This window comes from Orbicella franksi, chromosome 9, assembly GCF_964199315.1.
Source record: "Orbicella franksi chromosome 9, jaOrbFran1.1, whole genome shotgun sequence".
In the NCBI taxonomy this organism is placed as follows: Eukaryota; Metazoa; Cnidaria; class Anthozoa; order Scleractinia; family Merulinidae; genus Orbicella; species Orbicella franksi.
The window spans coordinates 15322920-15383867 of NC_138153.1; the positions used below are offsets into that span (position 1 = coordinate 15322920).

Consider the following 60948-nt stretch of genomic DNA (forward strand, 5'->3'; position numbering starts at 1 on the left):
TACTGTAAAAGCATGTCCTGGTATACTGATGAGATGTTTCTGATATATTAAACATAGTTAATAGAAGGAATGGTCAAGAAGCTTGGAAAAGGTCTTTGTTTTGTTGGCGATTCAGTTTGTGTTTTGACTACAAAATACAAAAGGTTGTTACGTGTGCTCATACAACTAACGAACAGAAGCATTGCGATTATGTAATTTATGGATAGTCAAGAGCATAAAGATGTGCAGGGTAAGAACCTTCCGACGTCAATCTTAGCCTGTTTGATAGCTTCTTTGATGTTTACCGGGCTTCTTAACCATTCCTTCTATTAACTATAATTATAGTCTCTTCCAGGCGTTCAGTTAGTTGGGGCGCAGCGCGAAAAACAGCGCGCGAAAAAAATAAGAAAAAGCGCGGCGAGAGGAAGCCGCTTTTCATCTATTTTTTCGCGCACGCCCTAACTAACTGAACGCCTGGAAGAGGGTAGTATGATTAGAATTACCAGTATACTAGTTAACGAGCAAGGTTACATTTTGAATTTATATTGAATTAAGCGTCTTTTTCTGTATAATCAGATTGTTATAACATACAAAGAAAAAAAAACGGCAACTCGCTGTAGGTGTTCTTCGCCTGGTAATGAAAAGGAAATGTGGGTTTTACAAAAAAGTAACCCAATTTTAAAGGAGAGGTCACTCCATAAAGCTTAGTTTTTTTGTCTTCGCCTATGGCAAGTAAACATTCCGTTTTTCCACTCACCGAAGTTTCAGCCTCGGAAGTGCCCGCTGTATAAATTTGTCTCGAAAGAAGCGAATTCGGAGGCCGCCATTTTTAACTGTACTTGGTAGCCAGGCCGTGTTCATGTCACATCATTCCGTCTGACTCGAAATTGGCGGGAAGGAGAAAAACCTGCTGGTCAGCAAAATGTATTTTTCCAACCGATTATCCACTTCACCATCTTCACTGCTACCATTTTTGGAGTTTGAGCATGTTTGGCTCAAAATAATACGGCTCAAGAGCAACGATAACCCAGAATGGTAGTTAAAAGGCCTGACGGAAGCCATTTGAACAAAATCTCCTGGACGGAGTGACGTGACGAAAACGCGGCCTGGCTGCTGAGTACTGTTCAAAATGGCGGCAACGACTCGATGTCGAATTTTGGGCTTCTTTCATTATGAAAACCTGCACTTTGTAGGCTGAAACTTCGGTGAATGGCTAAACTTAGTGCGAGGTTTCTATTAGCGTTGACAAAAAATATACGTTTTTTGGAGTGACCTCCTTTTGGCATCCTACGGGCAACTGTACATGTAGTCGGACAAAAGCCTCACTTTGTCCCATAAGTTTTCAATTAGGGTGCCTTCAAGAAGAAACGAGATTTGAGAATAATGTTACAATGTGATTGTAACATTCCTCGAGCATTTCTACGTGGGTTTGCTTAAGTGCACTTACTGAACTCAAGTACGAGTGTACTGAATGCAACCATGAAGACTCCTCGAAAATGCGATGTTCCTTAAGGCAGTATTGTTGTATTAAATGTTATTGTGAGTTAATCCTAACTTTCAATTAAAACTGAGGACTTTAAAATGGCAGACCAAACTCTCTTTCGTTTGTTAAATCATAGAAAACAGCCCAAAGAAAATACGCGCGCTGATTTTGGGTATAACTCGATAGAAATAACTAAATTGCTGACGTAGTCATGTTCATTATTTTCTTTGGGTAAAGTAAGTAAATAACTAAAGGGGTTGTTTTCTAAAAACAGCTAGGAAAGAATGTCTTCGTTCATCCAAAGTTCCATTCTTGGTTCTATAACTCAATGTCTTCTTGTTCTTAAATGTTCTTAATGATCTACCTACACGTGAAAACACTTTGGCGAGGAAATAAAACGCTTCTATGATTAACCTGATCCACCCATTTACAACTAAAAACTGTGATCTGTTACTCTTGAATTTCGTTGTTCTTTTCATAGGAACTGGTCTTCGCTTTTGTATCTCGTAATGGTAGAACAATGGGGACAAGTAACACGAAGGTCTAGGATGCGGCTGTACCCATTTCCCAGGGGCGGGGTACTCGGGGAGGAGGGGGGGGGGCTTTGGATGGGCAGGTGCCGCCCGGGTTTCCAGAATTGGACCCCGTAGGAAGAAATCGCATTCAAAATAATTCCTCTTTCAAGAAATAGGCCAATTTCCCATATCTTTGTTCATGATATTAATAACCCAACAAACGGTTTTGCCTCTATGAATAATCTATAATCGCTGTTGATATTTTGAAATTCTCGTTTGTTCGAAGTAATTCCCTTTGTGAGAGACGTCTCGAATATAAATACTGCATTTTAAATCAGGAGTCATGCAATAACGGTTATTGTTGGAGTAGCTCCCCCGGATCCCACCCTAGACAGTGTATATTTTGCCTTCAATCCACAACCGAACACGCTCAAAGGTTATGAGGCTTTTGCGCGTTGGTCAGCCAGGCCCGGGATATGTTTTAATTGACACGACAACAAGGTTACAGCAAATGGGTAAAAGATACATCAAGCACTATTTCAGTTATGCGCCAAAGCCGGACGCGTAAACACCAAAAACCTCTAATTAGGAAAATAGCGGACCGAATACCTCCGACCAAATGCAGTGGCGCTATCTTTGGGTTTTTAAGGTTATTATATAAGCAGCAGAATGAAAGATAAATCAGATAACGCTATTTACACAACAATAGAACAGAAAAAAAACCTAATTCGAAGTTTCGGGTGGCAACGTTGACCGTAGAATGTCACAAGTTTCTCAATCGTCTCTTTTTACAAACGTACTAACCACAAGCCTTCGCGCACTGCGCTCGCCGAGTCAAAATGTTAATTGATGTCGATACAGATTATCACAAATTATGCTCACAGCATAGTAATTTACATATTTTATCTTGTCATTGGAAAACTAATTATCCTTAGAGCCTATTGTTGAGTTATTTCAACTCATGACACAACGTGCTCAGATTTGGGGCCCACTTTGCACTACACGTTAATTTTGATGTGAAAGCATAAGCAAATTTAGACAAAAAAATTCGTCTGGTAAACCCATACACGCGACAGTTGAATTAAAATCCTTTTTATGCGGAATTAAAGACAAACCTCACCATGAAGCTGAATCTATGGTTTGCTTTGAAATTATTTATTCCATTTGGCTTTTCCCGCTATTTTTTATGTGTATTCAAGAGTCATTTATTTGTTAGCCGATGCCTAGGTGGTCCTTGTTTATTTCCAATTTTACGGTCGACCGACAACCGTTAGCTGATGGTCACGTGCCGCTCCCCTGAGAATAACTATGCCCTGAGGCAAAAAATGGCGCGAATTTCATAACACAGACCTCGTGGTCAATTTGTTTCGCTTGTGCGCTTTAATGCTTTTCGGCAATTAAGGACATTCTACAGAGAGAAAAGGAAAAAAATGGAAACTCGATTAAGATCTCGTGTGATGTGATGAAAAGTTAAATAAATATAAATTTTTGTGCTTCGTCGAAACCCCTGGCACATGGTTTATAATTTAATTGCGCTTTGTCTAATGTCTCTTGAGTACCATTCCCAAGTGGGTACACCCACAACAAGCGTTGAAATCGACGCTCTCTTAAGGTAGTTATATGCAAACAATGAAACACAGCTACATCCCAGCTCGACAACGTTACTTCTCCGATGGCGAGCATTTCACGGGGCCTTCGTTGTATTCCCCTTTTGTGGTCTTTTCTTCTGGTGGTCACCGTTATAACATCACGTTTGATCTCCAAATTCTGCAATTCGCAAGATTTCGTGCTTACGAGTGGCTTTCTGCTCGCACAGTCCACGTTCAGCGAACTTTTAGATTTGTTGGCGTTGGTAGGGATCGCGTCCTTTCTTGTTCGTTACTTACATCTGGAAATGGTTACCCATGGTCTTGAAGGCGAGGTGCGTTACCGTGTCAGCAGTTTGAGACTGGCTTCCTTGGCTTTTGGGATCGGAAGTATGCTGGGAATAATGTTTATTAGCAATTTTAGGCAGCCAAATCAACGGGTGAGTTAACATAACACGTGAAGTGGGCTTGGGTGTTTGTATTAACTACCTCAGTGACTCTGTCAGGGTATGGGACAGCTTGAAGAAGAAAATCAGAAATCGAGGAGAAGGTAATGATGGAAGGGGGTTGCGAATATTCACAGGCCGGTTCGATCGGTGAGGTCATTGGGGGGAATCAAGTATTTCGACTGGCCACACGTAAATTTAAAGGTTTAATTAAAAACAATTTCCTTTGCATTTTGCCCGCTCACGCACCCAGCAACTCATTGGGCAGCAAGGCTCCTCGATTTCCGACCGAGTCCGTTGCGATCCTCGCGATCGAACTCTAACACAGATGTGTGTCTTACAGGCGTTTTTCCAAATTGCCCTCCGCTACGTTGTTTCTGGTTTCCCTCTCTCAGTAAATCTTTTGTTTTGCTTCTGATTTCTAAAGCACTGCAAGTGTTAGTGATGGAAGCCTTGTGTTGATCATCATTTGGGTTTCCTTCAATCCATTCCAGTGATTTACCCACAGTTTTCCCGCCTAAAATTTGATCACGAATAAGGTACGTACACCGATTGTTTATTTTTGTATGACACCTAGTCAAGAAAGAGATAGGTAATGAAGGTGACCGATTGTTTGAAACTTGTTAATGTTATGCTGAGTTCAGAAAGAAACAAACAAAAGAGAAAATACAATTACATTTTTTTGTTCTAGGTGGATCTTTCTAATTAAAACCCTAAACAGAGGAAACGTGTGTTTCTAGAATTTTTACAGTGTTCTTGAACAAAAGTATACGGCCAAATCTGAATACAATTAGTTGAAACTCCGAAAATTTAATTCTTTGTTGTGGTTTCCACAGGAATTTCGGGTTAACAAAAGCCTGGTGCGCGCTCTTTAATCTATGGGAAACCGCAAACTGACCGCGCGCCCTGCAGAGAAACTGCAAGACTACTTAGTAATCGCGTTCTTTTTTTCAGGAGCGCACTGAAGTTACTGGTACACTACACTACGTTGGTCGAATACTTGTTGGTGTTTGTGGAATTACCTACTGTTCACTTCAAGCTATTATCACCCTTTATCTATGTAAATTAAAAATCAGTACCGTCATACTTTTCGTCCTTCGTGCCGTCACCTCGAGCCTCCTGTGCGTCAGTGGTTTAGTGCACGTGACTATGGACCTATTGCTAGCAATTCGTCTTTTGGAAGGGCACCACCAACTTTACAAACCGTGGAACTCCAATTGGACAGATACAATACCGAGCCTCACAGATTTTGTCGGTGATATCAGTGAATGGCTGATGTTCTCGCTTTTTGCGGTGTTTTCGGTCACGTATTTCAAAGAATTTCGCGACCTGGGGATCGAAATGAGTTGTTTCTCGAAGGATAGTGGAAGACAGCGGGGAACTTCAATCAAAAACTATTCACCCATGTTGATACAACGAGAGAGTGCAGGCTCTGATCAAGACTGAACATTGCATTTCAATACAGATTTCAGAACATTTCTTAAACCGTATTCAGACCGGATTTTTTTAATCTTCAACGACCGTTTGGGTGGGGTGGGAGATCCAGGAGGAATCTTCCCACCCCCCGGGAAACAATATATTTACTCGATCCATATTTTATATTGGAAGTGATATGTAGGTATATAGTACGGCACATACATAATACATCCAAAAATTGCTTGCTTCGTGGTAAGCAGCATGAGAATGAGTTTTTCAAAAATGACTCACAACTACTCAAGGTCAATAAAACGATGCTAATAAGGCGCGATCAAAGGGTACAAACGATAATACTTAATTTATTTTTTAATCATGAAACGAGAAATTCCAAATTTAGAAAAAAATGCGTGTCACAATACAGTTGCCATGGAAACAGCAAATTTCGAGTATAATGTCATATCCTGCTAAATTATTCCTGAAAAATTCTTGTCTCGCCAGCCGAAGTATAGTACACCTTAAAAAATCGTCCTGCCCTGTATCGCGTTCTCTGCTTTTATATTCTTTGCTCCAATGTATACCAGCAGGATCATCGTCAGTGGCTGCTTGTGAAAACATGTTATTGGAATATTAAAAGAGTTATAGACGGATAAAGTCAGCGCGGGCACTTTGCCACCCCCTTCCCCCTTCGTCACCCCCCACCCAGCCTGAAGAGGATTTTAAAATAAGAAAACTGTCCAAAGCAAAGCTTTCCTTTAGTAATTTCAGTAATTTCTCTTTCCTTTAGTAATGCGTCCTTCTACTCCCAGGTGTGAAACGAGATGAAGGCTAACTCGATAACCTCGCGGTTCTATTAGCCTCCATGCACAAACTATATACCATTGTCACCTCTAATTGTTATATATGTATCTTTTTTTCTTTTTTTTATGCTAATATTGTAATTTCAAAATGTAAGTGCAAAATGAAGTGAAATTAAAATTGCTGATGTTTTACATATTAAACCGAATTTAAATGAATCGTTCTCTTTAGTAGGTAAATCTGAAAACAATTTTATTGTTAATATTCATTAATATTCAGATTGTGAGTTCAATGTATTATTGGATGACGTTTTTGTGATATCCAGAATAATCAAGGTCGAGGTAGGGGTTATGAGCCGAAGCCGAAGGCTGAGGCTGATAACCCTTACCGAGACCTTGATTATTCTGGACATCTTAAAAACCGAATCCAATAATTGTTTTATTATACATTGAACGAAAAAAAAAAATGGAAGTCATGTTTTTGCTTCTTCACTGACGGCAAGCAACACAAAGCGCGCGAACTTGACATGATTACCCTTAGAAGTCCGTCATGCACCGCGGTCAAACATGACATGATTACCCGTGACCTTGAGTGTCTTTGACATGATTATTGTATAATCTGCAGTTATGACGTCACAGGCGCTGATTTTAAAAACTCACTGTACGCTTTCGGCCAATCAGAAAAGAGATAGTGAGTTCAATGTATAATAATACTAATTATTCAGCCCGCTTATCACCATCTTCGTCGACTCTCGATGACGGCCTTCCGCTTGTGTTTTAGCAAAGAAACAACGAAAGTTCTGTTACACTGAAACAGGAGACCAGGAGAGTGTTGGAAAGGCTGGTAAAATGTTCCCTGGACAGGCATCGAATGGACCGAAACAAAGATAACTTCAACCAACGCGAACATGATTTAGACCAAGCACAAGGTACGCGTGTTTGATGCCAAAATAGTGAAAAAGTTTACTCGCTCCCTCGTACCTTTAATATGTCCCAGGGATTTATTTTAGCTCTTTGTACTTATGAACGTCATTTCATAAATCTTAATTCTTAGACTTTTAGGTATTTGTCGCTTTATATTTACGTTCTACTTAATGTGTATGTTTTAAAAATGGTGAAGCGGGCTAGACCGTTCTCGCCCTGCTATACTTGTTAGCTACTTGCTGAGTTATGTTGCCGAGCATTACAGAATATTTTTCGTTCTTTAATTCTTTTAAATCTTATGTTGTTCTCCAGCTGCATATATAATCAGATTAAGAGCTCGGTTAAAACTTGCGTAAAGACAGGAAGACTACTAGCCAGATTACTACGATGTCTGCCTCGCTCGCTGAAATATACGAGAGACATATTTTTTTCCAGAACAGTGTAAAATACTCAAATTTATTTTCTGGTAGAAAAATATAAAATTATCCTCATAAATAGCTTTAGGCCTTTAGGGTCACCAAATTAAACTGAAATAAGGGTGTTGCGACGAAGCACTTGAAACTTAAATTTGTAAATGTTGTTTAGACATTCTTCATCGGTAGATCGAACATTTAGTGTGCGTTGTAGACGAAAATAACAAGCCGGTATTCAGCGGCGGTTACCTGCAGAGATTAAATTTCCGTCTACCACTACACAGGCTATTTATATTATGTAACTTTACGATGTTTTCGTGTTTTGCATTTCAGGATTGGGCTAAGAGAGGGGAAAGATGAGCCTTTTGCAGTGATCTGCGGACCTTACAAGCTAGGTGAGGCCACCGGACATAAACATAATTAAGGGGCTCAGCCTCAACACTTAGAGCCATGATTTTATTGATGAATAAAGTTGCTCTCAAATTTTAATGAATCTTTAAAATGACTATTTATTAAGATAGAAAATAATCAAATCAGTTGTAAGTACGAACGAGCATCGCTAAGACCGGGATTTTCAAGATCACAAAAATCATGATCTTGTTCGTGATTTCAGGATTTAACCTTTTAAAAATGTTTTGTTCAAAATATTATGTTTTGTGTCTCCCTTCAGGAAAGAAAAACTTTACTTTGAGTAAATTATAATCCTCCACAAAGATTTGAGATACAAATAAACTACAGAACTCTTTTAATGCAGTACCAATCCGTTAGAAGGACGTTGTAAAGGGCCGAAGATGTTAGTTAAAGCGTGGCTTTCATCGAACCAGTGTTCGTAAGATAATTTTTCTGACGGTTTTTGTTTTTTTCATTCCATAGCTTGAGGACAGAAGGTGATGTTCGATTGGCTTCTGTGTCGAAAAGAGCATCTATTATGGTAAGTTAGGACTGTTTTATAATTAAATGTCCAGTAATACGGGCAACATTTTTCTTCAACTTGTCTCGCAACATTGTTGCATTGCATGTTGAAACACATTGTTGCACGTATTACCACGTTTGTGACCAACTTGTCTCGCAGCAAAATACAGTGTTGCAAGTTGAGGCAACATGTTGCGCAAAGTAGACTCGAGTTCTACTTTTAACAAAAAAATTTAGTTTTGCTGCTCGTATTACCACTGAAGCTACAACTTGTCTTGCAACAAATTTGAATTCAACGCTTGTGATTGGCTGTCGCGAAGCGCGGCAAATAAAAAAACATGCGCACAAGGCGGACGGTGAAGGCGAGCCTGAATTCGAAGTAGACCAGTAACTCTCGGAAAGTCATAACTTTGTCCTTTACAAAGACCTCGAGGGCTATCATAGTCTTTGGGACACCTCGTTTATCCTTTCAAAACAAGCAGGAAAAAAGGCAAAAGGCTTGGAAGAACTGTCGCAAAAATACAACTTCGCCTAGCTACCTGAAACGACACTGAGCTTCATACTGAGAGAACCTCGCTGGCACGAAAAATTAAGAAGAAAATGACGGCCAGAAGTCGAAGTGAAACTTCGTCGAAATGCTAAATTATATTAAAGAAGGCGCCATCTTTATTTACACACGATTAAGCAATTATACCTGTAGAATTCTGCAGACTTGCAACACTGTATTTTGCTGCGAGACAAGTTGGTCACAAACGTGGTAATACGTGCAACAATTTGTTTCAACTTGCAATGCAACAATGTTGCGAGACAAGTTGAAGGAAAATGTTGCCCGTATTACCGGACCTTAAAGCTGCTTTTTTTCTGTTACAATGTGCGTTCTACATGTATTCTAATCAAAGAGAACCATCATCATTTATTAATGCCTTCATTCAGTGCTATCTAATGCTGATAATATACAGCTAGATGCGTGCAGATAGTTGTAAATGGGTGGGTTTTTTAAACTGCCTGGAGCTCTGACAGGGTCGACGTTTAGAAATAAAGAAACCTCTATTTGGCCGGTAAATTGTTCAACAAGTTTTACAAGCTTTCGACTTGGTTACGTTATGTAGGTAGACTGTTCAGGATTTCACTTCTACCAAGAACTTCTAAATTCAAGGAGAAATTCTTGTGTAATATAGCGGCTTTTGTGGAAAGTTCTTGTTCAAATAACAAATAAGCTGCACATTGATTGATTCAAATTTGTTCCCAACAGTAAACGAATTGAGCCACAGTAACGATCGAGTCGAATGATGGCGAATTCTTACAAGAAAACACAACAACGGAGGAACGAAACAGCGAAAACCACACTGGTCAAGGTATGTATAATCATTACCTTCTTATTGAAAACATGAAAAATACTAAGCGGCTAAAGGTATCTTTAAATTATCAGTGAATCACAAAGCAACAAGAGTATCCATAGCAACGATAACAGTTGCCCCCTTTATTTTGCGCAATGATTTTTTTTCTTGGAGAGAATCTCTTTTGTGGTACAGTGGCTTAACCAGCTGTAGATCTATTTTTTTTTTAACTAATCTGCAAGACAGTTTGCGAGAAAAACAAGTCTTGATATCTGCTTAGAACACTATCTTGTCTAGTTTGACGGTCACTGACCGGCTAACCGATAAAGCATTGAACAATTGGTAGTCTTTTCATAGCTAGTTGCGGCCATCTTAAATTCAACTAGGCGATGTTAATATTTTAGAACTACTTATTTCGTCTATTGTGCCGAAATAGCATGTTGCACAAAATCTCTGATTGCGCACCTGATTAAACATAAACACAAACTTTTTCCGGGGCTAAATGTATACATTGGCCAGGAAACGTCAAAGAGCAGTCTAGCTTAATGCGATGAAAATCGCGCTTTCAGTCGATTCTCGACTGAAATCAATACAGTTACTTAGGCGAATTACTAAAAAGTGACGAAGCCTTGCTACTCGCTTATTTAGGCGTTGACTTCTTATTGCTGGAAATTTTATTGTAAGAGGATCGAATTGGCTCTTTTAGCTTCGTTGAGCTGCTTTTGAAAGTAAACCTTTCTTCACCATATTGGTGATTTTTGATGGAGATGTATTCTTTGAAGTAACCAAGGCAAGCATAGCGGTTCCCTACTGATTTGGAACAAAAATATGTTTCGAGACATAGTCGTTTCAATAGGGCTATGCAAACTTTGAAAATAATGTGATAACAGCTTTTTGGGCCGCTTAAGTTGTTATCCTTGTTACAACAATCCAGAGGGGAACGCGCTTGCAGCGACGGAGTTTGTCAGACTCCTAGAGGTCTCGGGATCTATTACAGCAAAACAATCCAACGGGAAGACAGAGAATACGCAGTTACTTGGGTCCAACAATAGAGTTAAATCCAACAACGCACTCAGAACGTAAAACATAACCAAAGTACGATTTTTTAAGCCAAAACGCAATTCCAAGCGATCACGTAAGGCTACTAAAACAATCATAACTAAACATTATCTCACACATTTTAGAAGGCTCGATTGGTTAACGGAATTCATCGTTTACAAGATTAATAACTTTCAAAACAATACAGGTAGAGAGCAGTTTAACAAAAGACTATTGCAGGTAGTAATTACAAATCAATTCTAACTACAGTTATGATCTTACACAAAACAGCAGGTGTTTGTTACCGTTAATGAACTGGAACAGTAACCTGTAACTCAGAAATGCAAAACGAACTAAAACAAATATAACTGTATGTTGGATTTCTATGTTATTTTTGACAGCGAAAGCAACTAAACAAATAAAACTTAATCATCGTAATTTCTCTCGTCACAATAATCTGTAAAACATTATTTGAGTAAAACAGCAGCGAATTTTGCCGGGTTGCTTTTAGCCGTTTGCTCTCTTGAAAGATCTTTGATAATAAATTGTGACTAAATGTTCGCGAAAGAACGAATTCAGTTACAATGTCACGATTCTGTTTTGACCACTGAGATGGAATCCCTTCTTGTAAACAATTTCTACTATAAGCTACAATAGCCGGGACCTTAACTCTAAAGAATTTATATCTCATTGGTAGGGGGCTTATAATCGGAAGAATTTTATCAAGTGAGATTCGAGGAGTATATAAACGAGGGAGGTATTCAATCGAATCTTATTGTACTAAAATTTGATAGCACAGTCTCAGACTCATTATTAATTCATCAAGTTAAAACAAGGAAAATCACAACCGTAAAGGAGGTTTGGGTAGCTGGTCTTATTTAGCATAGATTTTGACGAAATTACCTCTCCGTTTACTCCTTAGTTTTTGTTTCGATTTAGAAGACATATCAAACACTAAAGACATTGTTTCATCAGCTATCCAAACACCTCGAATTTCGTGAAAAATACTCCGACTTGACTGTAATTTTCACGCATTTTGAACTGACCAGATGGTATAACGATAAAGTTGCCATGGCACTTGATTTTTAAACGATACAACGTGTTGAGCTGTTTCAGGGGGTTCTAATGTTTGACAATGTGCAGTGATATAGACAACCAGTAACTTGCAAATCTTAGTGTGTCTACAGCGTGTAAATGGTAACTATTTCGCGAGGTCTTGGATTTCTTCCCCTTTCTTGGTCAATTCTCCTGGTTTTAGGCATGATATCTTCCTACATAATCGCGATTTGTCAACAAGATGTCGAGCCAGTTCTCCCGAGTGTTAGCAAAACAGCCGCTTTTGAGCCACAAGGTTCCATCTTCAACCAGTTTCTTGATACAGTAGCATTTGTTGGACTCATGGCAGTGTTTGTGCGCTTTCTGCAAGTTGAAATGGCCTCCACAAGCGTCAAGGAAAGTAACACGGGATTAATCTATCGTTTAAGAGTGGCATCTCTAACTTTTGGAATCGGATCTATGATAGGCGTGTCTATCGCTGGGAATTTCCGCTTTCCAAGGGGAGAGGTAAGTTAAGAATGCAAGCAAAACTCAGATTCGTTTAGATATTGTGTGCCACACCATTTCTGAGAGCATTTAATAAGGCCCGTCTACACGAGGAAGAGGGTAGCTGAGAGTCGGAGCTGTCTTCTGCAAAGAAACAACATGAAATTCTCTATTTTCCAATTGCCCACTTGCGTAAACTATTGTTGTGAAATGTTCTTGGGAATATGCAGACCTCCCAAGAGCATTTCGCAACAATAGTTTATGCAAAAGTTGGGGGGCAAACAGAGTAAATTATGGGCAATTGGAAAATAGAGAATGACCAAGCTAAGCTCTGCATATGTTGAAGAACGCAGTCAACGACGACAGATTTTTCGAATTTCTTTTTTTCGACTGATCGCTGGAATTACATATTTAGTCTGAGCAGGATATTAGACCGAGTTGCGTACTGGATAGATTTAGGTAGTTACGAAATTCGAAGGCAAAATACTGATCGATAAATATTTTTCTTATGCTAACTTCAGGCTCTCGATTTTTCGCGCCATTTTGATGTGGCGGTTTCCGTTATATTTACGAAGAGTTCGAGTGGAGAAAAAATAATGTCTGAGGTGTTATTAAGTGGTTACGAGATATACGATGGTTTTAGAAAGGCGAAGCGATCGAAGGGTAGTTTCGTGACTGATCGAGTGAGACCGTTAATTTTGTCTGTTTTTTTTTTTTTGCGTTTTTACTTCACATCTGATTGGTGGCTACATATATCGATTAATCAACTTCCCCTTGTTTCCTGGAGTGTGAAGAAACACAAAACCTACAGCTCAAGGGGATGCACACAGTGGAAAGAGGAGGGAGTGGGCGTTCTCTCAGTGCCACTGTGAGCATTCCTGGGTAGAGAGGAGGGAGTGGGCCTCCACTAACCTAGCTCCATGGGGTAGAGACGGAGAGAGTTGGGCCTCCGGAAATCGAGTCTATGGGGGCAAAAGTGTGACGAGAGGAGCACTTCATCCCCACAGAATGCGAAGCATTCCGTCCATTGATGAGCCACAAGGAAAAAACAATGATACCAGAACAGCATAGAAGTATGAAAAGAAATAGAGTGATTGACGTTGTGAGTATTTAATGAGTTACAAGGAAAAGATACCCAGCAGAAGATTTTTTTTTGGGCAAATTTGAAGAACAAAGATTTTTTGTCAGGCGAAGAATTGCACTTTATATTTTCATACAGATGTCTGTAAAATTTCCCGATATTTTCGACTTGCTTTTCGACTTGCTTTTCTAGCGAGGCTGTTTCCCTCAAATGCGATCTGTGAATTCTTTTACCTAGTAATTTTAGTCTTCAATTCATTAATACTTCCAAACTCGAATTTTCCGTGATTTGTTAAACATTAGATTCCCCACTTTTTCCATACATTTACTGTAATTGTTGCCTTGTTGCCCACCCCCTCCCTCCTTCCAGGCAAGATGGCATCAGAAACCTTGGAAAAGTCGATTTCATTTTCTGCAAAGCCGCTTAGTTGCTTAGTATCGGTACAGCGAGCCCAGAATCCGCCCTCCTTTTGTACTTGAAATGCTTCTTGGCCTTGATTTTAACAGGAACATGCCCTAATTACCTCACGATTTCAAAGCACTCTTTGGAAGAAAAAATTATCATGTCCGTCGCCGGGACATGTAGATCGTTTATTTCCATTTAAAGGCCAACATTGGTTCTCCGCTGTTAACTGGGGTTTGTGACTCAGCACGCCAGAAATACAATAACTCGTCGCAAAGTACATTCTTGGAATGGAAATAAACCACTGAATGATGACTGAGTGAAATCCTGACACGTATAGACAAATTGAAGAAATCTACAGATTCCGTTTTATTGTGGTCAATCATTCAACGTGTTTTGCCTTTCTTCATGTAACAGCATTAATAATTACGCTAAGACGAAAGAGAAGTGTCATTTTTGACGACACAAAGCGGAACATAAATCTCCTTTGCGTTGTGCTCTGTTAGGCCGAACATACAATCAAAAATCATCAAAAAACTGCTTTGATTTCATTTTCTCCCTCTGTTAGGAGTATGGGACACTGGGAATCGTTCATCTCACTGGAAGTTTGATAATTGGCCTTTGTGGAATTGCATACTGTTTTCTGGAATCCGCGGTCACATTTCAACTCGCCAAACCCTCAATGAACTCATGGGGAATGTTTGTCACTCGACTCCTGATAACTTGTGTCTTGACCGTCACCGGTATCATTCACGTGATCTTGAAAGTTTGGACAACCAATCACCTTTCACTACATGGAAACCCTCTCTACAGGGCTCCTTGGTTGCTGTTCAACGCTACAAATGAATTCTACCCACAACATGTCACCAGCAACTTAGGAGAGTGGTTAACATTTTTCCTGTTCGCTCTATTTTCGGTGACATTTTACAAGGAATTTCAGAAGATTTCAATCAATTTCAGTTGTTTTTCGAAGAACTCAGAACATTCTACAGACGGGAACTATTCAATTATTAACAACACAAACAATTAAGGGGCTCTCTTTTTCGGTGGATTAAAAAGTTATATTTTCATATTTAACAATTATTCCACGAGCGCGCGTTGGATATGAGTTGACTATAATCATCTCATACCCAACAAGCGCGAGTGGAATAATTGTTTTTTTTGAAAGCGCCCCCAAAATGTAGAAAACTAAAATAAAATATACGCTTGCGCTTACCATAGTTGTATCCTGACGGCTAAGCTAATGAAAACTCTTGAATTGCATGGTCCAATGATCCAGGTTTGAATAATAATTAATATTATTGAAACTTAACATTAGATAAGAGTTTAATTCGCCTGAAAACTCCAGAGGCCTAGGTAATTTGTAGTTAGTTTTGGTTTGAGGAGCTTTCCCCCAGTCAGTATAAGTAGGTTTTCCGATTTTTCGCATCTTGCGATCACTATTATAATATTATGTATTCCTATTTAATTTAACTGTGTGTCATTTTGGCTTGTAATGAATGCTTACAACAATTTGTATTTATAGGCTATAATGCTTACTTTGGCTTGTAAGTAGCTTACAACAACTACATTTATTCATTTACAAAATGGCTGTTATGGGAAATGAATTGAAGATGGCTCGAATCTCAGTGATCGGCTTCAATTCTTTTTAACGCTTTTCCACCCTTGTGGTGAAGGGTAAATGTGAGACTTTGCGAGAAGGCGAGACTAGAGTTTTTCTCTGCGGGCCCAGACATGTTCCTTCTTCAATTGCAACCCTGACACTTCAAAGTGTTTTTAATGCCAGCTCGACACGTTCAGCCTTGCAAAAAATTGAGACTGCGAGACGTACATCACCGCTTAAACAAGGAGACTGCGAAACCCGAAAATTTTGCGAGACCCGTGGTTTTTAGGGGCGTAGCTAGGGGAGTCCTGGGGTGCCCATGACCCCCCCCCCCGCTTTGTAAGCCATTTTTTAAAGCAACTAACCTACAACCGGTGGCGAAAACGACATGGAAATCTGTTGAGCACCCTCATTTTGGTACAGTGTGACCCCCCCCCCCCCCTTGGAAAAATGCTGGCTACGCCCCTGGTTTTTGAAGGACCATTCGCCACCCCTTTATGGACGACAGACTTAAAATAATTGGTTAATAGTTTGTAAGATGGATCATCCCGCGGTGATATTCCTCTCTAAAGCAATATGCAATTGCTCATAGCAAAGTTTCTAGGCCTACTAAAACAGAGCGGAGCCCCCCCTGGGTTTAAGGTCGCCGGCTTAGCCTGGATTCGGGCTTCCAGGCGAAAACCTGGTGGGCATGTTTTTGCGAATTCGCTCAGATATAGGTTTTACTTGATGTGTGTGTTTTAAAACTGTTGTTGAAGCGGGCCCTGTTGTACTTCTTAGCTACTTGTTTGAAGTTTCCTTGGCTGTGTTTCAGTTTGGCTGAGCTATGTTGCCGAGCACTACTGAACATGTTTTCGTTCTTTAATTCGTTTAAATCTTATGTTGTTCTCCACTGCGCGTAATCAGATTAACAGCTCGGTTAAAACTTGCGTGAAGACAAGAAGACTAATACTATGTCTCCCTTGCAGAACAGTGTAAAATACTCAAATTTATTTTCTGGTAGAAAAATATAAAATTATCTTCATAAATAGTTTTAGGCTTTTGGGGTCACCAAGGTTAAGTGAAATAAGGGTGTTGCGACGAAGTACTTGAAACTTAAATTTGCAAATGTTCTTTAGACATTCTTCGTCGGCAGATCGGGAACATTCAGTCTGCGTTGTAGACGAAAATAACACGCCGGTATTCAGTGTCGGTTACTTGCGGGGAATAAATTTGCGTCTACCGCCACACAGACTACTTATGTTATGTAACTTGTTTTGCATTTCAGGCTTGGGCCAAGAGAGACCAGGCTTTTGGCTCATCTTGGGCCAAGATGAGCCTTTTGCAGTGATTTGCTGTCAGGGCCTTACAAGCTAGGTGAGGCCACCGGACATAAACATAATTAAGGGGCTAAAGCTTCAATACTTACAGCCATGACTTTTCTGATAAACAAAGTTGCTCTCAAATTTTAATGAATCGTTAAAAATGACTATTCATTAAGCTAGAACATAATCAAATAGGTTGTAGGTAATGAAATACGAACGAGCATGGCTAAGACCTGGATTTTCAAGATCACAAAAATCATGATCTTGTTGGTGATTTCAGGATTTAATCTTTTAAAAATGTTTTGTTCAAAATATTATGTTTTGTGTCTCCCTTCAAGGAAAAAAGTTTACTTTAAATAAATTATAATAGTCCGCAAAGACTTGAGATAAAAATAAACTACAGAACTCTTTTAATGCCGTACCAATCCGTCAGAACGACGTTGAATCTTTGTAAAGGGCCGAAGACGTGTAGTTTTAGCGCGGCTTTCATCGAACCAGTGATCGTATGATAATTTTTCAGACGGTTTTTGTTTTCATTGTTTACCTTGAGGGCAGAAGATGATGTTCGATTCGCTTCTGTGTCGAAAAAAGCATCTATTGTGGTAAGCTAGGACTCTTATAATCAAAGCCCTTTTTTTCTGTTACAATGTGCGTTCTACATGCATTCTTGTCAATAAGAACCATCATCATTTATTAATGCCTTCATTCAGTGCTATCGAATGCTGATAATATACAGCTAGATGCGTGCAGATAGTTGTAAATGGGTGGGTTTTTTAAACTGCCTGGTGCTCTGACAGGGTCGACGTTTAGAAATAAAGAAACCTCTATTTGGCCGGTAAATTGTTCAACAAGTTTTCACAAGCCTTCGACTTGGTTACGTTATGTAGGTAGACTGTTCAGGATTTAGAAGCATATCTTTATTGTTTTTGTTTCAAGTGACGTTATTTGACTTTAACTTTCACGCATTTTGAACTGCCCAAATGGTATAACGAGAAAGTTTCCATGGTACTTTATATGAGCCAAATCGAATGCAAACGAAAAAAATCCTTTGTTCTCCCTGCTTAGCATTCGACTCGGCATCTTCTGAAGTACGGCGTCTGAACTTGGCCTTAAACGAGACAAAGTGTTGAGCTGTTTCAGGGGGTTCTAATGTTTGACTATGTGTAGTGATATAGACAACCAGTAACTTGCAAATCTTAGTGTGTCTACAGCGTGTAAATGGTAACTATTTCACGAGGCCTTGGATTTCTTCCCCTTTCTTGGTCAATTCTCCTGGTTTTTGGTACGATATCTTCCTACATAATCGCGATTTGTCAACAAGATGTCGAGCCAGTTCTCCCGAGTGTTAGCAAAACAGCCGCTTTTGAGCCACAAGGTTCCATCTTCAACCAGTTTCTTGATACAGTAGCATTTGTTGGACTCATGGCAGTGTTTGTGCGCTTTCTGCAAGTTGAAATGGCCTCCACAAGCGTCAAGGAAAGTAACACGGGATTAATCTATCGTTTAAGAGTGGCATCTCTAACTTTTGGAATCGGATCTATGATAGGCGTGTCTATCGCTGGGAATTTTCGCTTTCCAAAGGGAGAGGTAAGTTAAGAATGCAAGCAAAACTCAGATTCGTTTAGATATTGTGTGCCACACCATTTCTGAGAGCATTTAATAAGGCCGGTTTACATGAGGAAGAGGGTAGCTGAGAGTCGGAGCTGTCTTCTGCAAAGAAACAACATGAAATTCTCTATTTTCCAATTGCCCATAAGTCACGCTGTTTGCCCACCGAATTTAACGTAAACTATTGTTGTGAAATGCTCTTGGGAATATGCAGACCTCCCAAGAGCATTTCGCAACAATAGTTTATGCAAAATTTGGGGGGCAAACAGAATAAATTATGGCCAATTGGAAAATAGAGAATGACCAAGCTAAGCTCTGCATATGTTAAAGAACGCAGGCAACGACGGCAGATTTTTCGTATTTCTTTTTTTCGACTGATCGCTGGAATTACATATTTAGTCTGAGCAGGATATTAGACCGAGTTGCGTACTGAACAGATTTAGGTAGTTACGAAATTCGAAGGCAAAATACTGATCGATAAACATTTTTCTTATGCTAATTTCAGGCTCTCGATCTTTCGCGCCATTTTGATGTGGCGGTTTCCGTTATGTTTACGAAGAGTTCGAGTGGAGAAAAAATAATGTCTGGGGTTAAAAATGTTCGGTGTGTAGCCAGGCATGTTAAAAATTGATAAAAAAGGAAAGGAATTAAATTGTTGTCACTGGCTAAAAATATGGTTATCGGACGTTTCGGCCACTACTGTTGCCTTCTTCAGCAAAAGATGGAAAATGCAAATGTTAAACGGCGTCCTGCTAGAATATGTAATAGATGTGCGATAAAACTAAATGAGCAAAAGTCTCTAGAATATTCTTAATGAGTGTAAAAATTCTTAATGCCATTGTACACGTTCGGTAGCGCTATATGTTCGTTTATAGCGTTCCTGTCTCGCACGGAATGCCAAGCTTCAAGAATTAATCTTGAAGCTCTAATCCGGCATAGATCAGTTCCCTGACGCCGAGAAAGACCTTATCAGAGCTTCCGTCACCTCCGCCATCAACAATTGGCGTCCTCCTCAACGAAACAACATTACCAATGAAATGGAAAAAGCTCTCAGAGACCTCGCCAAAGACACGTCGGTCACAATTTTACCAGCCGACAAGGGCCGAGCCGTAGTCGTGATGAATACCAACGATTACACCGACAAAATAAACAACCTTCTAAACGACGACAAAACCTACCACAAGATAACAGACAAAAGAAGGAACCCAACATCGAGCACCGAAAAATCCCTCAACAGACTTCTCCTACAAATTAAAGATCAGCCAGCCTCGCATGACAGCAGCAAGAAACAGCTGGAACCGAAGCTCTACTACAAACTTCACAGCACCGATTCCACACCAGCGTCTTTTTATGGCCTTCCTAAAATCCATAAGGAGAACGTCCCTATCAGACCAATTATGAGTGCCATTGGATCTCCCACATATGAACTATCCAAATACCTCGCCAACATCTTGTCGCCACTTCAGAATAATGAATACACGGTTAAAAACAGTGCATCTTTCGTCGAAAAGATCCGCACCTTGTCAGTAGATCCCGACGAGATTCTAGTATCTTTTGACGTCGTGTCACTGTTTACTTGCATTCCAACCCACCTAGCAATCGAAGTGGTTAAAGAGAGACTGGACTTTGACCAATCACTACCGGAAAGAACCAACTTGTCTATCCAAAATATCATGACACTTCTACAGTTTATCCTCGACAACAATTTCTTCATATTCCAAGGCAACCATTACCAACAAATTTTCGGTTGTCCGATGGGATCCCCAGTCAGCGCCATCTTGGCCAATCTCGTCGTGGAACATGTCGAAGAAAAGGCTCTCTCATCGACCCCTAACCCTCCTAAATGGTGGTTTAGATACGTAGATGACAGCCACGTATGTGTTAAAAGAGAGCACGTAGATGAATTCCACTCACATCTCAATTCCATCAACCCTCACATCAAATTTACAATCGAGATAGAATCAGAAGGTTCCATTGCCTTTCTCGACACAAAAACAACCAGACAAGAAGATGGCTCGATCGCCGTGTCTGTTTACAGGAAAGCTACTAACACCGACCGTTACCTTGATTTCAAATCACACCACCATCCTCAGCATAAACACTCGGTCGTGCGCACTCTCATGGATCGCGCAAGGAACATTCCTTCCACGGAGGAGGAAGTTTCACGGGAAACTAAACGAGTAACGAAAGCCCTTGCGACTAATTACTACCCTGCAAATTTCATTCACAATGGCCGCCAACTGAGTAGACAACAAAAAACGAATGATACCGACCATCGTGGTTTTGTCATCCTCCCCTACGCCAAAGGTTTTTCCGAAAGAGTCGCAAACGTTCTTCGAGGTTTCAATATCAAGGTCGCCCATAAACCTATTCGTACCATCTCGAACATACTCAAAAAACCTAAAGACAAGATCGAGAAAGAGGCTTCCAGAGGCATTGTTTACAAGATCAAATGTAAAGATTGTGACTGTGTTTATGTTGGTCAGTCATCACGCGCGTTAAAAACACGTATGAAAGAACACGCAAAGGCTATAGCAACATTGGACAAAAACTCTTTATTGGCCAAACACCATATGCTCAACGGTCACCAAATAGATTTGGAGAACGTTGAAATTGTCGACAGATCATCAGTATGGAAACAAAGACTAATTCTTGAAGCTTGGCATTCCGTGCGAGACAGGAACGCTATAAACGAACATATAGCGCTACCGAACGTGTACAATGGCATTAAGAATTTTTACACTCATTAAGAATATTCTAGAGACTTTTGCTCATTTAGTTTTATCACACATCTATTACATATTCTAGCAGGACGCCGTTTAACATTTGCATTTTCCATCTTTTGCTGAAGAAGGCAACAGTAGTGGCCGAAACGTCCGATAACCATATTTTTAGCCAGTGACAACCATTTAATTCCTTTCCTTTTTTTTTAATCAATTTTTAATGTCTGGGGTGTTATTAAGTGGTTACAAGATTTAGTAATGTGAAAACTACAGGATAACGATGGTTTTAGAAAGGCGAAGCGATCGAAGGGTAGTTTCGTGACTGATCGAGTGAGACCGTTAATTTTGTCTGTTTTTTTTTTGCGTTTTTACTTCACATCTGATTGGTAGCTACGTATATCGATTAATCAACTTCCCCTTGTTTCCTGGAGCGTGAAGAAACACAAAACCTACAGCCCAAGGGGATGCACACAGTGGATAAAGAGTGGGCGTTCTCTCAGTGCCACTGTGAGCATTCCTGGGTAGAGAGGAGGGAGTGGGCCTCCACTAACCTAGCTCCATGGGGTAGAGACGGAGAGAGTTGGGCCTCCGGAAATCGAGTCTATGGGGGCAAAAGTGTGACGAGAGGAGCACTTCATCCCCACAGAATGCGAAGCATTCCGTCCATTGACGAGCCACAAGGAAAAACAATGATACCAGAACAGCATAGAAGTATGAAAAGAAATAGAGTGATTGACATTCTGAGTATTTAATGAGTAACAAGGAAAAGATACCCAGCAGAAGGCATTTTTTGAGCAAATTTGAAGAACAAAGATTTGCTGTTAGGCGAAGAATTGCACTTTTAATTTTTCATACAGATGTCTGTAAAATTTCCCGCCAATTTCGACTTGCTTTTCGACTTGCTTTTCTAGCGAGGCTGTTTCCCTCAAATGCGATCTGTGAATTCTTTTACCTAGTAATTTTAGTCTTCAATTCATTAATACTTTAAAACTCTAATTTTCCGTGATTTGTTAAACATTAGATTCTCCACTTTTTCCATTCATTTACTGTAATTTTTGCCTTGCTCCCCCTCCCCCCCCTCCAAGGCAAGATGGCATCAGAAGCCTTGGAAATGTCGATTTCATTTTCTGCAAAGCTGCTTACTTGCTTAGTATTGGTACAGCGAGCCCAGAATCCGCCCTCCTTTTGTACTGGAAATGCTGCTTGGCCTTGATTTTAACAGGAAAATGCCCTAAATACTTAACGATTTTAAAGCACTCTTTGGAAGAAAAAATACCATGTCTGTCGCCGGGACATGGAGCTCGTTTATTTGCATTTAAAGGCCAACTTTGGTTATCCGCTGTTAACTGGGGTTTGTGACTCAGCACGCCAGAAATACAATAAGTCGTCGGAAGGGACATTCTTCGAATGGAAATAAATAACTGAATGATGAGTGAGTGAAGTCCTGACACGTATAGACAAATTGAAGAAATCTACAGATTCCGTTATATTGTGGTCAATCATTCAACGTGTTTTGCCTTTCTTCTTGTAAAAGTATTAATGATTACGCTAAGACGAAAGAGAAGTGTCATTTTTGACGACAGAAAGCGCTGTATGAACATAAATTGTATTTTTTTAATCGTTATCTCCTATGCGTTGTGCTCCACGGTTAGGCCGAACATACAATCAAAAATCATCAAAAAACCGCTTTCATTTCATTTTCTCCCTCTGTTAGGAGTATGGGACACTGGGAATCGTTCATTTCACTGGAAGTTTGATAATTGGCCTTTGTGGAATTGCATACTGTTTTCTGGAATCCGCAGTCACATTTCAACTCGCCAAACTCTCAATGAACTCATGGGGAATGTTTGTCACTCGACTCCTGATAACTTGTGTCTTGACCGTCACCGGTATCATTCACGTGATCTTGAAAGTTTGGACAACCAATCACCTTTCACTACATGGAAACCCTCTTTACAAGGCTCCTTGGTTGCAGTTCAACGCTACAAATGAATTCTACCCACAACATATCACCAGCAACTTAGGAGAGTGGCTAACATTTTTCCTGTTCGCTCTATTTTCGGTGACATTTTACAAGGAATTTCAGAAGATTTCAATCAATTTCAGTTGTTTTTCGATGAACTCAGAACATTCTACAGGCGGGAACTATTCAATAATTAACAACACAAACAATTAAGGGGCTCTCTTTTTCGGTGGATTAAAAAGTTATATTTTCATATTTAGCTCTTATTAACCGAGCAGGAGGTCTGTATGGGAGAATCTTTACCGAATCACGCCCGAGGTCAAGATTCTCCCATACAGACCGACTAAGCTCGGTTAATAAGATGTTTATTATATGGCGCAAACAAGAGCAATTTAATTCGTTTAATGTAACTGGTTTATACTAGCTGACATTTTGCTTGCGAACGGCGATTAGCTGAATTTAATTCTGCCAAAGTTTGCTCGTCCTCTTCACTTTTTTTTCTCATCAGGCTTTTTGGCGCTTCCATAAATAAATATTGTTAGATGAAAATAGTCAATGATTTTGCATTTTAGTTTGTAACTTTTTCACTGCAAAAAATTACCGGTCTAGATGCCGGTCTAGATGGGAAAATCTAGACCGCTTTCAATATCGATTTCAGCCAATCAAATTCGTGAATTTGATAGTTCCCAGTCCTCATGAGACAGAGCCATATAATAATTAACAATTATTCCACGAGCGCGCGTTGGATATGTGTTGACTATAATTATCTCATACCCAACAAGCGCGAGTGGAATAATCGTTTTATTGAAAACGCCGCCAAAATGTAGAAAACTAAAATAAAATGAAAACTTAAAACACCCCAAAATATACGCTTACGCTTTCCATATTTGTATCATGACGGCTAAGCCAATGGAAACTCTTGAATTGCATGGTCCAATGACCCAGTTTTGAATAATAATTAATATTATTGAAACTTAACATTAGATAAGAGTTCAATTTGCCTGAAAACTCCAGAGGCCTAGGTAATTTGCAGTTAGTTTTGGTTTGAGGAGCTTTCCCCCAGTCAGTATAAGTAGCTTTTCCGGTTTTTCGCATCTTGCAATCACTATTATAATATTATGTATTCCTATTTAATTTAACTGTGTGTCATTTTGGCTTGTAATGAATGCTTACAACAATTTGTATTTATAGGCTATAATGCTTACTTTGGCTTGTAAGTAGCTTACAACAACTACATTTATTCATTTACAAAATGGTTATGGGAAGTGAATTGAAAATGGCTCGAATCAGTGATCGGCTTTAATTCTTTTTAACGCTTTTCCACCCTTGTGGTGAAGGGTAAATGTGAGACTTTGCGAGAAGGCGAGACTAGAGTTTTTCTCTGCGGGCCCAGACATGTTCCTTCTTCAATTGCAAGCTTGACACTTCAAAGTGTTTTTAATGCCAGCTCGACACGTTCAGATTCTAAGACGTTCAGGCATAATTTATAAATCAAACAAACAAATCGGTACGCCGAGACTTTCTTAGCCTTGCAAAAAATTGAGACTGCGAGAGGTACATCACCGCTTAAACAAGGAGACTGCGAAACCCGAAAATTTTGCGAGACCCGTGGTTTCCAGGGGCGTAGATAGGGGAGTCCTGGGGTGCCCATGAACCCCCCCCCCCTTTGTGAGCTATTTTTTTAAGCAAACAACCTAGAACCGGTGACGAAAACGACATGCAAATCTGTTGAGTACCCTCATTTTGGCTCAGTGTGACCCCTCCCCCCCTTGGAAAAATCCTGGCGACGCCCTGGTTTTTGAAGGACCACTCGCCACCCCTTTAAGGACGACAAACTTAAAATAATTGGTTAATAGTTTGTAAGATGGATCATCCCGCGGTGATATTGCTCTTTAAAACAATATGAAATTGCTTATAGCAGAGTTTCTAGGCCTACAAAAACATGTTAGGTAGCTGCCAAATTACATATGGTATAACGCTGTTGGCATACTGAATGCAGGAAGATGTTCCTTTTTGTTTTGCCTTGCGGAACATGATGAACCACAGGTAGTCGTTTCTAATATAGCAACAAAGTGATATTGGAATTCTACGATAAAAATGTATGACTTTGAACTTGGTTATCCCTGCGAGGTTCAAGAACTACAAATATGTCGAGACCTGACTTACTTAGTTAGTACACCAGTTAACCTTGCCTCACTGGCTAAAAGAGCGATGAATCTTCTTATAGTAGAGGTCTGTCGCAATCTTTGCCATTTTTCACGTTATCTCTTCTTTTAGGCATTCGGATTGGCTAATAATGACTCGAATGTTTTCTTTTATGTTTCAACTTTAGTAGACTATTTTATAGCATTTGTGCGCTTATAAAAAGGGAAGAACGAACTTTAAGTGCCATATTAAACAGTAAATCGTTTTACAAAGTATTTGTAATATGGAATACCCCTCAGAGTCGAGACCAGTGAAAATTTAAACTCAAATCTTTGCTATAATACTGACCTGCTTTAATCTGGCGCGAATATCTCAGTTTTACATTTAATATTTGAATTGCAAATATGTTCCAAACCACGCGTGCACATGCTACTAATTATTCAGCTCGCCCATTGACTCTCGATGGCGGCCTTCCGCTTATGTTTGAGCAAAGAAACAACGAAAGGTCTGTTACACTGAAACAGGAGACCAGGAGAGTGTTGGAAAGGCTGGTGAAAAGATCCCTGGACAGTCACCGAATCACTGGACCGAAACAAAGATAACTTCAACCAACGCGAACATGATTTAGACCAAGCACAAGGAACACGTGTTTGATGCTAAAGTCAGTGAAAGAGTTTACTCGCTCCCTCGTACATTTAATATGTTCCAGGGATTTATTTTAGTTCTTTTTAATTATGGATGTCATTTCATAATTCATAATTACTAGACTTGTTGATATTTGTCGTTTTATATGTACGTTTTACTTGATGTGTGTGTTTTAAAACTGTTGTTGAAGCGGGCCAGACCGTTCTCGTTGTACTTGTTAGCTACTTGTTTGAAGTTTTCTTGGCTGTGTTTCAGATTGGCTGAGTCATGTTGCCGAGCACTACTGAATATGATTATCTTCATAAATAGCTTTAGGCCTTTAGGGTCACCAAAGTTAAGTGAATTAAGGGTGTTGCGAGGAAGCACTTTTGCAAATGTTCTTTAGACATTCTTCATCGGCAGATCGGGAACATTCAGTCTGCGTTGTAGACGAAAATAACACACCGGTATTCAGCGTCGGTTGCTTGCGGGGAATAAATTTGCGTCTACCGCCACACAGACTACTTATTGTTATGTAACTTGTTTTGCATTTCAGGTTTGGGCCAAGAGAGGGGAAAGATGAGCCTTTTGCAGTGATTTGCACCTTACAGGCTAGGTGAGGCCACCGGACATAAACATAATTAAGGGGCTAAAGCTTCAATACTTAGACCCATGATTTTTCTGATAAACAAAGTTGCTCTCAAATTTTAATGAATCGTTAAAAATGACTATTCATTAAGCTAGAACATAATCAAATAGGTTGTAGGTAATGAAATACGAACGAGCATGGCTAAGACCGGGATTTTCAAGATCACAAAAATCATGATCTTGTTGGTGATTTCAGGATTTAATCTTTTAAAAATGTTTTGTTCAAAATATTATGTTTTGTGTCTCCCTTCAAGGAAAAAAGTTTACTTTAAGTAAATTATAATAGTCCGCAAAAATTTGAGATAAAAATAAACTACAGAACTCTTTTAATGCCGTACCAATCCGTCAGAACGACGTTGAATCTTTGTAAAGGGCCGAAGATGTGTAGTTTTAGCGCGGCTTTCATCGAACCAGTGTTCGTATGATAATTTTTCAGACGGTTTTTGTTTTCATTGTTTAGCTTGAGGGCAGAAGATGATGTTCGATTCGCTTCTGTGTCGAAAAGAGTGTCTATTGTGGTAAGCTAGGACTCTTATAATTAAAGCTCTTTTTTCTGTTACAATGTGCGTTCTACATGCATTCTTGTCAATAAGAACCATCATCATTTATTAATGCCTTCATTCAGTGCTATCGAATGCTGATAATATACAGCTAGATGCGTGCAGATAGTTGTAAATGGGTGGGTTTTTTAAACTGCCTGGAGCTCTGACGGGGTCGACGTTTAGAAATAAAGAAACCTCTATTTGGCCGGTAAATTGTTCAACAAGTTTTCACAAGCTTTCGACTTGGTTACGTTATGTAGGTAGACTGTTCAGGATTTAGAAGCATATCTTTATTGTTTTTGTTTCAAGTGACGTTATTTGACTTTAACTTTCACACATGTTGAACTGCCCAGATGGTATAACGAGAAAGTTTCCATGGTACTTCATATGAGCCAAATCGAATGCAAATGAGAAAAATCCTTTGTTCTCCCTGCTTAGCATTCGACTCGGCTCATGTGAAGTACGGCGTCTGAACTTGGCCTTAATTAAATGATACAACGTGTTGAGCTGTTTCAGGGGGTTCTAATGTTTGACTATATGCAGTGATATAGACAACCAGTAACTTGCAAATCTTAGTGTGTCTACAGCGTGTAAATGGTAACTATTTCACGAGGCCTTGGATTTCTTCCCCTTTCCTTGTCAATTCTCCTGGTTTTAGCAACGATATCTTCCTACATAATCGCGATATGTCAACAAGATGTCGAGCCAGTTCTCCCGAGTGTTAGCAAAACAGCCGCTTTCTGAGAGCATTTAATAAGGCCCGTCTACACGAGGAAGAGGGTAGCTGAGAGTCGGAGCTGTCCTCTACAAAGAAACAACATGAAATTCTCTATTTTCCAATTGCCCATAAGTCACTCTGTTTGCCCACCGAATTTAGCGTAAACTATTGTTGGGAAATGCTCTTGGGAATATGCAGACCTCCCAAGAGCATTTCGCAACAATAGTTTATGCAAAAGTTGGGGGACAAACAGAGTAAATTATGGGCAATTGGCAAATAGAGAATGACCAAGCTAAGCTCTGCATATTTTAAAGAACGCAGGCAACGACGGCAGATTTTTCGTATTTCTTTTTTTCGACTGATCGCTGGAATTACATATTCAGTCTGAGCAGGATATTAGACCGAGTTGCGTACTGAACAGATTTAGGTAGTTACGAAATTCGAAGGCAAAATACTGATCGATAAACATTTTTCTTATGCTAATTTCAGGCTCTCGATTTTTCGCGCCATTTTGATGTGGCGGTTTCCGTTATATTTACGAAGAGTTCCAGTGGAGAAAAAATAATGTCTGAGGTGTTGTTAAGTGGTTACAAGATTTAGTAATGTGAAAACTACAGGGTAACGATGGTTTTAGAAAGGCGAAGCGATCGTAGGGTAGTTTCGTGACTGATCGAGTGAGACCGTTAATTTTGTCTGTTTTTTTTTTGCGTTTTTACTTCACATCTGATTGGTAGCTACGTATATCGATTAATCAACTTCCCCTTGTTTCCTGGAGTGTGAAGGAACACAAAACCTACAGCCCAAGGGGATGCACACAGTGGATAAAGAGTGGGCGTTCTCTCAGTGCCACTGTGAGCATTCCTGGGTAGAGAGGAGGGAGTGGGCCTCCACTAACCTAGCTCCATGGGGTAGAGACGGAGAGAGTTGGGCCTCCGGAAATCGAGTCTATGGGGGCAAAAGTGTGACGAGAGGAGCACTTCGTCCCCACGGAATGCGAAGCATTCCCTCCATTGACGAGCCACAAGGAAAAAACAATGATACCAGAACAGCATGGAAGTATGAAAAGAAATAGAGTGATTGACCTTCTGAGTATTTAATGAGTAACAAGGAAAAGATACCCAGCAGAAGTTTTTTTTTGGCAAATTTGAAGAACAAAGATTTGCTGTCAGGCGAAAAATTGCACTTTTAATTTTTCATACAGCTGTCTGTAAAATTTCCCGCCATTTTCGACTTGCTTTTCGACTTGCTTTTCTAGCGAGGCTGTTTCCCTCAAATGTGATCTGTTAATTCTTTTACCTAGTAATTTTAGTCTTCAATGCATTAATACTTCAAAACTGTAATTTTCCGTAATTTGTTAAACATTAGATTCTCCACTTTTTCCATACATTTACTGTAATTTTTGCCTTTCTCTCCCTTTCCCCCACCCCCCCTCCCTCCCAGGTAAGATGGCATCGGAAACCTTGGAAAAGTCGATTTCATTTTCTGCAAAGCTGCTTACTTGCTTAGTATTGGTACAGCGAGCCCAGAATCCGCCCTCATTTTGTACTGGAAATGCTGCTTGGCCTTGATTTTAACAAGAAAATGCCCTAAATACTTAACGATTTTAAAGCACTCTTTGGAAGAAAAAATACCATGTCTGTCGCAGGGACATGGAGCTCGTTTATTTTCATTCAAAGGCCAATTTTGGTTATCCGCTGTTAACTGGGGTTTGTGACTCAGCACGCCAGAAATACAATAACTCGTCGCAAAGTACATTCTTGGAATGGGAATAAACCACTGAATGATGACTGAGTGAAGTCCTGACACGTATAGACAAACTGAAGAGATCTACAGATTCCGTTATATTGTGGTCAATCATTCAACGTGTTTTGCCTTTCTTCATGTAAAAGCATTAATAATTACGCTAAGACGAAAGAGAAGTGTCATTTTTGACGACACAAAACGCTGTATGAACATAAATTGTATTTTTTTAATCGTTATCTCCTTTAGGTTGTGCTTCGCGGTTAGGCCGAACATACAATCAAAAATCATCAAAAAACCACTTTGATTTCATTTTCTCCCTCTGTTAGGAGTATGGGACACTGGGAATCGTTCATTTCACTGGAAGTTTGATAATTGGCCTTTGCGGAATTGCATACTGTTTTCTGGAATCCGCGGTCACATTTCAACTCGCCAAACTCTCAATGAACTCATGGGGAATGTTTGTCACTCGACTCCTGATAACTTGTGTCTTGACCGTCACCGGTATCATTCACGTGATCTTGAAAGTTTGGACAACCAATCACCTTTCACTACGTGGAAACCCTCTTTACAAGGCTCCTTGGTTGCAGTTCAACGCTACAAATGAATTCTACCCACAACATGTCACCAGTAACTTAGGAGAGTGGTTAACATTTTTCCTGTTCGCTCTATTTTCGGTGACATTTTACAAGGAATTTCAGAAGATTTCAATCAATTTCAGTTGTTTTTCGAAGAACTCAGAACATTCTACAGACGGGAACTATTCAATTATTAACAACACAAACAATTAAGGGGCTCTCTTTTTCGGTGGATTAAAAAGTTATATTTTCATATTTAACAATTATTCCACGAGCGCGCGTTGGATATGAGTTGACTATAATCATCTCATACCCAACAAGCGCGAGTGGAATAATTGTTTTATTGAAAACGCCTCCAAAATGTAGAAAACTAAAATAAAATAGAAACTTAAAACACTCCAAAATATACGCTTGCGCTTACCATATTTGTATCATGACGGTTAAGCTAATGAAAACTCTTGAAGTGCATGGTCCAATGATCCAGGTTTGAATAATAATTAATATTATTGAAACTTAACATTAGATAGAGTTTAATTCGCAGGAAAATCCAGAGGCCTAGGTAATTTGCAGTTAGTTTTGGTTTGAGGAGCTTTCCCCCAGTCAGTATAAGTAGGTTTTCCGATTTTTCGCATCTTGCGATCACTATTATAATATTATGTATTCCTACTTAATTTAACTGTGTGTCATTTTGGCTTGTAATGAATGCTTACAACAATTTGTATTTATAGGCTATAATGCTTACTTTGGCTTGTAAGTAGCTTACAACAACTACATTTATTCATTTACAAAATGGCTGTTATGGGAAATGAATTGAAGATGGCTCGAATCTCAGTGATCGGCTTCAATTCTTTTTAACGCTTTTCCACCCTTGTGGTGAAGGGTAAATGTGAGACTTTGCGAGAAGGCGAGACTAGAGTTTTTCTCTGCGGGCCCAGACATGTTCCTTCTTCAATTGCAAGCCCGAGACTTCAAAGTGTTTTAAATGCCAGCTCGACACGTTCAGATTCTAAGACGCTCAGGCATAATTTATAAATCAAACAAACAAATCGGTACGCCGAGACTTTCTTAGCCTTGCAAAAAATTGAGACTGCGAGAGGTACATCACCGCTTAAACAAGGAGACTGCGAAACCCGAAAATTTTGCGAGACCCGTGGTTTCCAGGGGCGTAGCTAGGGGAGTCCTAGGGTGCCCATGACCCCCCTCTCCCTTGTAATCCATTTTTTTAAGCAAACGACCTAGAACCGGTGGCGAAAACGACATGGAAATCTGTTGAGTACCCTCATTTTGGCACAGTGCTACCCCCCCTCCCCTTGGGAAAATCCTGGCTACGCCCCTGGTTTTTGAAGGACCATTCGCTATCCCTTTAAGGACGACAAACTTAAAATAATTGGTTAATAGTTTGTAAGATGGATCATCCCGCGGTGATATTGCTCTCTAAGGCAATATGCAATTGCTGATAGCAAAGTTTCTAGGCCTGCAAAAACATGTTGGGTAGCTGCCAAATGACAGATGGTATAATGCGGTTGGCATAACGACTACAGGAAGATGTTCCTTTTTGTTTTGCCTCGCGGAACATGATGAACCACAGGTGGTCGTTACTAATATAGCGAGAAAGTGGTATTGGAATTCTACGATAAAAATGTACGACTTTGAACTTGGTTATCCCTGCGAGGTTCAAGAACTACAAATATGTCGAGACCTGACTTAGTTAGTTAGTACACCAGTTAACCTTGCCTCACTAGCTAAAGAGCGATGAATCTTCTTATAGTACAGGTATGTCGCAATCTTTGCCATTTTTCACGTTATCTCTTTTTTTAGGCATTCGGATTGAAAATAATAATGACTCGAATATTTCCTTTTATGTTTCAATTTTAGTAGACTATTTTACAGCATTTGTACGCTTATAAAAAGGTAAGAACGAACTTTAAGTGCCATATTAAACAGTAAATCGTTTTACAAATTATTTATAATATGGGGGATCCCTCAGAGTCGAGACCAGTGAAAATTTAAACTCAAATCTTTGCTATAATACTGACCTGCTTTAATCTGGCGCGAATATTTCAGTTATACATTTAATATTTGAATTGCAAATATGTTCCAAAACACGGGTGCACATGCTACTAATTATTCAGCAAAGTAAAGTAAAGTAAAGTAAAATCCTTTATTTAAAACACGATTATCGTTTAAGCACAACATGCTTGAAGGTCGTGAATCTAATTATCTAATTATCTAATTACCTCCTAATAATTACCTGCTGATATCTAATTACCTAACCGCCATCGAGAGTCAAAAGCTCGCCTATTGACTCTCGATAACGGCCTCCCGCTTATGTTTGAGTAAAGAAACAACGAAAGGTCTGTTACACTGAAACAGGAGACCAGGAGAGTGTTGGAAAGGCTGGTGAAAAGATCCCTGAACAGTCGCCGTATCATTGGACCGAAACAAAGATAACTTCAACCAACGCGAATATGATTTGGACCAAGCACAAGGAACACGTGTTTGATGCTAAAGTAGTGAAAGAGTTTACTCGCTCCCTCGTACCTTGAATATGTTCCAGGGATTTATTTTAGTTCTTTTTACTTATGAATGTCATTTCATAATTATTAGACTTGTTGATATTTGTCGTTTTATATATCTGACCGAATTCGCAAAAAAATGCCCGCATTGACTCAAAGACAGTCCCAGCGGCCAGAAGTCCTCTGACCACTCCTCTGGCTAGGAGATTGGCCCCTCACGCATGCAAGTGGCATAAACCACTCCAGCAGGGTGCCATGTCAACACAGAAGCCTCAAACAAGGTCAAACAACTGAGTAAAATACCCCGAAACACAGTCAATATCAAGCTTATTTAATACTGAAAACTCAAGGTCTAGCTAGTTGGGGGTGTCAGTACAAGACACCCTCCCCTCTCCCCTGCTAGCCGCCAGCAAGCCACCAGCAGATAGGCCAGTCCCTGGGGTATGTGCCCAGCCTGGCCTTGACGAAGCCCTCTCGAGGTTTAAGGTCGCTGGCTCAGCCTGGATTTGGGCTTTCGAATCCAGGCGAAAACCTGGCGGGCATGTTTTTGCGAATTCGCTCAGATATACGTTTTACTTGATGTGTGTGTTTTAAAACTATTGTTGAAGCGGGCCAGACTGTTCTCGCCCTGTTGTACTTGTTAGCTACTTGTTTGAAGTTTTCTTGGCTGTGTTTCAGTTTGGCTGAGTTATGTTGCCGAGCACTACTGAATATGTTTTCGTTCTTTAATTCGTTTAAATCTTATGTTGTTCTCCACTGCCTATAATCAGGTTAACAACTCGGTTAAAACGTCCGTGAAGGCAAGAAGACTACTACGATGTCTCCCTTGCAGAACAATGTAAAATACTCAAATTTATTTTCTGGTAGAAAAATATAAAATTATCTTCATAAATAACTTTAAGCCTTTAGGGTCACCAAGGTTAAGTGAAATAAGGGTGTTGCGACGAAGCTCTTGAAACTTAAATTTGCAAATGTTCTTTAGACATTCTTCATCGGCAGATCGGGAACTTCAGGGTGCGTTGTAGACGAAAATAACACGCCGGTATTCAGCGTCGGTTACATGCGGGGAATAAATTTGCGTCTACCGCCACACAGACTACTTATGTTATGTAACTTGTTTTGCATTTCAGGCTTGGGCCAAGAGAGACCCGGCTTTTGGCTCATCTTGGGCCAAGATGAGCCTTTTGCAGTGATTTGCGGTCAGGACCTTACAAGCTACAATTGTAGGTGAGGCCACCGGAGATAAACATAATTAAGGGGCTAAAGCTTCAATACTTAGAGCCATGACTTTTCTGATAAACAAAGTTGCTCTCAAATTTTAATGAATCGTTAAAAATGACTATTCATTAAGCTAGAACATAATCAAATAGGTTGTAGGTAATGAAATACGAACGAGCATGACTAAGACCGGGATTTTCAAGATCACAAAAATCATGATCTTGTTGGTGATTTCAGGATTTAATCTTTTAAAAATGTTTTGTTCAAAATATTATGTTTTTGTGTCTCCCTTCAAGGAAAACAGTTTACTTTAAAGTGCACCTAACCCCAAAATTTTTTTTTCGCTAGAAAGAATCTACTTATTATTTGAAATAGTTCTGCGAAAAAATTTTTGGATTCCGTTAAATCCTCGATTTTCTGTGCCACGACGAAATCTCGAAAATAGCTCCAAAACACCGCCATTTTGTTTCACGACCGAGTTTGAGGAGAATGGGTCCAGCGGCTCTTGTGACGTCTACCCAGGAAGGTTGGATATCTCATTTCCTCTCATCTCCTTCAGGATGGTGCAATACACATTCGAAAAGTGCGCAGAAACGCCTTCCAGAGGTGCTATCGGCTGTTGCAGCAACATTCCAGATTTAAAGAAAGGTATACTGTACAATTTACTGGCGATGATCGGCTAATGGTGCAATAAAGACGTAAACGATGGTTGATTTTGTCGAACCGAAACAAGCGAACTGAATCTGTGAGAACCATTGAAGAACTCTCACTGGAATTTGTTCCGCAGACTTTCGAACGCTGTTTTCATAAATTTTCTGCTTAAAACTAACCAGCAATTTGTAGAAATACCACCGACAGCCTATATCTTCCAATCCCGCAGTATTTATAACATAACCGGCAAAGTTGTGTGATCCGGTCATGATCAAGAAGCGTTATACTGATACGTAAATAGGTCGCAACTGTACGCCGCTGACCAACACATATTTCTCTTTCGATTTAGATGAAAGTCGAAGATTAATCCTCTAGAATTACATGATAACAAAATTGTTAGACTCACAGAGTTTTTCGAAGGTTTGGAAATCAGCAGTGTGACAAAGATTCTGTGCAATAGCGTCGAAAATATGACCGCGTAACATTATCTGCGGACCGCTTAGGGAACACATCCTTTTCGCTTATCCGACGAATTTCACTGCAAACTTTGAGAACAATTTACATTGGTTATTTGGAGTTATGACTTAAAACGTGTGACAATGTGAAATCGGTAATTGTATGAAATGTTTCCTTCCGCCTTGCTTCCCGCAGCTTCAAAAATACAGCTCCAAACAATACGATTTTCAATCGATCGAAGCCAATGTTTTGGAGGTCATCAAGTCTCGAAAACTGCAACACGTACGTCGCTCTTATAAGCATGAAGCATTCAACTGAAAGTAAAACACAAACTGGATTTAACAGAACCTTGACAAAATACATTCTCGGTAAGGACAAATGTAAACGGGCTATAAACACGCGTGGGAATCTTATGTTTAGTTGACGAAATTACCATCCAAAATAGTCCTTGAGTTTTCTTTCCTGCTGTTCGTTTGCCTGCTCCTCCACTTCGTATCTAGCTTTCCATTCCTAATATACAAGCAACTCGTCCGCAAAGACGTCTTCCCCGTCGTCGCTTGAAATATTGCAAATTGCTCTCAAAGCTCTAAGCAGTGAGTTCACAGTTGTCGAACGTGCTCGATCGAAGTTTATTTCGGAGCCTTCCGAATCGAAACTTAACTCTGACTCCAGTGACGAAAAAGAAATGATTCTGAGACAAAACTTGGACGTTTTAGTCCCAAAATACATCGGAACGATTAGTTTTGCATTCTATTTTCTCGAGCAAATACAGTGAGTTGACTGAGGCGCCATTGTGTTTGGTTCCTGGGTAGACGTCATCAGGTACCGCCGCCCCAGACTCCCTAAAACGCGGTCGTGAAACACTTAATCGCGACTTTGAAAGAGCATAGAAAATCGAGGATTCAACCAAATTCAAAAATTTCTTCGCCCAAATGCTTCAAATAAAGTCTAGATTTGTTTTAGCGAAAAAAAAATTTGGGGGTTAGGTGCACTTTAAGTAAATTATAATAGTCCGCAAAGATTTGAGATAAAAATAAACTACAGAACTCTTTTAATGCCGTACCAATCCGTCAGAACGACGTTGAATCTTTGTAAAGGGCCGAAGATGTGTAGTTTTAGCGCGGCTTTCGTCGAACCAGTGTTCGTATGATAATTTTTCAGACGGTTTTTGTTTTCATTGTTTAGCTTGAGGGCAGTAGATGATGTTCGATTCGCTTCTGTGTCGAAAAAAACATCTATTATGGTAAGCTAGACTCTTATAATCAAAGCCCTCTTTTCTGTTACAATGTGCGTTCTACATGCATTCTTGTCAATGAGAACCATCATCATTTATTAATGCCTTCATTCAGTGCTATCTAATGCTGATAATATACAGCTAGATGCGTGCAGATAGTTGTAAATGGGTGGGTTTTTTAAACTGCCTGGTGCTCTGATAGGGTCGACGTTTAGAAATAAAGAAACCTCTATTTGGCCGGTAAATTGTTCAACAAGTTTTCACAAGCTTTCGACTTGGTTACGTTATGTAGCTAGACTGTTCAGGATTTCACTTTCACCAAGAACTTCTAAATTGCAGGAGAAATTCTTTCTGACCAGGAAATGTTCGCGAAAGGACGAATTCAGTTACAATGTCACGATTCAGTTTTCACCACTGAGATGGAATCCCCTCTTGTAAACAATTTCTATTACAAGCTGCTATCGCCGAGGGCCGCAACTCTGAATAGATTATATCTCATTGGTAAGGGGGCTTATAATCGGAAGAATTTTAGCAATTGAGATTCGCGGAGTATATGAAAGAGGGTGCTTTTCAAACGAATTTTATTGTATGAAAATTTCATAGCACAGTCTCGAAAGGATTTGGGAAAATCAGCCTTGATCAAATGCGGTGCGATGGTGTTTTCAGCGCCATGGTTTCCTATATTGTTCAGTATGAATTTAGTAAAAAATGCAAATGTAATTTTGAAGGTTGAATGCGTTGTACATACCAAGAAGATGTAAATTACAGACCGAAAATGTCGAGCGAAGAGCACTTCATAAAAGAATTGAATGCGGAAATTTTGGATGGAGATTCCGCGAAATTTTTACAAAATATTCACAGAAAGTCCGGGCCATTGCCAGAAATGGATATGCGGTGACGTCATGAGAAATGGCAATGTGGCCGCCAAAGCTAGGCACACTATACAAAGTCCCTTCCGAGCCCTTTTCGGGGCTTAAAGCAGCCTTTTCCCACAAGGCTTTGCACACAGTACAATATAACAATGAAGTTTTAGTTGAGTGTGGAAAAAATGGCGGCAAGCGAAGCGTCTTCGAGTTTCGAGGAAAAAACCTCACTGTTTTGTGCTATTTTTGCTCTGGTTTTTACACGACAAGACTCCAAATAGATGGAAAAATCAGGTACGTTGCAATTTTTTTCCTCTTTGGAAAAATATGTCGTTAATGTCTATAAAATTTGCTTTCATTTGGTGGTATTTTTGTATTGGTCCACGACTGCGTCGCTTGGTCCAAGGTTTTTAAAGATGAAATATTGTAGTTTCGCCACATGCGTCTGTTATTAACCGATCGCGCTGACCATGTAGTGGACCCGATTTCAAGCTGTGTTTCCTTTATTCCCCGACAGGCAATGGAAAAGCACCACGATTTCCTCAAGAAACACTGTAGATAAGATATAAGGCCTCTTCAGAAAGAGGCTTTTCTACCAAATCCGCGAAGTTGTCGGCAAAACCGTCGGAAGAGTTCAGTATTTCTTGAACAAGACATTTGTGGAGGAAATTGAAAGCGGGACTGTTGAGAAGATTGAAGGGTAAGTGTATTTCACTATTACATTGTACATAAGCTTATAAACAATAACAGGCAGAAGAAGTCTGTAAATTGCTTAACCTCTGTTTCACGTGGGTTTCCAAACTCGCGCTGCACAGCTGACGTAAGGTTTCGCCTACAGAGATGTGAAAAACTTGCCTAGTGCTTTTGTGGGCACAGACACTGTGGTCGTGATTTGTAATTGGGGTTTGATTGACATCTTTTTGTTTTTGAAAAGAAAAAAACCTGTATTAGCCTTGGCTAAGAAATGAACTATTCCTTTGATTGATCCAAACTGCAGATTCAACTAGAGATCAGCAGCCTTCTCCTACCCTTACCTTGGCTATCAACCTAAGTAACAAATGCAATTCCACAAACTTAAAAGAAAACCAATACCCAATGCTATCCTCCTCCCTCCATAAAGCCAAAAAGAATACAAAAAAAATATCCTCCACCCCTAAAAAGAATCCACAAGTGAAGAAGCTAGTCATAAAAGGGGATAAGTGACGATTTTGGTTGCTTTTCTTTTTTCTTGCTCCAAATTAGCTGAATTTTTGCATGTGGTCTTCAATGTAATAGAAAAACGTGTTCCTGTATTTTTGCCGCTGGTTTTTGCTTCGCTTTATAAAGACGCCGCTAGGAAAACCGAGTGGTTTTTTGCATACGCAATATCCTGAAAACGAAGCAAAGTTTAGCGGAAAAACTACGGGACATTGCTAAACATACCTCAACAAAACTCTATGCGAAATTTGGAGCGTTTTCGACAAAGTTCGCTTTTGATTAAAATACCTAACGCCCTTTTCCCGCCGAAGCTGCAAATAAACGAAGCCGGGCCTTTGTTATGATAAACAGAGCCGATCCTTTGTTATAATAACCAAGCCAAGCCTTTGTTATAAGTCGAAGTCTCGCCTCGGTTTATCATAACAAAGGATCGGCCCGCCGCGACCGCGGGGACTTTTATCTCACTTAGAAAGCAGCAAAATGTCAATTTCACGCAACGTATAAACTCAAAAATGTTAATTTTAGGTCAAAAAAGGTTTAAATGTTGATTTCACGTTAACGCGTGACGACAAGGAGGTTGATTTCACTTAGAAACCAGCAAAATGTCAATTTCACGCAACGCATAAGCTTAATGATGTTGATTTCAGGTCTAAATACGGGTTAAAATGTTGATTTCACGTTAATGCATGACGGCAAGGAGGTTGATTTCTCTTAGAAACCAGCAAAATGTCAATTCCACGCAACGTATAAGCTCAAAAATGTTGATTTTAGGTCAAAAAAGGTTTAAATGTTGATTTCACGTTGACGCGTGACGGCAAGGATGTTGGTTTCACTTAGAAAACAGCAAAATGGTAGGAGCCCATGATGGGCTCCTGAAAATGGTAATTTCACGCAACGTATAAGCTCAAAAATGTTGATTTCAGGTCAAAAAAAGGTGTAAATAAAAATAAAATGAAACAAATAAACATTTCAACAAGCACTTTTCCAAATACGGCAACGTCTTCAATGGCTAAAAAATCACGAGATAAAACATAGTTTTCGACAAACGCGATCGTAGCTTTATGTCACGCACCGCCATAACTTCCAAGTTCAAAATGCGCTGGTACCCTTTATGCCTGATGAGGATAACAACTTTGGTGGCTGTTTAGTTTTGGATTTAAGAATTTGATGACTCCACGTGAAAACGCTCTATAAATAGGGCTGACAGATTAACAGATTAACCCTTCTGCGCAACGTACGGGTCTCCATACATCTGCATGTCCCCTGATCCCAGAAGCTCAAAACACTACAAATCATGCCGATTTGAAATAAAATCAACGCAAACTGGATCACAGATCTGTTACAATCGATCGCCACTTGCTGGCCATTATTATGTTTAAATCTAGTTACCAGTTCGAGAAACGTCCGCAAAACGTAATCGCAATGCATGCCGGGAAGGGTTTTTACACCTCGTGCGCGGGAAAACATGGCGGTCGATACAAGACAAATTTTATAAGTCTAAAACCAGTTCTCGCTTTCCAAACTTTGACGCTAGCAACGCTTGGCAAATGGGCCACAACTCACCAGAGGGTATTTTTCTTGGGCAAGAACTGCTCTTGGACTTTGCTACCTGGCTCGATCTGACTTCGAACGCCGATAACACGATTACGGTATATCAGCTGCCTTCGAAGTTTCAGAACACATTTTGATTCTTTAAAACGTGCTGATGACTTACGGGTTTATCGAGGCTTTATGATGCCTCTCAACCACCAGGTAGGCATACAAGGTACTTTAAAACAATGCTTAAGATATTAGTTGACAGAGCTCTAATGCGGCACATCTCTTTTTTGTTTGATGGCATTTCGTTTGACGCTCGATCGATTCACGTGTTGTGTTCACGTCACAATAACCGGGGTAAACAATCCGTTCCCAGATTTCCGCTCTATATGCTGTGGGATTCGGTTTTGACTTCATACACTATAAACAGTCTGCCTGTTTGCTGTTCAACAAATAAACTCCTAAAGACATGGCTAGGAAAAGCCGAGTTTTTTGCCTACGTTTTAACTCGAAAACAAAGCAAAAACCAGCGACAAAAATACAGAACCACGTTTTTCTATTACATTGAAGACCACATGCAAAAATTCAGCTAATTTGGAGCAAGAAAAAAGAAAAGCAACCAAAATCGTCACTTATCCCCTTTTATGACTAGCTTCTTCAAGTTTGCTTGAAGGTAATTCTGCATGCTGAAAAACAAGTAATGAGTTGTGATGCATGGATAAAGGAAAAATAGGGGTATTATTTATATTGTGTATATTTTTTTCATGTCTATTTTTTTAAGTCATGCACAGGAGGAATTCAGGTATATCAATATTAATTGTTACATTTTCTTTTAAGAATAATAACCGGAGAGCCAAAGGCGTCAATGAAACCCACTGTTACACAGAAATGGGTGAAAAATAAAAGAGCAGGAGGTGGTGCAGTCATTCCTTGCAACTGGCTTTTGCATGTTGCGAAAGGAGGAGAAAGCTTCAAAAAAGTGACCAAAATAAGAAATGCTATTAGGTCAATAGGATCTTCCACTGATGGTTTTCAAGACATGGAAATAAGAGTACGTATAAAATTCACTTTTGATACATGTAGCTGTGGTAAGGTACAACAAAACTTGGCTGAAAATTTGAATATAATTTGATACTTCCTTATTTTGAACAAAAACACAGCCACAAAAAGTCCCCTTTAAATACAGATCTATCAATTCTAGATTTATCATTATGGATAAAAATAAAAGATAAGAAAGTGAACCTTGCTTCTTGTTAATAAAGGGGTCTTTGTGAAAATTTACTCCCAGAAAGTTGGATATGGTTGGGGGTCATGTGAAGGATCTGGCATGTACTGGCCTAGTACCTGCTTTGAGAAAATTATGGTATCTTCCCCTATGATATTCCAAAAATTCAGTGTAGTATGATGACATCATGTAAAATAATACTGATTGAATTTCACTTTTGATGGCTATAAGTGTGGATTAACTATATTGGTCACTAACTTCACAATCATTTATGTCTTGCAGGTTATGACAAGAAAGCAATAAAAGAGGAAAATGAAGTTTTAATATGGTGAAAATGACATAATCAAATGACTAATAAATGCTTATAGTGAAGTAGCTTTTGAATAAAAAAAACTGAAAATGTTTTTAGTGAATTAGTGGCTGTTTAATAACCTTGCTTGTACACAGAACACAAATCCTGTGACAATTTTGGTGTGCAGAAGAGGGAAGTGTCTGAGGCAGCAGCAAAGAGAGATATCTAAAATGGCGTAGTTAAATTATAATAGTGTAGTGGCATACAATATTTTTAAACCTGGATAAAAGTGAACATTCACTTTTATTACCTATCTTTCCAACGCACAAGGAATTCATACAATCTGAATAAAATATTGGAACTTTTGCTTAAGGACACTGGTAGCATCTTCTTCTAAAACTCACTGAAAAACTTCCATATATGATATGACACATGGAAAGGATGAAAGAAACTTCCCGTTTTAAAACAATTCTAACCTGTTCTACATTGAATCACAAAAAGTTGAGATTGTTGAGATTCACTGCCCCAGAGCACATGTTGCAAAAGGGTCAAGATTTAAGAAAAGAAATGAATAGAAAATTCACAAAAATCCACATTACTGCAACTGTCTTCATTACCTGATAGAGATGATATAAAATCAATATTTCAGCTGGATTACCTTTCATATTGCAACAGCAAACAGTTTAGCTTAAATTAAAAGTGGTGATCAGCGCTGTCGAGGCCAAAATCAGCCTTTGTTGATCTTCGGCAGTCCTGGGTTGTGGAACGATACCTCGTTCAAAGTAAGTCGCATTAGTACAGTTTATCTTAATTTTATCGAAACTAAGCTTTTATACGATAGGAGAAAATTGGTTCGAATCGGGAGTAAAATTAATTACACGAATAAAGCGAATCCAAGTAAAACGCCTACTAGTTCGAATTATTCGCAGGTTCCGGAGATCGCGAGATTAATAGATGGGGAGGATTCCACCGTATTATTGTTGTAGTTTGTTATGCGACGTCCCCGCCGACATAGATTTCTTTTCGCTCGCCATTCCTCTCGGTCTTAGTCCCTTTCGCGGTCCAGACAATGTTTTGGTTTTGCCTGAGCCAATCAGAGTACAGGAAATCATATCCACTTCTGGTAATGGCCCGGACAGCATATCGTTATTGTTCTTTGTTGAAGCGACCTTTGGGGAAATTAGCCGATCACTTCAACACTCTTTGTTTGGTTGCTTCTCTTTTTAGTTCCACCATTGATGACTTCGGTACAATACTCACAACGTTCTCTTACTGCTACTCTTGACTGGTTACAGCAATTACTAAAACTACGAGGAGCAAACTTGTCACGTTCCTTTTAAAGGGACAACCACGTCATCCATCAAATCAATGTCAAACTGTCAATTAGGCTAACGTAATGTCATGCGCAGTTCGAATAAGGTTCTATTGCGACTTCGCACCAAGCTACTTAGCATATTTTCCTTCGAGGTTATCGAGGCTGACTAAAACATTTTTTAGGCCTTGATTTTAACCGACTATTCTTAACCCTTTGAATACCAACTACGCATATATGCGTAATTTATGGTCGTGCTCTTTGTACCACTTGTGACGTCATCAATTTAAATGTCATCAGATATTCTTGATAAGCAGATAGTAGTGCTAGGCTAGCCCTTTCCGCACAATGGTCAGGTTTAGATATCGACGACATTCCGACGTCGCAAATCAAAAAACAACGTTATCAATTTTGGTGCAAAAACGGTGGTAAAATGGTCCACAACGCCTATGATTGATCAAGGTCCATTTCTAGGCTTCGCCCGTAATTAACATCCAACTTTTCACTGCAGCCAGAAAGAACATACAATGCAAAAGGTAGCCAGTGTAAAAGGGCCGAGAAAAACAGAAAGGAAAGAGCCAACAAACGAAATTGAGAACGGTTAATGGCAAAAAAAAAACAACAAAAAAAACAAAAAAAAATTGGCTTATGCGCATGCCCGGACTTGAAGTTTTGCTCAATTTTATACCTAAATCCTCGAAAAATCTCTCCTTTTAGTAAAAAAAAAAGCTTTCTTTTTTAGCAAAACTTAGGCTTATTTAGCGTCATGGCAGCTAAAAAACCTGACTGAACGCTTACAAACGGTATTTTTTGGCGAAAGTTTGGTATTCTAAGGGTTAAGTGGTTGACCTAAATAAGGTAACGTGAGCAATATAAAAGTTACAATCTTCGTTCTTACCGATTAAAAGTTTAGGATAACACTAAGTTAAAAGATAAAAGTTGTTGTTGAATTTTTCATACAACATAAGTATTACAAGGAATGGGTTTCCAAACTCCCAGCTTCGTGGGCGGGATTTCCAGTTAAAACTATCCATCTCGTTAACTGGACGTGCTCTTGGTACAAACATCCTCTAACGAGGTGCCGCTGCTATTGTAAGGAATCTTTTCTTTATTTGGGTCGAAGTGCGAACTAGGAATAAATTAATTAAACATCGTTATCAAACTCCTTGAAAAGGTCAGTAAAAAGGGCGAGGTTTGACTGAAAAATTGGACAGGAGACTAGAAATAAGTTAAGGAGTCTAACGCGACTAATTCCAAAAAGAGCGCTTCCAAAATCTAGATTTCAATTTTTATTTCATTTTCTCGATCGACACCCGTGAGTAAACAAACGAGTTGCTGGACAACGCAGCTGAACCGAAAACATGTAGTGCAGCAACGGTGCTCGCAGAACATGAATATACCAAGGCATCCTACAAAGAATCGGCTAACAAATTATTCAAGTAGATACTACATTCAAAATAGTGAGATTACATGGTACTATTTCCAGTGTAACAACAGTCAAGTAATTTACACATATTTCGCTGAAGAACTAGTTCCTAGGAAACGCAGCACCTGCGTACACGTCAACAACGATAAGAAAGGCAACATGTTTTAAACACCTAAAATATTCCAATATTATATTTCGAATTACCCAACACCTATTTCTTAAAACATTGCCATTAACTTTTTACCCATTATTACAACGAAAAACTATGGTTGTGAATTTATATCTTGCTTGCATTTTTATTGTTTTACATCTTGTTTCAAGTGACGTGATTCGACTGTAACTTTCACGCATTTTGAACTGCCCAGATAATATAACGATAAAGTTGCCGTGGCACTTGATTTTAAACGATACAGCGTGTTCAGCTGTTTCAGGGAGTTCTGAATGTTTGACTATGTGCAGTGATATAGACAACCAGTAACTTGCAAATCTTAGTGTGTCTACAGCGTGTAAATGGTAGCTCTTCGCGAAACCTTGGATAAAAGTTGTTGTTAAATATTTCATACAACATAAGTGTTACAAGGAATGGGTTTCCAAACTCCCAGCTTCGTGGGCGGGATTTCCAGTTAAAACTATCCATCTCGTTAACTGGACGTGCTCTTGGTACAAACATCCTCTAACGAGGTGCCGCTGCTATTGTAAGGAATCTTTTCTTTATTTGGGTCGAAGTGCGAACTAGGAATAAATTACTTAAACATCGCTATCAAACTCCTTGAAAAGGTCAGTAAAAAGGCCAAGGTTTGACTGAAAAATTGGACAGGAGACTAGAAATAAGTTAAGGAGTCTAACGCGACTAATTCCAAAAAGAGCGCTTCCAAAATCTAGATTTCAATTTTTATTTCTTTTTCTCGATCGACACCCGTGAGTAAACAAACGAGTTGCTGGACAACGCAGCTGAACCGAAAACATGTAGTGCAGCAACGGTGCTCGCAGAACATGAATGTACCAAGGCATCCTACAAAGAATCGGCTAACAAATTATTCAAGTAGATACTACATTCAAAATAGTTAGATTACACGGTACTATTTCCAGTGTAACAACAGTCAAGTAATTTACACATATTTCGCTGAAGGACTAGTTCCTAGGAAACGCAGCACCTGCGTACACGTCAACAACGATAAGAAAGGCAACATGTTTTAAACACCTAAAATATTCCAATATTATATTTCGAATTACCCAACACCTATTTCTTAAATATTGCCATTAACTTTTTACCCATTATTACAACGAATAAATATGGTTGGGAATTTATATCTTGCTTACATTTTTATTGTTTTACATCTTGTTTCAAGTGACGTGATTCGACCGTAATTTTCACGCATTTTGAACTGGCCAGATGGTATAACGATAAAGTTGCCATGGCACTTGATTTTTAAACGATACAGCGTGTTGTGCTGTCTCCGGGGGTTCTAATGTTTGACTATGTGCAGTGATATAGACAACCAGTAACTTGCAAATCTTAGAGTGTCTACAGCCTGTAAATGGTAACTATTTCACGAGGCCTTGGATTTCTTCCCCTTTCTTGGTCAATTCTCCTGGTTTTAGGCACGATATCTTCCTACATAATCGCGATATGTCAACAAGATGTCGAGCCAGTTCTCCCGAGTGTTAGCAAAACAGCCGCTTTTGAGCCACAAGGTTCCATCTTCAACCAGTTTCTTGATACAGTAGCACTTGTTGGACTCATGGCAGTGTTTGTGCGCTTTCTGCAAGTTGAAATGGCCTCCAAAAGTGTCAAGGAAAGTAACACGGGATTAATCTATCGTTTAAGAGTGGCGTCTCTCACTTTTGGAATCGGATCTATGATAGGCGTGTCTATCGCTGGGAATTTCCGCTTTCCGAGGGGAGAGGTAAGTTAAGAATGCCAAAGTCAAGTCAAAAGAAGTGGCTAGAGGATTGTGGCCTACCAATAAATGGCAACATAAATTGGACTGCTGCCTATCTTTTAGCTAAAAAATGCACAAAGAGCACTAAGCTGATAGAGTTTCCGTTTAAATTCTTACATAGACGTGTACCAACCAATAACGTTTTATTTACAATAGGTCTACAGGGCGATGGAAAGTGCAGTTTTTGTCATACCTCCTCTGAGTCAATAATTCATCTTTTTTGGTCATGCTGTCAAACATCTCACTTTTGGAATAAACTTACTGAATGGCTGAAAAACTTAAATTTACTTCCTAGAGATTATGCTTTGACAAATATTACTGCTTTGGGTCTGAGGCCAGATATCTCTCAATTTGCGCTTCTTATCAATTACTGCTTTCTCTTAGCACGATATCACGTATGGCTCGCTAAAACAAAAGATGATCATCCAAATCTTACGCATTTCATATGCACACTAAAATCACAATATGAAATACAAACAAAAAGTGGAGATATAAAGAAATGGAAACCTCTTACAAGATATTTGAGGATTTAATTATTATTTTAGATTATATTTTCTATACCTATCGGTATCTATCTCCTACCCATTAGTCTATTTCTAATCTCCTGTCAGATGCATAACTCATTTTACCTGTAATGTACCACATGCCTTTGGTCTGTTTTTTGTTTCTATAGTACAATCTCAAGCTGTGATGATAACTATCTATTTTCCTTTTTTTTTTCCTTGCCCCTTGTCGTCACTCAGATTCCTTTAGATATTGTGTGCCACACCATTTCTGAGAGCATTTAATAAGGCCGGTCTACATGAGGAAGAGGGTAGCTGAGAGTCAGAGCCGTCTTCTGCAAAGAAAAAACACGAAATTCTCTATTTTCCAATTGCCCATAATTTACTCTGTTTGCCCACCCAATTTTGCGTAAACTATTGTTGTGAAATGCTTTTGGGAATATGCAGACCTCCCAAGAGCATTTCACAACAATAGTTTATGCAAAATTTGGGGGGCAAACAGAGTAAATTAATGGCAATTGGAAAATAGAGAATGACCAAGCTAAGTTCTGCATATGTTGCAGAACACAGGCAACGACGGCAGATTATTCGTATTTCTTTTTTTCGACTGATCGCTGAAATTACATATTTAGTCTGAGCAGGATATTAGACCGACTTGCGTACTGAACAGATTTAGGTAGTAACGAGATTCGAAGGCAAAATACTGATCGATAAATGTTTTTCTTATGCTAATTTCTGGCTCTCGATTTTTCACGCCATTTTGATGTGGCGGTTTCCGTTATATTTACGAAGAGTTCCAGTGAAGAAAAATAATGTCTGGGGTGTTATTAAGTGGTTACAAGGTTTGGTAATATGAAAACTACAGGGTAACGACGGTTTTAGAAAGGCGAAGCGATCGAAGGGTAGTTTCGTGACTGATCGAGTGAGACCGTTAATTTTGTTTGGTTTTTTGTTTTGCGTATTTACTTCACATCTGATTGGTAGCTACATATATCGATTAATCAACTTCCCCTTGTTTCCTGGAGTGTGAAGAAACACAAAACCTACAGCCCAAGGGGATGCACACAGTGGATAAAGAGTGGGCGTTCTCTCAGTGCCACTGTGAGCATTCCTGGGTAGAGAGGAGGGAGCGGGCCTCCACTAACCTAGCTCCATGGGGTAGAGACGGAGAGAGTTGGGCCTCCGGAAATCGAGTCTATGGGGGCAAAAGTGTGACGAGAGGAGCACTTCATCCCACAGAATGCGAAGCATTACCCCCATTGACGAGGCACAAGGAAAAAGCAATGATACCAGAACAGCATAGAAGTAAGAAAAGAAATAGAGTGATTGACGTTCTGAGTGTTTAATGAGTTACAAGGAAAAGATACCCAGCAGAAGGTACTGCAAATTTGAAGAACAAAGATTTGCTGCCAGGCGAAGAATTGCACTTTCAATTTTTCATACAGATGTCTGTAAAATTTCCCGCCAATTTCGACTTGCTTTTCGACTTGCTTTTCTAGCGAGGCTATTTCCCTCAAATGTGATCTGTGAATTCTTTTACCTAGTAATTTTAGTATTTAATTCATTAATACTTCAAAACTGTAATTTTCCGTGATTTGTTAAACATTAGATTCTCCACTTTTTCCATACATTTACTGTAATTTTTCCCTTGCAGCACCCCCCCCCCTCCCCCCAGGCAAGATGGCATCAGAAACCTTGAAAAAGTCGATTTCATTTTGTGCAAAGCTGCTTAGTTGCTTAGTATCGGTACAGCGAGTCCAGAATCTGCTCTCCTTTTGTAATTGAAATGCTGCTTGGCCTTGATTTTAACAGGAAAATGCCCTAAATACTTAACGATTTTAAAGCACTCTTTGGAAGAAAAAAAATACCATGTCCGTCGCCGGGACATGTAGCCCGTTTATTCCATTTAAAGGCCAAGCTTGGTTATCCGCTCAGTGTTAACTGGGGTTTGTGAGTCAGCACGCCAGAAATACAATAACTCGTCGCAAAGTACATTCTTGGAATGGAAATAAACCACTGAATGATGACTGAGTGAAGTCCTGACACGTATAGACAAATAGAAGAAATCTACAGATTCCGTTAGATTGTGGTCAGTCATTCAGCGTGTTTTGCCTTTCTTCATGTACAAGCATTAATAATTACGCTAAGACGAAAGTGAAGTGTCATTTTTGACGACACAAAACGCTGTATGAACATAAATTGTATTTTTTTAATCGTTATCTCCTTTAGGTTGTGCTTCGCGGTTAGGCCGAACATACAATCAAAAATCATCAAAAAACCGCTTTCATTTCATTTTCTCCCTCTGTTAGGAGTATGGGACACTGGGAATCGTTCATTTCACTGGAAGTTTGATAATTGGCCTTTGTGGAATTGCATACTGTTTTCTGGAATCCGCAGTCACATTTCAACTCGCCAAACTCTCAATGAACTCATGGGGAATGTTTGTCACTCGACTCCTGATAACTTGTGTCTTGACCGTCACCGGTATCATTCACGTGATCTTGAAAATTTGGACAACCAATCACCTTTCACTACATGGAAACCCTCTTTACAAGGCTCCTTGGTTGCAGTTCAACGCTACAAATGAATTCTACCCACAACATGTCACCAGCAACTTCGGAGAGTGGCTAACATTTTTCCTGTTCGCTCTATTTTCGGTGACATTTTACAAGGAATTTCAGAAGGTTTCAATCAATTTCAGTTGTTTTTCGAAGAACTCAGAACATTCTACAGACGGGAACTATTCAATAATTAACAACACAAACAATTAAGGGGCTCTCTTTTTCGGTGGATTAAAAAGCTATATTTTCATATTTAGCTCTTATTAACCGAGCTGGAGGTCTGTATGGGAGAATCTTGACCGAATCACACCCGAGGTCAAGATTCTCCCATACAGACCGACTAAGCTCGGTTAATAAGATGTTTATTATATGGCGCAAACAAGAGCAATTTAATTCGTTTAATGTAACTGGTTTATACTAGCTGACATTTTGCTTGCGAACGGCGATTAGCTGAATTTAATTCTGCCAAAGTTTGCTCGTCCTCTTCACTTTTTTTTCTCATCAGGCTTTTTGGCACTTCCATAAATAAATATTGTTAGATGAAAATAGTCAATGATTTTGCATTTTAGTTTGTAACTTTTTCACTGCAAAAAATTACCGGTCTAGATGCCGGTCTAGATGGGAAAATCTAAACCGCTTTCAATATCGATTTCAGCCAATCAAATTCGTGAATTTGATAGTTCCCAGTCCTCATGAGACAGAGCCATATAATAATTAACAATTATTCCACGAGCGCGCGTTGGATATGAGTTGACTATAATCATCTCATACCCAACAAGCGCGAGTAGAATAATTGTTTTATTGAAAACGCCTCCAAAATGTAGAAAACTAAAATAAAATAAAAACTTAAAACGCCCCAAAATATACGCTTACGCTTTCCATATTTGTATCATGACGACTAAGCCAATGAAAACTCTTGAATTGCATGGTCCAATGACCCAGTTTTGAGTAATAATTAATATTATTGAAACTTAACATTAGATAAGAGTTCAATTTGCCTGAAAACTCCAGAGGCCTAGGTAATTTGCAATTAGTTTTGGTTTGAGGAGCTTTCCCTCAGTCAGTATAAGTAGCTTTTCCGGTTTTTCGCATCTTGCGATCACTATTATAATATTATGTATTCCTATTTAATTTAACTGTGTGTCATTTTGGCTTGTAATGAATGCTTACAACAATTTGTATTTATGGGCTATAGTGCTTATTTTGGCTTGTAAGTAGCTTACAACAACTACATTTATTCATTTACAAAATGGCTGTTATGGGAAGTGAATTGAAAATGGCTCGAATCAGTGATCGGCTTTAATTCTTTTTAACGCTTTTCCACCCTTGTGGTGAAGGGTAAATGTGAGACTTTGCGAGAAGGCGAGACTAGAGTTTTTCTCTGCGGGCCCAGACATGTTACTTCTTCAATTGCAAGCTTGACACTTCAAAGTGTTTTTAATGCCAGCTCGACACGTTCAGATTCTAAGACGTTCAGGCATAATTTATAAATCAAACAAACAAATCGGTACGCCGAGACTTTCTTAGCCTTGCAAAAAATTGAGACTGCGAGACGTACATCACCGCTTAAACAACGAGACTGCTAAACCTGAAAATTTTGCGAGACCCGTGGTTTTCAGGGGCGTAGATAGGGGAGTCCTGGGGTGCCCATGACCCCCCCCCCTTTGTGAGCCATTTTTTTAAGCAAACAACCTAGAACCGGTGACGAAAACGACATGGAAATCTGTTGAGTACCCTCATTTTCGCTCAATGTGACCCCTCCCCCCCTTGGAAAAATCCTGGCAACGCCCTGGTTTTTGAAGGACCACTCGCCACCCCTTTAAGGACGACAAACTTAAAATAATTGGTTAATAGTTTGTAAGATGGATCATCCCGCGGTGATATTGGTCTTTAAAACAATATGCAATTGCTTATAGCAGAGTTTCTAGGCCTACGAAAACATGTTAGGTAGCTGCCAAATTACATATGGTATAACGCTGTTGGCATACTGAATACAGGAAGATGTTCCTTTTTGTTTTGCCTTGCGGAACATGATGAACCACAGGTAGTCGTTACTAATATAGCAACAAAGTGGTATTGGAATTCTACGATAAAAATGTACGACTTTGACCTTGGTTATCCCTGCGAGGTTCAAGAACTACAAATATGTCGAGACCTGACTTAGTTAGTTAGTACACCAGTTAACCTTGCCTCACTGGCTAAAAGAGCGATGAATCTTCTTATAGTAGAGGTTTGTCGCAATCTTTGCCATTTTTCACGTTATCTCTTCTTTTAGGCATTCGGATTGGCTAATAATGACTCGAATGTTTTCTTTTATGTTTCAACTTTATTAGACTATTTTACAGCATTTGTAGGCTTATAAAAAGGGAAAAACGAACGTTAAGTGCCATATTAAACAGTAAATCGTTTTACAAAGTATTTATAATATGGGGGACCCCTCAGAGTCGAAACCAGTGAAAATTTAAACTCAAATCTTTGCTATAATACTGACCTGCTTTAATCTGGCGCGAATATCTCAGTTATACATTTAATATTTGAATTGCAAATATGTTCCAAAACACGCGTGCACATGCTACTAATTATTCAGCAAAGTAAAGTAAAGTAAAGTAAAATCCTTTATTGAAAACACGATTATCGTTTAAGCACTACATGCTTGAGGGGTCGTGAATCTAATTATCTAATTATCTAATTACCTACTAATAATTACCTACTGATATCTAATTACCTAACCGCCATCGAGAGTCAAAAGCTCGCCTATTGACTCTCGATGACGGCCTTCCGCTTATGTTTGAGTAAAGAAACAACGAAAGGGTGTTACACTGATACAGGAGACCAGGAGAGTGTTGGAAAGGCTGGTGAAAAGATCCCTGAACAGTCGCCGTATCATTGGACCGAAACAAAGATAACTTCAACCAACGCGAAGATGATTTGGACCAAGCACAAGGAACACGTGGTTGATGCTAAAGTAGTGAAAGAGTTTACTCGCTCCCTCGTACCTTGAATATGTTCCAGGGATTTATTTTAGTTCTTTTTACTTATGAATGTCATTTCATAATTATTAGACTTGTTGATATTTGTCGTTTTATATATATGACCGAATTCGCAAAAAAATGCCCGCATTGACTCAAAGACAGTCCCAGCGGCCAGAAGTCCTCTGACCACTCCTCTGGCTAGGAGATTGGCCCCTCACGCATGCAAGTGGCATAAACCACTCCAGCAGGGTGCCATGTCAACACAGAAGCCTCAAACAAGGTCAAACAACTGAGTAAAATACCCCGAAACGCAGTCAATATCAAGCTTATTTAACACTGAAAACTCAAGGTCTAGCTAGTTGGGGGTGTCAGTACAAGACACCCTCCCCTCTCCCTGCTGTCCGCCAGCAAACCACCAGCAGATAGGCCAGTCATTGGGTATGTGCCCAGCCTGGCCCGGGGTTTAAGGTCGCTGGCTCAGCCTGGATTCGGGCTTCCGAATCCAGGCGAAAACCTTGCGGGCATGTTTTTGCGAATTCGCTCAGATATACGTTTTACTTGATCTGTGTGTTTTAAAACTGTTGTTGAAGCGGGCCAGACCGTTCTCGCCCTGTTGTACTTGTTAGCTACTTGTTTGAAGTTTTCTTGGCTGTGTTTCAGTTTGGCTGAGTTATGTTGCCGAGCACTACTGAACATGTTTTCGTTCTTTAATTCGTTTAAATCTTATGTTGTTCTCCACTGCGTATCACGTAGGGGCCAACCCCCCCCCCCTAATGTTTCATGAAGGCTATATTTGCTTGGTTTACATATTTCTGAACCAAGTTTGGCAGATGAGCTTTCTTTGTTCTCCAGTTTATTTTAATTTGGAAGTTGTGACAAAATGTCGGATTATGACGTCATAATTGATGACGTCACCAAAACGTGCTATAATTTTTTGTAAAATCTGATGTAAAGATTGTCATTGGAAAAGCCTTGACTTGAGGAGTAAAATGCCGGAAACCGTTTTTTGCTATAATGATTATTTTTTGAGATATGGTAAATTAAATATTTTTTGCTGTCCCCCCGGAATTTGCTTAACCATACTGTCCTTCTTAAGTCAGTCTCTCTAGTTTATTTTTTCACTTTTTTCTAGGAAGGCTAACAATCTAGAAAAATAGAAAGTTTGATGTTGTCAAAAATCGTATGGTTTTAGAAATTTGATTTTTGGCTTTGTTAGGCTGGTATTAACAGTAAAAAAACGATGACGTCACAGGTTATGACGTAACAAAACTAATTTTAACGCAATAACACTAGAGGGATAATTTTTTATTTCGATTTTCTTCTTTATTTTTGCTTTAGTCATCTGGCACATCACATGTGCAACATAGGTGCATTTGCTGGAACAAAATTACAGCTCCAATTTGGGGATTTTTCTCAGGGGGGGACCCCATATTTTGTTGTTTTTCATATTTAAAAATGCCATATTTCATTTAATTTTTGTGATATGGACAAAATTTTTTCAGGTTTCAACTCCCCTTGATGTGCTCTTTCGAACACATTGTAAAAATATGCATATTAAAAACTTCAAAAGTGGCAAAAAACATGACGTCATCGCTGTGACGTCACAACTTTGACATTTACTGACATTTTTCACGTAAATATAATTGGCAATAGGTCTCCTGCTCATCTGCCAAGTTTGGTGTAGAAAGAGTCAATACTTAAGTAATGTGAAATAATGTGAAATACCCAAGAACTGACGAAACATTTGGGGGGTGGTTTGGCCCCTCCGTGATAATCAGATTAACAGCTCGGTTAAAACTTGCGTGAAGGCAAGAAGACTACTACTATGTCTCCCTTGCAGAACAGTGTAAAATACTCAAATTTATTTTCTGGTAGGAAAAATATAAAATTATCTTCATAAATAGTTTTAGGCTTTTGGGGTCACCAAGGTTAAGTGAAATAACGGTGTTGCGACGAAGCACTTGAAATTTAAATTTGCAAATGTTCTTTAGACATTCTTCGTCGGCAGATCGGGAACATTCAGTCTGCGTTGTAGACGAAAATAACACGCCGGTATTCAGTGTCGGTTACTTGCGGGGAATAAATTTGCGTCTACCGCCACACAGACTACTTACTTATGTTATGTTATGCATTTCAGGCTTGGGCCAAGAGAGACCAGGCTTTTGGCTCATCTTGGGCCAAGATGAGCCTTTTGCAGTGATTTGCTGTCAGGACCTCACAAGCTAGGTGAGGCCACCGGAGATAAACATAATTAAGGGCTCAAGCTTCAATACTTAGAGCCATGACTTTTCTGATAAACAAAGTTGCTCTCAAATTTTAATGAATCGTTAAAAATGACTATTCATTAAGCTAGAACATAATCAAATAGGTTGTAGGTAATTAAATACGAACGAGCATGACTAAGACCGGGATTTTCAAGATCACAAAAATCATGATCTTGTTGGTGATTTCAGGATTTAATCTTTTAAAAATGTTTTGTTCAAAATATTATGTTTTGTGTCTCCCTTCAAGGAAAAAAGTTTACTTTAAGTAAATTATAATAGTCCGCAAAGATTTGAGATAGAAATAAACTACAGAACTCTTTTAATGCCGTACCAATCCGTCAGAAGGACGTTGAATCTTTGTAAAGGGCCGAAGATGTGTAGTTTTAGCGCGGCTTTCATCGAACCAGTGTTAGTATGATAATTTTTCAGACGGTTTTTGTTTTCATTGTTTAGCTTGAGGGCAGAAGATGATGTTCGATTCGCTTCTGTGTCGAAAAAAGCATCTATTGTGGTAAGCTAGGACTGTTATAATTAAAGCTCTTTTTTCTGTTACAATGTGCGTTCTACATGCATTCTTGTCGATGAGAATCATCATCATTTATTAATGCCTTCATTCCGTACTATCTAATGCTGATAATATACAGCTAGATGCGTGCAGATAGTTGTAAATGGGTGGGTTTTTTAAACTGCCTGGAGCTCTGACAGGGTCGACGTTATGAACCAAATCGAATGCAAATGAGAAAGATCCTTTGTTCTCCCTGCTTAGCATTCGACTCGGCTCATGTGAAGTATGGCGTCTGAACTTGGCCTTAAACGATGCAACGTGTTGAGCTGTTTCGGGGGGTTCTAATGTTTTACTATGTGCAGTGATATAGACAACCAGTAACTTGCAAATTTTAGTGTGTCTACAGCGTGTAAATGGTAACTATTTCACGAGGCCTCCGATTTCTTCCCCTTTCCTGGTCAATTCTCCTGGTTTTAGGCATGATATCTTCCTACATAATCGCGATTTGTCAAGAAGATGTCGAGCTAGTTCTCTCGAGTGTTAGCAAAACAGCCGCTTTTGAGCCACAAGGCTCCATCTTCAACCAGTTTCTTGATACAGTAGCATTTGTTGGACTCATGACAGTGTTTGTGCGCTTTCTGCAAGTTGAAATGGCCTCCACAAGTGTCAAGGAAAGTAATACGAGATTAATCTATCGTTTAAGGGTGGCATCTATAACTTTTGGAATCGGATCTATGATTGGCGTGTCTATCGCTGGGAATTTCCGCTTTCCAAGGGGAGAGGTAAGTTAAAAATGCAAGCAAAACTCAGATTCCTTTAGATATTGTGTGCCACACCATTTCTGAGAGCATTTAATAAGGCCCGTCTACACGAGGAAGAGGGTAGCTGAGAGTCGGAGCTGTCTTCTGCAAAGAAACAACATGAAATTCTCTATTTTCCAATTGCCCATAAGTCACTCTGTTTGCCCACCGAATTTTGCGTAAACTATTGTTGTGAAATGCTCTTGGGAATAGGAAGACCTCCCAAGAGCATTTCACGACAATAGTTTATGCAAAATTTGGGGGGCAAACAGAGTAAATTAATGGCAATTGGAAAATAGAGAATGACCAAGCTAAGTTCTGCATATGTTAAAGAACGCAGGCAACGACGGCAGATTTTTCGTATTTCTTTTTTTCGACTGATCGCTGGAATTACATATTTAGTCTGAGCATGATATTAGACAGAGTTGCGTACTGAACAGATTTAGGCAGTTACGAAATTCGAAGGCAAAATACTGATCCATAAACATTTTTCTTATGTTAATTTCAGGCTGTCGATCTTTCGCGCCATTTTGATGTGGCGCTTTCCGTTATATTTACGAAGAGTTCGAGTGGAGAAAAAATAATGTCTGAGGTGTTATTAAGTGGTTACAAGATTTAGTAATGTGAAAACTACAGGGTAACGATGGTTTTAGAAAGGCGAAGCGCTCGAAGGATAGTTTCGTGACTGATCGAGTGAGACTGTTAATTTTGTCTGTTTTTTTTTTTTTTTTTGCGTTTTTACTTCACATCTGATTGGTGGCTACATATATCGATTAATCAACTTCCCCTTGTTTCCTGGAGTGTGAAGAAACACAAAACCTACAGCCCAAGGGGATGCACACAGTGGATAAAGAGGAGGAAGTGGGCGTTCTCTCAGTGCCACTGTGAGCATTCCTGGGTAGAGAGGAGGGAGTTGGCCTCCACTAACCTAGCTCCATGGGGTAGAGACGGAGAGAGTTGTGCCTCCGGAAATCGAGTCTATGGGGGCAAAAGTGTGAGGAGAAGAGCACTTCATCCCCACAAAATGCGAAGCATTCCCCCCATTGACGAGCCACAAGGAAAAAACAATGATACCAGAACAGCATAGAAGTATGAAAAGAAATAGAGTGATTGACCTTCTGAGTATTTAATGAGTAACAAGGAAAAGATACCCAGCAGAAGGTTCTTTTTGTGAGCAAATTTGAAGAACAAAGATTTGCTGTCAGGCGAAGAATTGCACTTTTAATTTTTCATACAGATGTCTGTAAAATTTCCCGCCATTTTCAACTTGCTTTTCGACTTGCTTTTCTAGCGAGGCTGTTTCCCTCAAATGTAATCTGTGAATTCTTTTACCTAGTAATTTTAGTCTTCAATTCATTAATACTTCAAAACTCTAATTTTCCATGATTTGTTAAACATTAGATTCTCCACTCTTTCCATACATTTACTATAATTTTCGCCTTGCTTCCCCTTTCCCCGCCCCCCCCCCCCTGCTTACTTGCTTAGTATTTGTATAACGAGCCGAGAATCCGTCCTCCTTTTGTACTGGAAATGCTGCTTGGCCTTGATTTTAACAGGAAAATGCCCTAAATACTTAACGATTTTAAAGCACTCTTTAGAAGAAAAAATACCATGTCTGTCGCCGGGACATGTATTTATTTCCATTTAAAGGCCAACTTTGGTTATCCGCTGTTAACTGGGGTTTGTGACTCAGCACGCCAGAAATACAACAACTCGTCGCAAAGTACATTCTTCGAATGGAAATAAACCACTGAATGATGACTGAGTGAAGTCCTGACACGTATAGACAAATTTAAGAGATCTACAGATTCCGTTATATTGTGGTCAATCATTCAACGTGTTTTGCCTTTCTTCATGTAAAAGCATTAATAATTACGCTAAGACGAAAGAGAAATCTAATTTTTGACGACACAAAGCGCTGTATGAACATAAATTGTATTTTTGTAATCGTTATCTCGTTTAGGTTGTGCTCTGTTAGGCCGAACATACAATCAAAAATCATCAAAAAACCGTTTTGATTTCATTTTCTCCCTCTGTTAGGAGTATGGGCAGCTGGGAATCGTTCATTTTACTGGAAGTTTGGTAATTGGCCTTTGTGGAATTGCATACTGTTTTCTGGAATCCGCAGTCACATTTCAACTCGCCAAACTCTCAATGAACTCATGGGGAATGTTTGTCACTCGACTCCTGATAACTTGTGTCTTGACCGTCACCGGTATCATTCACGTGATCTTGAAAGTTTGGACAACCAATCACCTTTCACTACGTGGAAACCCTCTCTACAAGGCTCCTTGGTTGCTGTTCAACGCTACAAATGAATTCTACCCACAACATGTCACCAGTAACTTAGGAGAGTGGTTAACATTTTTCCTGTTCGCTCTATTTTCGGTGACATTTTACAAGGAATTTCAGAAGGTTTCAATCAATTTCAGTTGTTTTTCGAAGAACTCAGAACATTCTACAGACGGGAACTATTCAATTATTAACAACACAAACAATTAAGGGGCTCTCTTTTTCGGTGGATTAAAAAGCTATATTTTCATATTAACAATTATTCCACGAGCGCGTGTTGGATATGAGTTGACTATAATCATCTCATACCCAACAAGCGCGAGTGAAATAATTGTTTTATTGAAAACGCCGCCAAAATGTAGAAAAGTAAAATAAAATAAAAACTTAAAACGCCCCAAAATATACGCTTACGCTTTCCATATTTGTATCATAACGGCTAAGCCAATGAAAACTCTTGAATTGCATGGTCCAATGACCCAGTTTTGAATAATAATTAATATTATTGAAACTTAACATTAGATAAGAGTTTAATTCGCCTGAAAACTCCAGAGGCCTAGGTAATTTGCAGTTAGTTTTGGTTTGAGGAGCTTTCCCCCAGTCAGTGTAAGTAGCTTTTCCGGTTTTTCGCATCTTGCGATCACTATTATAATATTATGTATTCCTATTTAATTTAACTGTGTGTCATTTTGGCTTGTAATGAATGCTTACAACAATTTGTATTTATAGGCTATAATGCTTATTTTGGCTTGCAAGTAGCTTACAACAACTACATTTGTACATTTACAAAATGGCTGTTATGGGAAATGAATTGAAGATGGCTCGAATCTCAGTGATCGGTTTTAATTTTTTTTAACGCTTTTCCACTCTTGTGGTGAAGGGTAAATGTGAGACTTTGCGAGAAGGCGAGACTAGAGTTTTTCTCTGCGGGCCCAGAAATGTTCGTTCTTCAATTGCAAGCCCGAGACTTCAAAGCGTTTTTAATGCCAGCTCGACACGTTCAGATTCTAAGACGTTCAGGAATAATTTATAAATCAAACAAACAAATCGGTACGCCGAGACTTTCTTAGCCTTGCAAAAAATTGAGACTGCGAGACGCACATCACCGCTTAAACAACGAGACTGCGAAACCCGAAAATTTTGCGAGACCCGTTGTTTTCAGGGGCGTAGCTAGGGAGTCCTGGGGTGTCTATGACCCTCCCCCTTTGTGAGCCATCTTTTAAGCAAACAAGCTACAACCGGTGGCGAAAACGACATGATAATCTGGTGAGTACCCTCATTTTGGCACAGTGTGACCCCCCCTTTGAAAAATGCTGGCTACGCCCCTGGTTTTTGAAGGACCATTGGCCACCCCTTTAAGGACGACAAACTTAAAAAAAAAATGGCTAATAGTTTGTGAGATGGATCATCCCGCGGTGATATTGCTCCCTTAAAGCAATAGTCTGCCGTGGTCTGCTAAACGTGTTTCTTGAAGAGCTGCAATGTCAACATTGAGTCTTGCTAGTTCACTGCTAATCACAGCAGTTTTGCGTGGGCCATCAATATCTCGTATGTCCATGTTCAAGCCAGTCGTCATCGTTCAAACATTCCAGCTCCCAAACTTGAGAGTTGGGCTTTTCCGTCTTGCTCTATCCATGGGTGAAGGAATTGTGGTCCACTTGTCAGCCTGTTTCCAAGCCTAAGACCTATGCACCCACACAGGACAGGTGAACCATGGCGGGACAGCACCTTATTGGCTGAGGGCTGCTCAGCTTGAAGCGGGCGGTAGCTGTCTAGTGGGACTAAATAGGCCCTCCCTGGCGCCCAGCCCTACGCCAATCGGGCCCTGACTTAGATCCGGTAACTGCCACTCCCCGGTTTGATGTCATGCCAGGCAAGGCCATACAACATGCTGAAGTTGCCTCTCCAGTTGCTAAGCCTGGGCAAAATTAAGAGGAGACTGGTTTGCCCAGCACCAGAATCCCTCTCTCGGTCTCGCTAGTCTTGTTCAAAGGAAAGGCATGGCCAGTACATTTGGGACCAGGTCGACTGCAGGAGCTGCCAGCGACTGGATAATATTCACCAGGCTGCCTACGGGGCTACCACTCCGGTTTTTCTGTCAGGGTTGACTCCCTTAGCCTTAAGCTATCCCTAGCCATCCGCAAGGCAGTGGGTGCTAAGTAACCCTTGGCAAGGGACCCTGAGCAGGTGCTACCATCCCGGGTCAGGATGGACCTGGGAGCTGAATAGTGGCTAAGGGGTTACTCCACATCTCCCCGAGCTCAGTTGCTCCTCACAAATGAGCCCCACTACTGGGTCAGTTTAACGTCATGAGCCAGGACTTGTCACCGCATCTGCCGATCAAGAATCGGACTCCAAAGCCACCTCAGAAAATGTTTAAGGAAAGGTACAATTACTAACACACGCTAAAATTATGGACTAGATTGTCCGATAATGCCAATACATACAAAGCAATATGCAATTGCTCATAGCAAAGTTTCTAGGCCTACAAAAACAGGTTAGGTAGCTGCCAAATGACAGATGGTATAACGCTATTGACATAACGACTACAGGAAGATGTTCCTTTTTGTTTTGCCTCGCGGAACGTGATGAACCACAGCTAGTCGTTACTAATGGCGGAGCTCCTGCGTGCCGAAGGCGCGCGAGCGGAGCCCCATACCTTAGAAAATTTGGTAACCCATCGATCTGAAAAATTTTGTTTGTCACGTGACTGTCCGTACGTACGTACGTACGTCCGTCCGTACGCCAATACCTTTAAAACTGAGAGAGTAGCGCCATTACAATAGCTACATCTTTGATTTTGGGCGTCCAAGCTATTGTTAACTGACAGTTGTCACTACAAGCTATCCGCTTATCAGTATCACGTGACTACATCGCGGGCTCAGGTTTAGAGCAAATTAACCCCTGGCGCATTGTTGACTGTTGTTTTTGACATATTCCTTGTACAATCGTCTCTTGGAAAGTCCCTGATATATTGCGTACGTAATTTCTACAATCTTGGATAGGCTTATTGGGTATAGTTTGTAAAAATGTAACTGGAAAAAATAGCAAAACCACACGCTAAACAATTACATGGTCACAATTGATCATTTTTTGAGTTTCTGATCCAAGAAAAAATAAT

The 60948-nt window shown here is 39.6% G+C and overlaps 4 protein-coding genes and 1 long non-coding RNA gene across 8 annotated transcripts in view; all 5 read left to right on the forward strand.

The window, feature by feature from the left end:
• Positions 1-349, forward strand: part of LOC145497518 (DNA damage-regulated autophagy modulator protein 2-like) — a 6785-nt gene extending 6436 nt beyond the window's left edge. The window contains exon 2 of the mRNA XM_081477333.1: positions 1-349. This exon is cut by the window's left edge and continues 1579 nt beyond it. The gene's annotated coding sequence lies outside the window, so the exon portion shown is untranslated.
• A 6437-nt stretch (positions 350-6786) lies between these two features.
• On the forward strand, positions 6787-9901 carry LOC145498335 (uncharacterized). The gene is made up of 4 exons (XR_014050848.1): positions 6787-7148; positions 7890-7951; positions 8430-8487; positions 9721-9901. It is a non-coding gene; the product is annotated as an uncharacterized LOC145498335 (long non-coding RNA).
• Positions 9902-11145: 1244 nt separating this feature from the next.
• LOC145498503 (DNA damage-regulated autophagy modulator protein 2-like) lies at positions 11146-14898 on the forward strand. The gene is made up of 2 exons (XM_081478426.1): positions 11146-12406; positions 14437-14898. Exons 1-2 carry the CDS (start codon positions 12038-12040, stop codon positions 14896-14898), a joined length of 831 nt encoding a protein of 276 aa, XP_081334552.1. The 5' UTR covers positions 11146-12037.
• Positions 14899-17254: 2356 nt separating this feature from the next.
• LOC145497217 (DNA damage-regulated autophagy modulator protein 1-like) lies at positions 17255-29902 on the forward strand. 4 transcript variants are annotated; one of them, XR_014050665.1, is made up of 3 exons: positions 17255-18362; positions 22821-26454; positions 29816-29902. XR_014050665.1 is itself a non-coding variant. In XM_081477027.1 (2 exons), exons 1-2 carry the CDS (start codon positions 17994-17996, stop codon positions 23280-23282), a joined length of 831 nt encoding a protein of 276 aa, XP_081333153.1. In that variant the 5' UTR covers positions 17255-17993; the 3' UTR covers positions 23283-26632. The 4 variants fall into 4 exon arrangements, 1 of the variants encoding a protein (XP_081333153.1); XR_014050664.1 differs by lacking the exon at positions 29816-29902 and adding an exon at positions 26947-27728; XR_014050663.1 differs by lacking the exon at positions 29816-29902 and having other exon boundaries at positions 22821-25875; positions 26395-26632.
• Positions 29903-45528: 15626 nt separating this feature from the next.
• On the forward strand, positions 45529-49708 carry LOC145498504 (uncharacterized). Its single transcript, XM_081478427.1, has 3 exons — positions 45529-45903; positions 47462-47758; positions 48746-49708. Exons 1-3 carry the CDS (start codon positions 45529-45531, stop codon positions 49205-49207), a joined length of 1134 nt encoding a protein of 377 aa, XP_081334553.1. The 3' UTR covers positions 49208-49708.
• Positions 49709-60948: the final 11240 nt, after the last annotated feature.

What these genes read in the sequence shown, in the direction of transcription:
- LOC145498503 (XM_081478426.1), top strand. Translation starts at nt 12,038, where the DNA reads ATGGTAACTATTTCGCGAGGTCTTGGATTTCTTCCCCTTTCTTGGTCA. An exon ending in TCCGCTTTCCAAGGGGAGAG is followed by an intron (nt 12,407 to 14,436) that starts GTAAGTTAAGAA and finishes TCCCTCTGTTAG; the next exon opens with GAGTATGGGACACTGGGAAT.
- LOC145497217 (XM_081477027.1), top strand. Translation starts at nt 17,994, where the DNA reads ATGGTAACTATTTCACGAGGCCTTGGATTTCTTCCCCTTTCTTGGTCA. An exon ending in TTCGCTTTCCAAAGGGAGAG is followed by an intron (nt 18,363 to 22,820) that starts GTAAGTTAAGAA and finishes TCCCTCTGTTAG; the next exon opens with GAGTATGGGACACTGGGAAT.
- LOC145498504 (XM_081478427.1), top strand. Translation starts at nt 45,529, where the DNA reads ATGGTAACTATTTCACGAGGCCTTGGATTTCTTCCCCTTTCTTGGTCA. An exon ending in TTCCGAGGGGAGAGGTAAGT is followed by an intron (nt 45,904 to 47,461) that starts TAAGAATGCCAA and finishes TGTTTCCTGGAG; the next exon opens with TGTGAAGAAACACAAAACCT. An exon ending in GAAGTAAGAAAAGAAATAGA is followed by an intron (nt 47,759 to 48,745) that starts GTGATTGACGTT and finishes TCCCTCTGTTAG; the next exon opens with GAGTATGGGACACTGGGAAT.